The 60,948-nt window shown below is 41.5% G+C and overlaps 1 protein-coding gene across 3 annotated transcripts; it reads left to right on the plus strand.

Annotated features, from left to right (window-relative positions):
- Positions 1–31,077: 31,077 nt before the first annotated feature.
- Positions 31,078–56,249, plus strand: MMD (monocyte to macrophage differentiation associated). 3 transcript variants are annotated; one of them, XM_088802173.1, is made up of 8 exons: positions 31,079–31,374; positions 37,376–37,508; positions 38,370–38,451; positions 41,734–41,894; positions 44,946–45,020; positions 46,621–46,722; positions 48,588–48,657; positions 54,322–56,249. In XM_088802173.1, coding segments are annotated over exons 2-8 (693 nt in total). In that variant the 5' UTR covers positions 31,079–31,374; positions 37,376–37,506; the 3' UTR covers positions 54,523–56,249. The 3 variants fall into 3 exon arrangements, with proteins under 3 accessions (XP_088658300.1, XP_088658299.1, XP_088658298.1); XM_088802172.1 differs by lacking the exon at positions 37,376–37,508 and having other exon boundaries at positions 31,081–31,374; XM_088802174.1 differs by lacking the exons at positions 37,376–37,508; positions 46,621–46,722 and having other exon boundaries at positions 31,078–31,374.
- The last annotated feature ends 4,699 nt before the right edge of the window (positions 56,250–60,948 follow it).

Below are 60,948 nucleotides of genomic sequence, written 5' to 3' on the forward strand. Positions count from 1 at the left end.
CCTTAACAATTCTAACCAAATGACTCCAGAATATGTTTGGCGCTTTCTTATCTTCATGTCTCCTCTCTCACCTTCCCTGCACCAGAATCCCATCATAGCATAGTATAAGTGAAAGGGGACCCAACCTCCAGTCCAGTGAGTGTAAATTGCCTACGCAGGGACCAGCGTTATCAGTATCACCAAAGATGCTTATTAGAGATCCTTGAGCTCTAGTCTTAGATGATTTTGGTGCACAGCCAAGTTTGGGAACCCCTAGGAGCCCAAACTCACTCACCCAATGCAGGACTTTCCTCTGCACCAGCCTAACACATGGAAATCAACATCTGTTTGAACACTCTCTGTGGTCTTGAATTCCATTTTGAAACAATGCTGATTGCCATTTGTTGAGGCAATATTATCTTCTTTGCATATCCTACGTTTTGACCTACTTCTGTTCTATGAACCTACCCAAAATAAGCCCAAGAACTCTTCCCAATAGCAGTTGTTCAAATATCTGAAGATAGATATCAACTCCCATTCACTTCCTTCACTACTCCCCCTCACTCTTAAGTCTTCAAATTTTCTGCCTAAACAGCTCTAATTCCTTCAAATGAAAAATAATAATTCATCATCATCTTCACAATCTTTGCCATAGCTCCGTGAGATAGGCACGGCTAATTATTTCCATTGTACAGATGAGAAAACTGAGACTGTGGGAGGTTAAGTAACTTCCCCAACGTCACACAGTAAGCATCAGAGCTTGGACCTGAACAAGTCCATCTGATCTCAAAGTGGACGGCCTTAACCACTTTGCCAGACTGTCACCAATTTGTTCATTTCTTTTGGGACAGTCTCCACGTTTAACATCTCTCTCATTAAATGTGGTATCCAGAATGGGACACCATGTTTGTGAACGTGTCTGCCCAGAACAGAATACAAAGTTCTCATATGTCCCACTGCACACTTCTGTTAACACAGCCCAAGACAATCTTGGTATTTCCTGGCAGCTCCATCACATGGTTCACTAATATCAATTAAAACGCCTGGTCTGTTTTCACATTGACTGCTGTAAAGTCATCTATGATGTTTTATTAACCGCCTATTACGTGCAAATCAAAGAACTATGAGATATGGATATAGGACTGGATTCAATGTTCGATAAGGCATACTTTGCTCTCAGAGGAACAAATGGAAGGAAAGGGAGGAAGAAGAGTGCTAAGTGGAAGAGATGATGTAACTGGTTCCCAACCATATCACTGGCATTATAAAACTGTCCACTGAAGAAATCTCAGGGAGACAATCCTTTTCTAACTTTGTGATTAATGTTACTTTGTGACTATATAATCCCTGTAGGCTGAGCAGAAGGGCAGGTCAGATGCTTAAACCTTATAGATCTTATCCTGCACCTGTAAATTTAATTTATTTTAAACCTGAGTTAAGGACTTTCCTTCTATCTGTACTTATTGTATCTTATATATTTACCCTGTGAGTGTTGGTCCATTTTTCCAACCTTCAAGTGTTTTGTTGTTTAACCTGATTCTACAAGAAGCAGTTTCTATGGTGTCAACACTCCCAGCTCTGACCCTCCCACAAATGGACTTAACATGCCTTCTATATCACTGCTATAAGCATTAAGTGGGAATTAACCTTGGACAGGTAGCATTGCCATAGAGACACAAGCTCAAGCTGAGAAAGGCCAATGTCTAGCTTGTTCATCACTGAGTCCCCAGAACACAGCACAGGGCTGGACACGGAATGCTGTGTCAAGCCTTATATTAATGAGTCAATTAACTAAGATCTTTGTCCAGTTTCAAACCACAGAATATTAGAATATCCTAGATGGAAAGGACCTTACGAGTCATTTAACTCAACAGCTCCCTTTCAAAGAATCAGAAAACGAAACCCAAAGAGGAACAATTATTTACCTCAGATCATCTACTTAGAGAAAAAGAACAAGAAAACCAGATACAGGGCTCAGACTTCCTATTTTCTAACACAGAGCACTTTCCACCACCCCAAGCAGTGGACTTACTAATCAACAGTTTCCTCTTGTATTATCCACCATAATTGTACTATTATTATCTAGCCTAGGGGATTCTGACTCAGAGGCCAAATACTCTTGGGTGAATGAAGATAAATCCCTAGCTCCTTAGGTGCTAAATTTATCATAACAAAGGGAAAGATTTTTAACAGAGAACTCCAGAAAATAGCTCTGCAGTCCCTGGGATTGGGGTGAGTCTTTCCTCATTCCTTAGTCACAGCAATTGGCTCCCAAAGTAGCTCTCCAGGGTACTGGACCACATTAGAGGCCCACGACCCCATAGGCTGAGCATTCTATCTCCGGGCTGACCTATTATGAATTCTGCTGTCCGAAACACATTGAATATTAAATGCTATAGGTTGTTGAGTACCTACCAAATGCCAGCTCCCCATACTTGGCTTTTACCTTCTTTATTTCAAATCCTCATACAAACCCTGCATGCTAGCTTTTATAAGCCCATTTTCCAGATGAGGAAATAAAGATCCAGAGAGGTTAGGTAACTTTTCCAAGGCAATAAATGGAGAAGCCAATATTGAAACCCATGTCTATCCATCTAAATCCAAGATTTAATTCAAGGCCCTACACTTTCTTCCTTCAGCACCAGAATTCTTGACCAGTCCTTAATTATTTCAAATTTGACCTAAACTAGCCCTCAAACAAGTTACCCAGAAAAATACAAATTTGGCTACCACCCATATCTACAGTCTTTCCCATCTGCTACTCCAGACCAATCTCCCTACGGATTCCTAACGTAGCCTACATTTGTAGCGTTCTTCTGCAAGAACTCCGCCCTAAGTGGTTCTATTTACTTAACCATATTACAGAATCAAAAACAATATGCCTTCAAAGCTACATTTAACTCATTCAATACTACCACAGACAGGGGGGTGTCTGGAAGTCCCCCCCCATTAAATAAACGAAGATCATAAAAATAAACAAACTATATTTTTCTGGATAGTCATAGAAATGTACTTGTTTCCTGTTTCTAAATATACAGTACATTTTTTATCAGCACCATACTCTGACCAACTGCGGTAATCAGCCACTACCCTGCACAGTACAATTTTCACATAAATAATTTCTCTAATTTTTGGTTTATGGTGGTATAACTTACATAGAGTAAAAGGCACCCTTTGAAGGCCCACAATTCTATGAAGTTTGATTCTACACTTGTTATTATGGACCCCCAAGTCCTCATCCCCAGTACGCCTATACTTGGAGACAGGCTCTCTCAGGAGGGAATTGTGGTTAAATGAGGTCATAAGGCTGGGACTCTAATCCAGTAGGACTGGTGTCCTTATAAGAAGAAGAAAAGATGGCAGGAGGGTGCTCACACAGAGGAAAGGCCATGTAAAGACACAGCAAGAAGGTGGCCGCCTGCACACCGGGATAAGAGGCCTCAGAAGAAACCAACACTGCCAGCACCTTGATCTTGGACTTCCAGCCTCCAGAACTAAGAGAAAATTAAATTTCTGCTGTTTACACCACCCTGTCTGTGGTATTTTGTCAGGGCAGACATAGCTTAGAAATACAATTCTGTCACCACCATCATAATCAAGATATAGAATATTTTCATCATTTGATGTCTTCCCTTTGTAGTCAGTCTTCTTCCCCCACTCCAGTCCCTGGCAATCACTGACCTGACTTCTGTTCCTATAGTTTTACCTTTTCCAGAAGGACATATCGATGAAATCATATAGTATGTAGTCTGCTGAGTCTGCCTTTTTTTCCACTGAGCAGTATGCTTTGAGATTCACCCATGTTGCTATGTGGATAATCGTCTCTTTTTGAGAAGATGTTTGAGATTGTATGAGCTGAAGGAAAGAGAGAGAAGGAAAAGGAATAGGACACTGGATTTGAGAACTATGGTGATGTTGAGTCAAGAATCAGGTAGTCGAAAAACTGAATACACTCAAAATACAAACAATTACTTTAGGTTTTCCTAAAACCTAGACTAGAAAATCTCTCTCGTCTTTCTCTTTGTGGTCTTAGGTCAGAGTTGAGATAATCGTATTTGTCTGTTCCCAATATCCGAATATCCTTAGTCTGTGTGAGGCCTTACTCCTGCTTAATTGTATTAAAGTTTCTCAATTTATTCTCTATACCACTGCTATTCTTCTTCCCCCAGATTTTCTCACTCTAATGTGTTCATTACATGTACTTGGGTATATATGGATCCTTAAAGTCTATATAGCGCCGATTTATATATGTATGTGTTTTAAATATACATAAATCGTATTGGGGTATAGAGCTTGTACTGTTTCTTTTTCACTCAGCCCAATGTTTTCAAGATCAATCCATAATGAGGTAATGTGTAGTACTTTGTAAACTGCCAAGAACGCTACAAATATTTACTACTTCTACTAGTAATAATAATAATAGTGATAATTTATTCTAGAAGTCTTTTTGAGCACCAACCAAATTCTAGGCACTTTTTAAAAACCCTGCGTAGAGAGAAATGAGTTTTAAAAAGACAATTCCTTGTGGAGAAATACAGTAAACAAATAATTGCATAACTAACTATATAAATATGATTGTAACAATCCTAAAATTGTAAAGAACTAAGTGGGATGAGAGTTTCTAACAGGAAGGCCTAACCTCGTCTTGAGACTCGGGGACATCTTGTCTGAAGTGGGGACACTTAAGCCCACTTTCCATCCCTTGAGCTCAGACTCATAAAAGACCCTGATAAACCACATATATTGTGCATATATCAAATAGGTTTTTCATTTTTTTATCAGAAGGGTAAATTTGAACAAAAGAAATCTAGGACTGAGCTGCAGAAAATTGGGTCTAATGACTGCTTTGGAGAAATGAGTCAAACGCAGGAGACGTAGAGATGAGTTAGAGATACACTGCTTATTTAAAATTGGACTCATCAGTAGTGTGAGTCAACTTCTGATTTCATGCAAGTGGATGTCATCAGTGGCACATCAGCGTCATCAGAAGATATGTCATTGAGACTCCTATGACCGTGCATTGTGACTGTGGGTTTGTTTGCTTGCTTGGACAGAGACAGTAATAGAATGCCCAGATGCAAAACCTCATCATTACTCTCAGCTTTAGTACTGATTTGCACCCAAAGTAAAAAAGTCCAAGTTCAAAATACGAGATGAATGCCCTCAAACTGACTAAGCAGTTCACACTGCACTAATTTCAATTTCATATAAAGTAAAAAGGAGGAACAAAAGAGAAAGATGCACAATCTAAAAGCAGGGAGCACATACCCAAGTGTGGCTGTTCAGAGAGCAGGCAATTCCAACTTTCTAATTCCGTTAGTCTCAGAATAAGCACTGTCATGTGGGTTAGTAGCATATGAGGTTGGACAACTAAGTTTGCGAACTCTTCCTGGAAAAAGTGCTGCATACCTCATTGTTGAATATCACTACAGTCACCTTTGAAGTACTCCCCGTGAGAAGCTATGCACCGATGCCAGTGCCTAGTCCATCCTTCAAAGCAATTTTGGAACTCTTTTTCTGGAATGGCCATCAGAGCTGTCGTCATATTACCCTTGATGTCCTGAATGTCATCAATGTCTTCCTTTCAGTATTTCCTTTATCTCTGGGTAAAGAAAGAAGTCATTGGGGACCAGATCAGGTGAGTAGGGAGGGTGTTCCAATACAGTTATTTGTTTCCTGGCTAAAACTCCCTCCCAGACAGTGCCGTGTGAGCTGGTGCATTGTCGTGATACAAGAGCCATGAATTGTTGGTGAAAAGTTCAGGTTGTCTAACTTTTTCACGCAGCCTTTTCAGCACTTCAAAATAGTCAACTTGGTGAACTGTTTGTCCGGTTGGTACAAATTCATAATGAGTAATCCCTCTGATATAAAAATATATATATATTAGCAACATCATCGCAACAAGTTCACGAACTTAATTGTTAGGCCTCACATACTGTCTTTCCTTTAGTGAGATAGCCAGATAAAGATCTTGAGAACTGTCAACAGGATTTTTTTTAATACAAGCCTATGTAAATACCGTTCTTCATTTTTAGAGAGCATGTACGTATTTTCTAATAATGCAGACTTATTTGAAAATGGCCTGGTTTATCCTCCCAATCTATTTCTACCCCATGAACTAATCCCTTAAAAGTCTGTGTCCATGTGTTGGAGGAATAACAATACATTATAACTGCTTACTGATTTGTAATGCTCTCTCTGACTGAGGAAATCTGAAATTGCAAACTGCTATGTAGGATTCACCAAAATGCCTGATGTTTAATGTTGCCTAAAAGCCTAAAGGTCATGGCTTATTCAAATGTATTTTGAAAGCTTCTCAGTTTGCCTTGTAATGTGTTGACCGGAATGGAGATTTAATACCAAAGGTGATCAGAAAGTAATGAAACTTATCCATAAGCCCCAACGAGTAAACTTCCATAATTATTTTTTAGTCTTACTACCTGTTTGAGTATGATTCACAGTAACAAATATTTAAGGAGCCTTTCTACCATATTTAAGAGAAAAACAAAAATTAACCAAATTCAGGCTTAAAGAACCACAATTCTTAAACTCAGGTCCTTAAATGGACTTCTAGTGTTGGTTTAATAGCCATATTGTTATTAAATACCCGTATCTCTAAATCTACATGGGGAAAAATTGGGCCCCAAACTTTCATCAGATTCTCAAAGGCACCTATAGCTTCAGGACATTTAAGGATCACTGTACTAGTTGCGGAATAAGTCATATATAAAGACTGAATGATAAATTGTTAAAGGCAAAATAGTACTTAAAAGTCATCTACTGTAAAATCAGGCTTCTTCAGTTTACAAATGAGAGAACTGAGGCAGGACGAGGAAAGAAGACTGGCCCTTAGTGCCAGATAGAATTAAAAAATGGGCCAGGAGGCGGACGGTTAGCTCAGTTGGTTAGTTGCCAGTTCAATCCCCACATGGGCCACTGTGAGCTGCCCCCTCCACAACTAGATTGAAACAACGACTTGACTTGGAGCTGATGGGTCCTGGAAAAACACACTTAAAATAAATAAAAGTTGTTTGTTTTCTTTTTAAAAGGCCACATGCCTCATTCTGGAACTAACTATAGATAAGACAAGGGTAGGGAAGATGGTTAACAGAACAGAATTACAGGAGAAAAGGGGAACAATTACATTTGAAAAGTGCATAGCGTTTGACCAGGCAATACCTCTTCTAGGAATTTAATTTATTCTAAGTAAACAATAATCAATGTGCATAGAGATTTCTAAGACTGTCCATTGCAGTGTTTGTTCTAGTCATGAATAATTAGAAATCACCTACTGTGACATGTAGGGGGTAAGTTAAATAAATTATGGTACTTGCACAAGATTGGATAAAATATGATCATTAGATATATTATAGAAGAATAATGAATGGGGAAGTGTTCATGATAAATTGTGAAAATTTTAAATTTGTTTGATTATTTTACCTTCCCTATTATGTTTTTCTTTCTTTCTTTTTGTTTTTTATTGGGGAAGGGGAACAGGACTTTATTGGGGAACAGTGTGTACTTCCAGGACTTTTTTTTCCAAGTTAAGTTGTTGTCCTTTCAATCTTAGTTGTGGAGGGCGCAGCTCAGCTCCAGGTCCAGTTGCCATTGCTAGTTGCAGGGGGCGCAGCCCACCATCCCTTGTGGGACTCGAGGAATCCAACTGGCAACCTTGTGGTTGAGAGCCCACTGGCCCATGCGGGAATTGAACCGGCAGCCTTCAGAATTAGGAGCACGGAGCTCCAACCTCCTGAGCCACCGGGCCAGCCCCTATTATGTTTTTCTTAGGTAAAAAACCAGAAGTACTGAACTTCCTGTGTGTTGTATCTGCACAGAAAGCCCATGACACATTTTTAGAGAAATAAAGCAAGTTGCGAAGCAGTCATTACACTATCATCATTAGTGTAAAAAGGCATGTAATACATGTATATAGGTTAAAAGGATATTCATCAAAAAGTTAATAGTGGTTATCCCTGATTGTGAAATTAATGTTTAAACATTTTCACTTTCTGTCTTTCTATGATTTCTAGGTTAAAAAAAAACAACAACAACAGGTGATACCTTAAAAAGTAAAACAAAACAGGCATTATTTTTAAAAAGAGGGTATCCCTGAAGGCTGTTTACTTTTTAGTGAGGAAGTTAACCTAACTGGGATGAGGTCCAACCTCAGCAGTTCTCTTTGGTATGACATATCAAAATGCCACATGTCACTTCCCTTTCTCAGTCCTTCCTCTCTTATTTTGAAGACTTATTTAGTCTGGGGTAATTTGTTTAGGGGCTTCTGTCTCTTAGTGCTTCCTGCCTTTTGGAAGCGTCTCTACAAACCAGCTTTTAAAATATGAATATTCCAAAGACTCCTACCAAACACATATTCAACACCTACTTCCTAGAAAAGTTACTTCGGGTGTTGTCAAAAGTTCCATCGCTGACCAGATGACACTGAATGAGCAGCTAGTTACACTACCCTTCTATTGGAGAGAAGAGAAAGTAGCCTTTGCTCTAACTTGTCCGTCTGTCCTTCCAGCCTGATGTCTCTTTGCACAGGGAACTGATAGGTCAAACCAGAAGGCAAATTCCCATAATGTCACATGGGTAGATATTTCCTACAGAATCATGGCTCTGCCACAGACTCTCAAAGGAGAAACACTGATTATTCCAGATATCCCCCAATGAAGATCCATCCCACCACCATGCTTACATAGTCTTGACCAACTGCTCCAAACATCTGTAGAGTATACTGTTAAAACCTGGGGACCTACTATTAACAGTAACCTGGATACACTGTGGCATATTCATACTTTTGAGAAGAGGAGGGAGTAATGGGGGTTCCCAGGGAGCTAGTAATGCTCTATGTCTTGGTCTCGGTGCTGGTTACAAGGGTGTGTTCCATTTCTAAAAATCCATTTAGTGTACATATGCGCCCTTTTTTGTATATATGATCTACTTCAATAAAAAGATTAAAATAACCAACCTAGGGACCACTACTGCCGTTCTCAGGCCAAAGATCCTTAGTTGGCAATACTGAACTTGCCAAGAGACCTGGAGGAGAGACTCTAGAGGACAGCTCGTTCTTTTATCTCTTCCAGCCCCTGGTGGCTCCAGGAGTTCTTAGCTGCGGTTATATCACTCCAAGCTCTGCCTCTGGGGTCACGTCTCCTCCTCTTGTCTCAAAACTCCCTCTGCCTCTTTCTTCTAAAGATACTTGTGGTCGCATTTAGGACCCATTCAGATAATCTGGGATAAACTCCTACCCTCAAGATTCTGAACTTAATCACATCTTTTGCCATATAAAGTAACAATCTTTTTACCACATAAAGTAATAGTCACAGTTTCTGGGGATTAGGAGGTGGATGTTTTTTTCAGGGGCCGTCATGAAATCTGCTACAGATATTAATTACCACCCCACCCCAAATATGCCCTCACATTCTTTTCAGGTATGTATTGTTCCTCTCCAGGATCCCAATCCCACCATGACTTCCGTTTCTTTTGTTTCTCCTTCAGAGGGCCCAGTAAAAGGAAGCTATCCCAGGAGCACTGCTCCCAAACAAAACTGCTGGAAACTCTTTACAAAGAACATCCTGGGCATTTCCCTTACAACTCAAAGATCAGAAAATCAACTACACATCAGCTGATTTGTAAAGCAACAAAAGGTCACACTCCGTAAGGCACGCAGAGATTTGGGTTTTCGTCCCTACTCTACATCAATCTGTTTTATCACCCTGGCTGGGCAGTTATTTTCCTCTATCCTCCATCTTAGGTTCATTGGCTGGGGCCCTGAAAATGCGACCGGCGAAAGATGGGTCAACAAGAGAAAAACAAACAGAAGTTTAACAACACGTGCGTATGCACGGGAGTATTCAGTGATAAGTAGCTCAACCGGTGGTTAGTATTTGGGCTTATGTAGCATCTTAACAAAAGAATAATACATTTGTAGAGAAGCGACAAGAGGAAGGCAAAGGACTTTGAGTTTTTCGGGGCGGCAAATTGTGGGTAGGTAAACATACAGGGGAAACTATGGAAAGTAAGGGCTAGTTAGTCAAGTCTGCTATAGATATTTCTGGTGCCATCTAAGAGCTGTTAAGGTCTAGAGTTGTCTCCATTGATTAAAAAATCATCCTGCCCTTCCTAGGAGGAAGGCAGAGAGTTTCTTGTGTCTGCTTTTTCTCAATTGCCATCAGCTTAAAAATAATCCTTATGTCAGAGTGACATATTTTGGAGTGGCATATTCTGAACCCCTTCAAATTCAAGATTAAATATGTTCTTTCTCGGGATCCTTTGAAACCTATGTCTTCTAAATTACAGCAGAAAAACATAGCCTTTGCCTTCTCCTGCTGCAATGTGTGTGTGTCGGGGGCAGGGGGGAGGAGGAAGAATCTGCCCTAGAAAGAAGAAAAGGATGAAGCAAGATAAAAATCTTCATTTCCTCGTCCTGAGGACACAGATCTAAACACTTGAGTCTTTTGCAATAAGGACGGTCAAGTTTCAAAGATCAGTATCTCTATTAAGCTCCATTGCTGTTTTGGAAAAAGTTAGAAAATCCTTCAGTTAACAAATGTTCTCAGGCCTAGTACCATATAACCCACTGAATGTGTATTTCTATCTTCCACCCTCATTCTGTCCCCCGCTGTACTCCTCTCCCACACCCCAGCATACCCTGAGGAAAACTTCCTTCTCTAAGTTATTGAAAGAGCCAAACTATTAATTAGATCAATTGTAACAGAGGATCAGAAAAGGCACAGGAAAAGGCAAAGAATTACCATCACTTCTCATCACACTCCGTTACTTAAGTTCTAAAGCAAATATATACATTTTTGTACCAGGGAGAAAGGAACAAAATAACATTAACTGAGCACCTACTATGCTCCAGGCCTCTTCCTAGTTATCTTCACAACAACCCTGTGTATTAGACATTCTCATCCCCTTTAAAAGATATGGGCACAACAGCCAAAAGGTGGAAACAAATGCCCATTGCCAGAGGAATGGATAAACAAAATGTGGTATATACATACGTGCACCAGAATATTATTCAACCTTAAAAAGGAATGAAATTCTGATACATGCTATATAGCATGAATGAGACATTACGACATTTATGCTCAATGAAATGAGTCAAACACAAAAGGACAAATATTATGTGATTCCACTTACATGAGGTACCTGAAATCGGCACCATAGACACAGCAAGTAGAATAGAGGTTAGCAGAGGTTGAGGGGAGGGGGCAAGGGGGAATTATAGTTTAATGGGTACAGACTTTCTGTTTGGGGTGATGAAAAAGCTCTGGAAATAGTGGTGATGTTTACACAACATTGTGAATGTACTTAATTTTATAAACTGTACACTTAAAAATGGTTAAAATGGTAAAATGTATGTTATGTACATTTTACAATTTAAAAAAAAGGATATGGAAAACTGTGAGATTAATTGTCCAAAGCATATAGTCGTTATGAGGAGAAGCCAGGGTTTGAACCTGTCGGTGGAAAAAAGAATCAGTAGATAGAAGTAATACTGATCTCTAGACAAAGCAAAAGCTACAGTTGAATAAACATTCTCATGTGTACTCCAAGCTAACTTCCTGACCCGAGGTGGTTTTTCAGATGATTACTGGGTGAGTGGAAAAAATGTAAACACATCACTCATTGGATATTATCTAACCACATCCTCATAAGTCTCTTCTGTAGATAGCTTCCTCGGCTGTGTTATCCCCTGCTTCCACCTCTAGCTGAACTTTGAGAATAATTAAAGAACAGAAAGAAAAATAAATATGACTCCTAAAGCCTACAAATAACAGCCTTAATGAGAATACATAGTTGACCCTTGAACAACGTGAGGATGAATGGCACTGACCCCCCCCCCCCACCTACCCTGTGTAGTCAAAATATAACTTTGACTCCCCAAAAACTTGTCCCTCGGTATTTCCAAGGGATTGGTTCCAGGGACCCCTGTGGAGGCCAAAATTTGGATGCTCTACTCCCCTATATAAAATGGCATAGATTGATGCATATAGTTGGCCCTCCACATCCACGGACTCCAACCACAGATCAAGAACAGTACAGGTGTTGATTGAAAAAAATCCACGTATAAGTGGACCCACGCAGTTCAAACACATATTACTCAAGAGTCAACTATATAGTGATTCCCTTTAGCCAGTGTTACATAATTTTGAGATGTCACTTGACTGTACCTCTCAAGTTCAGCTTTGTCTCCCATCTTAGGTATTTGGCACAATATGTAGCCAATAGCAATACCCGGAAATTGTTTAATTAATTAAAAAAATTTAAAGTTTTCACCCCAAACCTGATAGACGACACTGTATATGACCACCCTACATAATGAATTATCCAAATTATCTAATGGAAATCAGCAGTCTGAGTTTTGTTTTGTTTGTTTGTTGGTTGGCTTTGTCTCCGCCATTCACCACCACCACCATTACACACAGAGATTTATTGTCTTTTTTGCTACCATGTCCTGGGCGTGTTTATCAAAAGGCCACTGAAGAAGGTATGATTAAGTACTGTATCCTTTCTTGGTAATAATAATAGCTGATGCTAACAGTTTGACATCATGTGCCTACCAAAATGACACAATATGAAGTACTCAGCATGACCGAGGAAGCACTATATTTTTGCCCCAAATATATTATCCAGAATATAATGAAGGCTTTAGATCTTGTTTCCATCTTAAAGGAAATATCCAAGACAGAGAAATAAGTTAACACCACAAACAGTTATAGAATGACAGAAATGTAAGACATTGGCCATCCCCTGGCCAATTTTTCTTACTGTAAAACATCAATGCTATGGGAAAGTAAAGGGTGGGGTGAGCTACTCTTTTCAATTAGAGGAGACTAAAGAAATATCAAACCAAAATTTATTATGTGAACCTTCAGTAGATTTTGGTTAAAAAAAATAAAATGGGCAATTAAGAACATCTGATTATGGACCAGAAATTAGTTATTAGGGAACTATTCTTCCCTTATTATGATAATGATACTGTTATGAAGGAAACCATCCTTTTTAGGGTATGAATGCTGAGGTAGGTAGGGCTGAAGTGTTATGATGTCTAACACTTATTTTTAAAAGGTTTAGCAAAAAATAAAAGTGTATATACACACATGCGCCTATGTGTAGGTAAAGCAAATATGGCAAAATATTAACCATTGTTAAATCTGGATGTTTGGTGTTTGGGTGATCACTGTACTATTCTCTCAACTTTTCCAAATATTTGAATGTTTTCCCAATTAAAATTCATTTAAAAATTACAACAATAAAAAATAGCTAATGGTTGCTGAGTATGGGCTAAGTGCCAGGCAATGTTCTAAGACTTGATATTACCAGCTCATTTGCTCTCCACAAACACACTATGAGATAGGTACTAGTAGCCTTCTCACTTCAGTGAGGAGGAAAATATTCAATGATACAATACCGATCTCTCAAAAAGAGAACATGGGGCCATTTCCGGACAGGTCTGAAGTGAATTGTTCCACTTACAATAAATGGCTTAAACAGGTACAATGCAAGCTCAGAATGAAAACCCCCACCTGAATTCCAGATTATTTAGTGCTCTCCTAACCCAGGAAACTCATATCTTCCATTTTTAGCCTTTAAAAATTCATTAAGGCAGCTACCAGTATTTTTAAAGCTCCATCTCTTAGGAAGCTGTATTACAAAATGGCCTCAATGTTTCCAGAATATTGTTCAGTTTTTAATTTAGGGGTCAATTCATTCTGATTTGAAAGCAGGAAGGAAGCAGTCAAACGGGCTCAGCACACTTGGCCATTTGTTCCATCTCTGCAGGTATGACAGCTCTGGGACTTGGGGGACGTAAATTTACCTCTGTGGGCCCTTCTCTTGTGAAATGAAGAGTTTGGCCACAAAAAGTATAAGATTCTTTCCAGCTTAGCCTTGCTATAACCAGAACTCAGAAGAAACTGTGTCACAATCAATCTCTTCTATTTTGTTCAATTATTATATTTTTTAAAGGAAGTTTTTCATGGGTAGGTAAATTACTTCCCTTCTAAAGTTTTATGGTTCTTTTTTGTAAGTGTCCTGCGTGGCCATCCCCTGGCCAATTTTTCACCCCACCAGTCTGTTTATTTAATAACAAGTGCAGAAACCCCTTGTGACCTGAAGCAACAGATTCAAGGTTCAAACAATGGGACTTGTTGGAAGGATTTTAAAGTGCAAATCTGCCCCTCAGGTCAGAAGTGCTCTGCATGCTCAGCTCAAGTCTCAACCTTCTTCACTTCCTCAAGGTCATATTCCACCAATAGGAGGAATTGCGCTATGTAAACCTTAAACTACCTGAGGGTTTGGGATAGTCAGCTTAGGACTGGAATGCACAAGGGTTCTGCTAATGTGTTAAATCTCCAGAACTGCACCACCAAAGAGCCTTTCCATCTTAAGTTCAGCAAGAGTGACCCAGGTCAACTCCTCTGAGCAATTAGAGGTTATACAGATTCTAATCCTTCAAAATGGTCAAAAATGGGTCCTGGGTTTGATTTCTACAAGCTGCATGATTTCTCCAAAGTGGAACTCTTGAGGCAAACAGCAATGCAGATGACCTTGCCAGAACCAGGCCATGAGAAGGACGCCAAAACAGGAGGCTGCACTCCACCCACCTGCCCACCTTCTATCCATCTTGCTGCCATCACGCCCACCCCCATCTCCCCCATGGAGTGCTTTCTCAGCATTTCCTTACTTAGGAAAACGTTTTTAGCAAAAGTAACGTTGCATGGCGATTGATTTTGTACCTTTATTTTACACAAACACTAAACAAAAAGGTGTAAATGGACGCATACCGAACTACTTCGAGAAAGGATTTAAGGTTGTCAGTATTGTTTGTTGTCATTGGTAGTTTTAAAAATATCTACGGTATAGATTTCAACTGTAAGACGTAGCACTAAACCCAAAGAGCCCTGGGGAGAGTGGGGAGTCCCTTTCCCACAGGAGCCCGGCAACTGTGGGAAATAGACTTCACTCTTTGCCAAGCTTGGGTGGGCATGTGGAAAGGCCTTGTTTCACTTTGATCTGCCATCCTTGCTCAGAGGCAGACCTCCCTTCCTCCCACTTCCAGCAGCAGTCTTTCTAAATCAGGACCAAAGGCAACAAAGTGTAAACTCTGCATTCCATTCTGTGGGTAAGATTGCCCTGTGAACTTTCCCTTCCCGAAAAGGGAGAAAGTGAAGGCATGTGGGGGAGCTGCCATGGGACTGCTTCAAAGGGAGGCTGGTCAGGGTAATGAATGCATCATGTCCCAGTGTGGGTTGCGTGTACATGCTGCTACAAAACAATTCCATTTTTAAATAAGGTTGGGGAATCATGCATGTGAATGACTCTTGGAGAGTCACACTGCACACTGGCGTGTTAAATGTTCTGAGCAAGCCTACTGTAAAGACCGATTTATGCGTAATGTAAGATTTCTAAAAGCTGTTTGATCTTACAGTCTTTTTTCTCTGTCTCTTTTATTTAACACCTATGAACATCTGGTCTAAGGAATATAAACTGGGAAATACTGGTTTAATGGAAAATAATGAACTTCAGTGTAAGCAAATCTGGATTGGAATCACTTCGTTGCTGTGGGGCCCTGGGAAATTTACCTAACCACTCTGAGTCCATTTTGTCTCCTTTAAACATAAACTGATAATTCCATCCTCACAGGGGACTATGAGGATTGAATAAGCGAAGGTATTGCCTGGCAGCTGAGGGAAGCCTGATAAATGGTAACTGCCATTTACAAAAATGACATCTTGTGGAATGGGGGTTGTGAGGTACTTTCCAGATCCTCCTTCTGGAATTGTTTTCCCAGCTGCTGGTAATGTTGCTTGGAGACAGCCCTCTTCAGGAATTGAGCACTACTTGGCCCAAAGTCATGCCCCATCCTTAGAGCAGCTGTAGAAGGGAATAAAGGTCTGACTCTTACCCTATTTGAGGACCAGGATGAAGGGCTCTCTCAGTTTCAGAGCTTCCCATGGGGTTGGCGAAGATCTCCCTTGAAACTGTATTGCAACCTATGTTAGGAAGACCCTCCCTCCAAATCCTACTTCCCTCCCCTCTACTCCCCTCCCATCTACAGGTATTGATGCAAGAGCACTCGCTAATAAATTTCCTGCACACAAATTTCCACCTCAGGGTCAGCCTCCTGGGGACCCAGCAGGCCCCACTGTGATTCTAATAGCCCATCTCCCATCAGGATTTTGATGGCTAGAAAGAGAGGCATGCACAGCTCAAAGGGCCTCAGCATGACCCAAATTTATGCATCTAATTTAGCATGAGTTCCTTAAAGAAATGCATCCCATGCCAGGAAAAATATCCTCTCCATCAATGACTCTGACAAGGCCTCTCAGGAAGACAGATTATGCTCCTCAAAGTGTGGTCCTTAGGCATCACCGGAGCAACCTGAAAACAACCGGGCTTGCCACGCCCACCCCCAGGCTGTCTTAGGAGTAGTCTGGATGATACTGGGAATCAATATTTGTAACAAACCCTTCAAATGATGCTGACACAGGTTGCCCTTGGAGCACCTTTGGAGAATCAGTGTTGCAAACTTTTTCTGGAAGGGGCAGGTAGTAACTATTTTAGGCCTGGCAGGTCATACAATCTCTGTCAAAACTACTCAGCTCTGCCATTGTAGCATGAAAGCAGCCACAGACAATACGTGAGATGAATAAAACTTTATTTATAGAAACAAGCAGTGGGCCAGATGTGACCATAGGCCATGTTTTGCCGACCCTTGCCCTAGACTCTTACTATTTAAGGCATGCTCCTGAGAGCATCAACATGACCTCAGACCCTGCTAGAAAATCCTGAACCTTAGGCCCAGCCCTAGAAGTACCGAATCAGAAGCTGCAATCTAATGAGACAGCTAGGTAATTTTTCTAGTAAGCTTGAGTTTGAGAAGGAATGCGATGTATTATCCATTGGGGCAAGATCACAGATCAATATAGCCATGAGCTGGTTAGCTTCTGTCTGCTCCATGATTCCAGAGGCGAGACGGAAGCCGAGGCTGTGCCAGCTATCTTGTAAAAGTGAGCCACATAGATGAGCTCCATGTGCACTTTACTGAGCAAACCACGTACTGATTTTCTCACTGAGAGGCCAGTGGCTAATTAATACAAAGGGCAGACATGTTTTTTAAAAGACAGAGAAAAGCTGAACTAGAGAGAGAGGAAAAAATAGAAATGTTCTTGTTTTTGAGGGGAGGTCGAGTGGCAGAGATTATCTTGATTGCCAAGTGGAGCTTATCCTTTTGATTCATGCAGTCCTGTTTTTCCTGTAGAGACTTTGCAATACTGCATTAGTCAAATGATTCTGCAACATCATTTAAATGACATAAAATGTCTGCTTGTGTCTGAGCATGATTCTGAAGGCGGATTTGTGCTTGCCCATCTGTTCCTCTGGAGAATATATCCAGAATTAGTTCTATTAGCAACAACAGGCTCATTTTGGCAGATCAACCCTTGTATATGTGAATCTATAATAAAAGGCCTATGTTAGAAGAACTGTCCTTATAATGGACATGACACCAGCATGAGGCCAGATACGTCTTGTCCTCCCCTCTACCCTGACAAGAGCCCAGAGATGCTTTCTTGGCTGAACTTAACTACTCTATCCTCTCAGGCAGTGGTGGCAAACTTTTTCTGTAAAAGGCCAGATAGCAATGATTTTAGGCTTTGTCAGCTATATAAGGTCTCTGTTACAACTGCTTGACTCTGCCACTGTAGCACAAAAGCAGCCGTAGACAACATGTAAATGAATGGCATTGGCTTGTTTGATAAAACTTTATTTACAAAAGCAGGCAGGAAGCTGGATTTGGTCTACGGATTTTAGTGTGCTAACTCCGGCTCTAGAGTCTGGTCTAGAGCAGTTCTAGAGAGACCACTGCCTGTCAAATCGTAACATGCGTAGGAATAACCAGCATATCTTGTTAAAATGTGGATTCTGATACAATCGATGGCGCCCAAGATTCTACATTTTTAACCAGCCCCCACACAATGATGGTGGTGGTGGCCTCAGACCACGCTTTGAGTAGTAAGGGTTGGATCTAGACCAGTACTTCCCAACCTTGGATGCACCCTTGTAATCACCGGGAGAGCTTTAAAAATACTACTGCCTGGTCCCTAGCCCCACACCCTGAAATTCTGATTTCATTGATGTGGCCCGAGCATCAGGATTTTGAAAAGCTCCCCAGGTAATTCTGATCTGCAGCTAAAATTGAGACTACTGTACAGCAGAGGAACGAAAGACCTGCGAGTTTCTTTGAGAAAGATGAAAGTCACTGCTCACATTTCTAAAGTGGCACATTTGCTCAGAGTAAAGTTCTCCTTCGAGGAAAGAAAATTATTTCTAACCTAAGTGGAATGACACTCTTTCTTATGTGTTAAGTAACCATGCCCCTGCATTAGCCAAAGAAGATCAGATTTAGAGCCCACACGGACATATAAGCCTTATAGAAGGGACCAGCCCCTTCCACCGAGATTGGAGCCAGAAGAGAAACATAAGATTTTGTTTAGAATAGAATCTAGAAGTTGAGATATGCATGTCAACTCTTTTGCAGAGGAAGAGATAATTGACCAGCAAGCACTTTGTTTAGCATGTTCCAGAGAAAGTCCTCTGCTGAGTATGGGAAATGAAAGCAGAGGGAAGCACTTGGGAAAAAAAAAAAAGTGAAAATTTACAGTAGGTTCTAGGAATACTAGGAGAAGATGCAGAGCCTGGGACAAATTGATATCCCAGTGCTGTAACAGCTCAGTGGCCATTAGAGACATTTTTCAACTGAATAAAAGGAAAACTCTGCTGACAGTAAAATGGTCCAAAGTTGTCATGAATCAGAAATGGTGAACTCCCAGTCACTGGATGATTTCAACCACTGGTGAAATCAGCACTTTTCATCCTCAAAAGTTATGTGTAAATGACAGCAGAGTGGAGTGTTACCAGTAATTTTGGGCTATTAGTAATTAAACTGCCACACTTTGCAAGTGCATGACTTAAAAATACTGTTTAAAATCTAATCAAGTCTGTCTCTGTAATACCGTGATTTCCCCCAAAATAAGACCAGATCTTATATTAATTTTTGCTCCAAAAGATGCACTAGGGCTTATGTTCAAAGGATATCATCCTGAAAAATGCTAGGGCTTATTTTCCGGTTAGGTCTTATTTTTTGGAGAAACACAGTAGCATGCCTCCTAATTATTTGCATTATTGATTCCCTTTGAGTGGAAAAAAAAAGGCGTGGCACAAACTTAGCTTGCCAGGAATTGCACACAACCCACCAACTGTCTTATCTCATCAGCAGAGGTAATGTATCTTACACGTGAGTATTACCCATCAAGTGTGGGGGAGTGGAAAAAAAGGACTGCGAACTGCTGAGACAGATGGTTGTCAGGGATCCAAGAACTGAATTCAGGGTGGAGAGATGTTGAACCAAACAACAGTCAAAAGTCCTTCCCACTCTGACACCCAGTGATTCTAAGAAAACACCTGTGCTTCTGTTTGTTCTTGTGGTCCCAAAGTAAAAGCTTCATGGAAGAGGGGAATGAACCACTGCATAAATTATTCAGGGATTGAAGTCCTTTAGACAATTGCTCTCTGTCTAAAGTGATCTTTAGGCAGGGATCGTCTTCCATATCTCAAGTTTGGGTCAAGTCTGCATTTTTTTATCTCTCACATTCAGAGAAAGTCTACGCACAGATAGTTAGGCCATAGGTAACCAGGCTTCCTCCATCTCACATCTTTACGATAAGTGAAAGCATCAGCTTGTGCATAACTTGCAATACATTTTTTTTTTTCTTTAAAGCCCAGAATTGTTGTATGAGCTAGATTAGGTATTCCTGGAAAAGGATTTCTGGGCTAGTGGGAAGCAGTGTGACATAGCAGTATGCCCGGGTTCAGGTATCAGCTTGACCACTTTCCAGTTGGTGACCGTAGGTAGGCTAGTGCCTGCCGCCTCGTCGGTAAAAGATAATGATGACTACCTCATTGGGTTATTATGAGGACATAATACAAGTCGAGTGCTTAGATTAGCACCTGGCAAGTACAAAGGTGATTGATTACTCAGACTGTGTTACTTATTATATAATTCCTGCCGGCTAGGAGCTGGGAGGCAGATAGACTTCAATGGACATACTTTTACAACGTATGCAACCAACAGAATAAGAACATAAAACGAAAACAAAATTGGGCAGCGGGTATTTTATTACTTCTCTTTTATAGGTTCAACTTGTTTATAATGAAACATCAGTTATCAACACTTTAGCTTGGCATCAAAGTCCTTCATGATCTCATGCCAACATTTCTGTACACGTAACATACTTGTTTTGTAGAGGAGGCAAATTTATGCTCAGAGACTGAGCCTGTCCTTGCCAATAATTCAATACAGGTTCACTGAGGGAATCACAATAATTTCGCAAGCCAATAGTATATAGGATAATGTCTCTTAAAAGCCAGTAAAGAAGTCACATACTCTAAACCAATGATGGATTACACTATTGCTCCAAGCAAGGGGAGAGGAAAGGAATAAAGTTCAAATTTAGTCAAGTTATACCTTTCTATGAGTTGTTTCTCAGAGGAGTCGGCTTAGTTAACCAAAAGCTGATGTCCAGTTGCCAGCACAAAAGAGAAAGTACCCTGTTGCTAGAGCACGGTTGCTAGGGAACAACGCTGACCGTGTTGATGGGCAAGATGATCTCCTTCGTGGGGCTACTGCATAGTTTTGCACTGCCTGTAGTGAATCACCTTACCACTGCAGGAGCTAATGCCCCAACGTCTCTGGAGAGCTGTTTAGATCAGCAAAGGGTAGCCTTGCTCAGACGGAACACTCTCAGACGGTCCTCACAAAATCTGGGTATTTATAGTCTAAATGTCCCCTTGTCATAGTTAACTTCTTCATATGTTTTTATCAATCAGCCTCCAGCGGCGCCCCTCAGCAGCTGAGCTACTGAGTGCTTATCAGCAACCACAGGTATCAACAAGGACATCCTGACTCTGATATCGAAACAACTTTACTTATATAAACAACTTCAATCTTAGAACCAAACAGCTCCACTCTTAAAAACGTCATTTTTGTCATAGACAAGTAAAAGTGAAATCCTACCAAATCCTACCAACATTCTTCCCCCTTAAGTAAATGGTCTACACTCGAACCACACCTGACCATTAACTGTGGTTCCAATGGGCTCTATACCTTCTCATCTCTGAAAACATATTCATGATATTTACTTAACCTGTATGTGATATACTTTGACGGTCAGTATCTTCTCATCCTTCACCATCACGGCAGAATGATTTTCTCAGTGAAGTCTCTTTATAACCCCAGCAGACAGAACGTATCTATCCTTCTCTGTGGTGTCTTAACACTTTACGCCTCCATTACCATATTTATAATATCATACACTCCCTTCTAAACTTGGTTTAGAGTTATTTTCCGAGGCCTACCATATTTTAAGTGCCTTGAAAGACAGACGCTGCTCTTTATTCATCTTTGTATCCCATCCTCTGACCCGACCCCCCTACCCCATCACCACTTCGCAATATGCACATTGCAGGCCATGCACATCGCAGGCCTTATATTCTGCTGTGACATTTGTGGGCTTGGTATGTGACTTTCTAGGATGTAGGAAAGCAGGTAATTGGAATAGAGATTGGGGAGAATTCCCTCTCTAGCCCAAGTGGGGCAAGAAAGAGCAGATGGCTGTAACCCAGGCACTTATTAAAATTAGATACTTACTGTTTAAGAACAAATTCTTGCACATACTTAGTAAATAAGCATCTCTCAGGTGCTAGCTACACTCCTATCCCCTTCTGAAAAAACGTCCCTGTACTCACAGCCCCTGATGAAATGGGTAAGTCCGCTGTGCTTTTTCTATCATAGTCCACCCTCCAGGCTGAGTTGATTGGATCAGGGCAGCCAATTCATAGAAAGCCTGGTTTACCTATGGCGCAGAGCCAATGGCTCTCTCCACTGAAAATTTCAAACTGGGACTTGGAAATACTCAACCAGGAGCTATAGACACCAGAGTTGCTATAATAAGAACAACAACACAGCTGTATTTATTGAGCATGTACTATGTGCCCTCACTGTGTTGAGTAGTTAAGGACTCCACACAATATCCTATGAGGTTGTGCCTATTATTATTATAGCTCCATTTTATAGATGAGGAAATAGGAGCCAGAGAAGTTAAATGATAAATCAGGAGTCAAACTCAAGCAATCTGTCTCTAGAGTCTGTGCCCTTAATCTCTAAGCTGAAATGTTTGTTTCTCCAGGGCAGGAAAGGGCGGGATGAAATGTCCTGAAGACTCAGAGATGGGACACCCCTTTAAAGGTCACGGTCAAGCCAATGAGTAGGCAGAGGAAGCCCATCTACAGAGGAAAACACAACAGGAGGAGGAGCAAAAAGAAACATGAACGAACGATTACACAACCACAGAAAGACCTCCTTTCCTATCAGCTGTAAAATTCCCAGGGGCTTGGCAATATTGTGCCTTAGGATTTTGTGAACCCAACTGCTTATGATAAACTGACCTTTGTGAAAGCTAAGCCAAGTGGGGCTATGAGAATGAGAAGAACCTATATGCACTTGTTCAAAGGCTGTGTTTCCATATTGAATGTTCAGCTTGTAGACTCAGAAGTTACACTCATTACATGGTCCCCAACTCACCTCAGCTCCTACTCTGTAGAAACTTCCCACTCAGAAAATAATTCCTTACTTGGCGTTAGAGGATCTTGTTGGAATGCTAGTTCTGTCATCTTATTAACTGACCTTGAACTGGTCCCTGATATATTTGAACCTCAACAGCTTCCTTTATAAAATGGGTGTGGGGGAGGGGAAAGCCAATAACAAAACATTTGCCCTGCCTCCTACCTCCAGCCAAGAGTTGTGGTTGCAGCTTATCTAATAAGAGTATGTGAAAAGGCTGTGCAAATGTGGGGCCTTCCTTAGAGAAGAGGTGTCCAAACTGCGGGCAGCAGGCCAACTGCGGCCCGCAATCCATTTTTTATTGGCCTGCAGCAAATTCCAAAAATATATTTAGTTTACTTAAATAAACCAGGTGAGGCAATACGTACTTCACCTCGAGTGAGTGGCCCGGCTGTTTGTGCACTTTACCGCATATGGCCCGTGGTGAAAAACGTTGAAAAAAGTTTGGACACCCCTGCCTTAGAGCCTGGGTATAAACCATGGCTTTTATTGATGGTACTGGGCCAGTCAGTAAAGAAAAAGATAATGTTATCACCATTTCCCTCACTCCTGTCTCTGTTTACAAAGTCACAGGAATTGCCAGAAAATACTCACATTCCTTTGTTCTCACTAATTAGTCAACTATGGTAACACAAGTCTCTTTATCAGACAATCTATTTTTCCACAGCTCTGTTTGCACATCAGCAGAAACACTCTCCTGAGTTGTTTATTGGCTCTGAGTCTCCCCAGGTTACTCTGCTTCTCCAAACCTTACCTTCTTTGTCAACTTGGGCCTAGATGGCCTCCTCCCCACCCCCAACAAGGGCTGTGATTCCTGTCCAAGGGACCTTGATTGGATTGTTTGTAGAGAAACTGACTTGGCAACAAAATGATGGGCCAGATAGATATCAGCTTGAGAGTCCAGCCAACTGTGTGATTCTCTGATACAGTTAAGTTTACAAGACACAGAGGGTTTCAAATTTAGTTTAATTTTTTTGGTCCGTTTGTTTATAAATGAACCATGCCTCCCTCATAAATACTTCGTGGGGTTTTCCCAACTTCGGAAAGAGTTAGTGTCTCATTAAAACCACGAAACTCACAAAATCATGGTCTTCCTATCTTGTAACTCACGCAGACATGACCAAAATATCCTATAAAGAAATTATGAGATAGTTGATGCTTTCTTTATTAAGTTATGGAGTGGAACGGACCCTGGGAAAGAGAAGCCCTGAGATAGGGTTGCCAAATAAAATACAGAAGGCGGAGTTGAATTTGCATTTCAGATAAATAATAAACAACCAATTGTTTATTTTTTAGTATATACTTCACCATGAAGTATTGTGGGACAGACTTACACTAAGAAAATTATTTGTTGTAAACTGAAATTCAAATTTAACTGGGCAGTCAGTACTTTTATTTACTAAATCTGGCAACTCTACCCAGTTCTGACTCTTACAACAGACATTTAAGTTCTTTGGTCCTCAGCCTCCTCTGTAAAATGAGAAGACTCAACAAGAGGAAACCTCTAGTTTCTGCAACTCAATAATTATGTAATTCCATGACTCTCATACAAATGAACTACAAATGTGATATTGGGTGAGTTATTTCATCTCTAGGAAGATCAATTTCCTCATCTTCAAAATAAGGAGGATAAAACCAACGTCACAGAATTGTTAGACCAACAGATCTGGCTCACACCTTTGTCAGAGAGACGAATCCAGACATTAGGTAAAGTGGTGAAAACAGATTTTAGACAGAAGTACTGACAGCAAGGTTAAGAGCTGATCACTCTGATTTGTGCAAAGGTGATGGGCAGTTTAAAGGGAGAAGGAGGAAGTGGGAGTGGTGGGGGATGGGCAATTGCGGGCTGAAGGAGAGTCCGGGAAGTGAAAAATTACAAAGGATTGGTTAGTGTACCAGTGATTAAGGCAGCTGTGTCTGCTAGCCGGCCAAATACTGAAGTAGGATTCTATACTCCCATAGAGACGGGGAGGCTGAGGTCCTATCCTTACTGATGATTACATTTCAAAGGAATGGCTTTCAGGTCCTTGAGAAAGACACCCAAGAGTTGTGGGAGATACATATACATCTCAAAGGGACAAAGGAAGGATTTAGAATTGTAAGAGGTTTTTTGTTTGTTTGTTTGTTTGTTTGTTTGTTTTTATTTTTATTTTTAGCATACGTTCTAAGAAAGGAACGTCAGAGGCCTATTGTCAGGTGTTGGCTAGAACAAACTGTAAATTATTTTGACAGCCTGAGCTTTTCCGTACAGGAACACAAAAGGGGGCTGGGCTGTCCCAGGGACAAGGCCTTAGGCTGCTGGAAGCTGTGCGAGGGTTGGTCAAGTGCCTCAGTGCAGGCATTTATATCGAGTCCTTACAAGCACAGAGTTCTTTGTAGTGTTCACCTCCAATACTGCCTGGCATAGGTACTTGTGCTTAACAAATAATCACTCATTTATTCATTCTAAGTCCTATAAGATCTGTCATATTCAAACGGTCTCCCACCTGAATGTTTGAAAATTTGTATGTTCTTCACAGGGCTTTTGATGCAAAGATTTAGTGTAAAAGAAGGAATTTGAAACTCACTTAACTTGCTCAAGATATTATTAAGCCTTAGGAAATTGCTGGCAAGCAATGGACATATTGCAGTTTAAAGGGAATCTTATTTTTTCATTAAGGCATCTCTTAAGACTTGTCAACATTATTGTTGACACAAAATACAGGCACAAAATACACATATTTAGTTTATTCTAGAATTTGTACTGTACAATAGCTCTTAGTCTGCCTTTCCTTCATTTAGTCTGAAATAAAAAAATTTCTCCATTTCTGAATAGGTCAGGGGACTACATTGATTTAATTATATCTATATTGCAGCAGATGTGAGCTGGGTCTGGGGAAGAGCATCAGCCCTATTTTTGTTTCTCTATACTCATTAGATTTCTATTTTTAAATGGTACTGAATTGTGAGTTTAACATAATGCGCACAGAAGCAGTCATGGATGGAATTGTATTCTACCTTGAGTTTTCACTGATTTAGCCTTTGTAGAAAGAATCTTTCCATCCTTCTCAGGTGAGTTCCTTTTATTCCACTCCTATGGCTGTGCCTTAGTTCTGGCCTCCATCTCTTTTTGCCTGGATTAGTCTGATCATGTTTTCACTGGTCACTCTACTTCCAGCTTCACTCACAGTATCTGGTGGGATAACCTGATGTGAAAGTATAAATGAAATACAAATTTATTTCTCTTGTGCCTAAAAGTCTGACTGGCATGGCAGCTCTGGACCAAAGCCATCAGACCCAGGTTCCTTCAATCTTACTGCTTTGTTATGACACATAATCCAAATGCCTGGCTCTCTTGCATGTCCACATTTCAGCCTGTGGAGAAAGAGGCATAACCCAGAAATGGCACTTCAGCTCACATCCCCTTGTCCAGAACTTAAGTTATATGGCCTGCACTTAGCTATAAGGCAAGTAGAAAAATGTGGTCTTTATTCTGGCCAGCCGCGTGCTCAGCTTAAAAATTGGGGTTTCTATTAGTACAGACAAAGAGGAAAAAGACATATGGTGGTGCTGTCCAACGTGGTAACCACTCGCCACATGTGGCTATTTACATTTAAATTGATCAAAATGAAAAAAAAAAAAGAGTAAAAATGCGGTTCCTCAGATGCACTGGTCCACACTTCAAGTGTTGAACAGCGTAAGTGGCTGGCTCTTATGGTATTTCACAGCACAGACATAGAACATTTCTACTCTCATTGAAAGTTCTATTGGATAGAGCTGATGTTGACAACCACCAACCTTGTCTGCACCCCTCCAATCTAGTCTCCAAACAAATTTTATCAGAGATCTTTCTAAATATAAAACTGATCACCTCATTTGTGTGGTTCAAGTTTTCCTATGGGTCTCTACTGCTTTCAGTAGAAACTAAAAATCCTTGGCTTAGCACATTAGTCCCTTGTTTAATCCGCACCCTTCTTACCCCTCCATCTTCATCAACTACACTTCTCCACAAATGCCTTTCACTTGTATCTTGTGGAATTGCAGGTCTTCAAACATACAGTGCTCTCTCCTTTGAATGTCAAGTTCTTTATTGCTTAGCTTACTCTCTCATCTAATTACTGACGTCTCCTCTTCAAAGCCCCCCCTTCTGTGTCCTATCTTAAAATCATTTGAGATTCTTATTATGTTCCACTAAAGCATCATGAGCAATACTCCATCATAGCACTTAACACCCTGAACAGTGATTTATGGTCAATTGTTTTTCTTTCCCAATGCCTAGAGTTTCCTTGAGGATAGGGCATCTTACTCAACTTTAGGTCTGGCACCTATATGCTTAAACTATGTGATAAAGAAAAATAATAAATTATTAGTTATTTTCAAACCCTTCCCTTCCTGTATCTTTTAAAGAAGGCAGATCCCTATGAAGACCTTTGGTTTTGCTCATCAGAGTGATTCCTGGGGATGCGAATGATAGAAGCCAAAAAAGAAATATCAAAATTCTTTGCGTGAGAAAATGTACAGACAGACCTTCTCTAGGTGGAGGGTTTTCCCCACTGGCATGGAGAAGAAATGTTGCATGAGACATGGGGTTGTTTGGGAGGAAGAGCTATGGGATGTAGAACCTTGGGGACACAGATGTTTAAGAGGGATGCACAGTGTAATTCCCTCTTCCATATTCATAAGAACTTCAGTAACAATTGACATAACTTGTCTGTGCTTTTAGAGAATCACTGAGGTTTGTGTGTCCTCCAGGGGGAAGAAACCCATACAGCAGGTGCAAGGGGTTTGAGCCCAGGCTGTCTGACACCAACTCCAGTGAGGAATGAAGGGGAAAAGCACTGGACTTGGGGTCAGACAATCCGGGCTCAAATCTTGACTTTTTAATCTACACTTACAAATTTAAGCAGCTCACAAAACCTCTCTAAGCTTTCACTGCTTCATCTATAAAACAGACATGCTATTATCTACCTCACAGGATAGTTTTAAGGACAAAATGAGCTCCAATAGATAGAACAGTTGCAAGACCATGTTAGGCACTCAAAAATTTGAATCTTTGTACCCATGATAATATCCCTTTCCATCTGGTCCTGTCGCTGAAAGAAGTCACTTTCCAATAAACACAAACAGCAAGAATGATAAAGAAGGGATTCCAAACTTAACTTGTTGGAAAATATTAGGGTATCCAATTCATACTCTTAGCAAAACTTCTCACAATTTTTTTTCTAATCTCATATCTCACGAGTCTATGAATCCTCTTACTTAGCTAAATTCCTCCCCACCTCACAAAATACCTTTACCAATATCCTCTAGATTATGAAATGTTTTTTCTCTTACTCATCTTCATCATGTAGATCAATACAGCCTGTCTACCAAGGCCTTTCCTTTCTCTCCAGATCTCTTTTTCTTCCCATTGTTTTCATCATAAAAGTCCAGGAACTGGGCATGAAAGAGGCAGGTACTCCTCAAAGTCAGATGTCTTAGTCTATTTGGGCTGCTGTAACAACTTCTCACAGACCGGGGGGCGTATAAACAACAGACACTTATTTTCTCACTGTTCTGAAAGCAGGAAGTCCAAGATGCCAGCATGGTCAGGTACTGGTGAAGACTTTCTTCTTCCTGGTTGCAGATGGCTGAATTTTCCCTATGTCTTCACATGGTAGAAGAGGCCAGGGAACTCTCTCAGGCCTCCTGTAGGAGGGCATTAATTTTATTCACGAGGATGATGGTTGACCTCATCACCCCCACCTAATACCATCACATTGAGCATTAGGATTTCAACATATAAGTGGGCAAAAGACTAAGTAGGAAAAGATGGCATTCCTCGTTTTAGGGAAGGAGAAAGTTTGGGAGCATTTACATTTTAATACTGTGTTTCCCCAAAAATAAGGTCTAGCCAGACAATCAGCTCTAATGTGTCTTTTGGACCAAAAATTATTTTACTATAAGACCGGGTCTTTAATGTAATGTAATATAATATGATATAATACCGGGTCTTATATTAATTTTTGCTCCAAAAGATGCATTAGAGATGATTGTCCAGCTAGGTCTTATTTTTGGGGAAACAGAAATTGCTTTCTTTTGTCATATTTGTAAAGAGACCGATTGAATGCCAGCCACAGAACAAGACTTGCAATCAAAAGTTCAGGCAACCCTTCCGGGGCATCTGGAATTTACAGTCTGGAGCAGAGCTGCTACTTTCTGATTGGACAATAGCAGCCAGAGAACTAGGTTCCAGGTGCTTCCTAGTATAGTCAGCATCCTGTCCAAGAACTCTGTGTGCCTCAGCCAGCAGGGCAGGTGTTCTCCCAAGAGCTTCCTCTGAGCTGCCTGGCGTCTGCTGTATCGCAAATCCTTCCTTGTAGGCAGAGGTTGTGCCCATGTAAATGTGTGTCTGCAGTTTTGCAGAAAGAAGAACTACGAGTATATCTTTGAGATCAACAAAACTGTCATATTCTGCTAATGCGAAAAACTTTCCACGTTCTTCTGCTCTACTGCACCCATTAATCTCTTGGTCGAATCTAGTATCTCTTTCCTGCAAAATACTCGGGATTCTGCCTCTGAAACATTCAAAAAGACACCTCACTAAAAGAAATGTGGCAGGTATTTACATAATTAATTCAAAGCTGTTTCTTGTATTTTTATCTTTTGAGGATTGCTTTTACTTTGGAGAGAGAGTTTCACCAACAAAAAGGCCGATTTCAATTTTCTGATCATATTGTTTAAACAAGCCAATTTTGGTTAATATTCCTGCATTTCTGTGGAAGAGACCAGTATATGTCAAGGTATTTTATTCTATTGATTTAATCTGATTTTTAGCTCTCTTTTTTTTTTCTTGGGTAAATACCATTCACACTGGAGTTTCCAAACTTAGGTGGCCTCTCACAAATTTTCCCCATACTAACCACTTCTCATCCTTGTTTGAACCATTCTGCCCATTACAAAAGCCTGTGCCAAGTCATGCCCCATCATTTCTTTCAAAATTCATGTTCAAATTTCCTTCTCTCCCAAGCCTCCTTCCCTGATTAGCTCCACCACACTCCACATTCCTAAGTCATTGATAGGATGTGACCTGACATCTGTTGGTTCATTGTTTGTTTGTTTTGACCTTTCCTGTGTTATTTCATACCATGAACTTTAATCTATTTTTATTAGCTATTTCCCTTGTAATCTTTTCCGCCCCCACCAATTCATTTAGCCCAGTAGCTGGACAGAGCAGATGAGTAAACTTTCAATCCATGCTCATTTTTCTAATGTAATATAGAAAAAAAATTTTTTTTTTTTTTTTAAGAGACATACTACTTTAAAACCTAGGGAGAGGCAATCTGGTGTGCTGAAAGGCTTTAATGTTTGACAAAGCTGGGTACAAACCTAGTTTTCCCTTTGGCAAGTTTCTAAACCTCTCAGCCTCCTTATCTGTGACATGAGTAAGATAATGCCTACCTCCTGCAGTTCTTGGGGGAAATGAATGAAATAACCATGGAAAGCACCTTTCTAGATTGTGCCACTTGGAAGGTGTTAAAGGACACTGGAATTATGGGTGAAAGAATTCCCAGTTTTGCAATGTTCTATTGCACGCACAGTAAACACTCCTAACAGGCTGGCCTTATGTCCCCCAGAGAGTCTCCAGTATGGGGCGTGGGCAGGCTACCTGAAGGGGAGCACACCTAAATTCCAGGTAAGGGAAAGGACCAAGAAGTCACCCATCATTCACTTTCCTTTGAACCTCTCATCCAGCAAGCCCTCTGAGTTTAGGGTCGGCGACTGGATCCTGATTCAAGTCCACTTTTTGGTTTATTTGGAAACGGCTCAGATAAACATAAAATAAAATAAATTGGAGGACAACATAAAAGGATCCCCCCCTACAGGATACCCCCGTTTGCGGTTCTCTTTGAATCTGAGAGTAAGACCATGCTTTAGTGATTTCAATCTCGTTACATGACAGACAAGGAAAGATTTTAAAATCTTCCCTGGAGCCTCCCACAATCGCCTAGGGTGAGCTGGCCCTCAAAATGATGGAAGGAATAAATGAATGGAGGGATGGAAAGTGAATGATGAAGAATGAATGAATGACACAGAGCCAAGACTAGAACGTACATAGGGATTCTTGTTGCTATTTTCTTCACAGTTGCTTTTAAAATTCTTGGCTCACCTCCTCCTTTACAATTTCTCTTCCCCCCCCACCTGTCTTTTACGTTTACACGCTCCAACACCTTTTATAGAAGTGCGCCGCCCCTCCAGCTTTTGTCTCCTCCCCCGCCCCGCCCCCGACTCGAGGCCCCGCCCCTCCGCCCGGGTTTTGCCGGAATGAATGGCAGCGTTGCCGCCGCGCCGCTGTGAGTGCAGATTGGCCGCCCGGCGCGGTGACGCGCAGGCGGCCGCGGGAGCACGCAGATGGGCGGAGCAGGCGGGGGGCGGAGCCGGGCCTCGGGGCGGGGCACGGGTACCCGGGGGCGGAGAAGCCGGGAGGCGGGAGGCGCCGGGGCCGTTTAAGTGGCCTCCCTCCCGCCCCCAGCCGCCCGCTCCTTGCCCTGGCCCTGTCCCGACCCCCGGTCTGGCTCACTCCCGCCCTGCCCTGCCGAGCGGTCCGCCGGGCACCCGGGCGGCCTCCAGAGCAGCCTAAGCCCATGAGGGCCGTGCGCCCGGCCGCCTGCGCTGACGAGACGGAGCTCCCGGCCCGCGAGAAGGAGCGGAGGATCAATGCGGTTCAAGAATCGATTCCAGCGGTGAGAGGGATGGAGCCCCCGCGCCGCCGCCCGTGCCGGGAGCCGGTCCCAGATTCCACCTTCTCCCGGCTCCTCACCTGGATCCATTCCCCCCACCCCCCGATCCCGCGCCTTGGCCGGGGACCAGCACCTACGGGATTCCCCGCCCTGCTGTCCCTGGGCGATCCTCTCCCTCCGAGGACCAGGATCTCGTGCCTAACCCGCCCCCCCCTCCCCCGCATACTGCAGACCTCGAATTTTCAGATCCTGGACCCCCAGCTTTCCCTCCTCCCAGGGGAGTCCCATTGCTCACCTGGCTTCACCCTCCCGATCCCCATTCAGGCGGGGCTCTTACTTGCTCTGAGGCCTCGAACCCCAGCCGCAGACGCCAACCCCGGGTGCTCAGACCCTAGCTTTGGCCTCCACCCCTTACCCACACCGTGGGGGGGCGTGGGGGATGGGAGGGCTCCAGGGGCGCGCGGAAGGCGGGCCAGGTAGCTGCTGCGCCCAGCAGCGAGATTTGTCGTTAAGTTGGGGTGCTGGGCGTTTTAGGTGCTTTGTCTGTTAACGACCCTAGCTGCAGGGAAACTGAGGCACGCTCCGCTGGTTTAGCTCAGTTGGCCACGCCCAGGCCTTGCCGGTTCTCAGGCTTAGCGTCGCACGGCTGTGCTATTTTGGGCATTGCGAAGGGGCAAGTTAGCATTCAAGTGGTAAGATCTGCTTTTGGGGCGCCTGTGTTAGGAAACGAGGAGGAGGGACAGAGGAGGCGACACCGGAAGGCTGGCAGGCTGCTGCTCATTGACTGGAGAGCTGGTGAGAACGCCAGCCTTGGGAGGCACGGTGGCTTTAATCCCGACTCTTGGGTCTCTGCCATCTAGCAATGGATGGAGGCTGGCCCTTGGTGCCGAGAGGAAGCTCCAAGCTTTTTTTCTAATTCTTATTCGTCTAAGTGGGTGAAAGTTCACCTCTCCTGTTTGTGGTAACTCTCCATCCCTTTGTCTGAATCAGGCAGCCCTCCCGGTTCCCAGACTTTCATTCACCAGAAGGCTAGCTTAGTGTGCCGGGACAGGGAACGTGAAAGAAGAAAAGGGATGCATGAAGTCTTCCAAGGAGGTTATTGTTGAGTTCTTAGGCACTGTCTTTTGTTTCAGAAACTTAGAAGTGCATTTTTTTTTTCTTTCCAATTCCTTAATCCCTCCATGCCCACTCACCTATTATGCTTATTTCATTCCTGCCCCAGTCCCAAAGGCGAAAGGAGCCAAAAATGCATAGGAAGAGTTGTGGTCTGTGCCATCAGAAGGGCGATCAGTTTTAAGACTTGAATTAACATCTGAATATTGCTCATCACTCGAGGTGTTGAATGACTGGCACTGTTCGCCAGTGGGAACATCATATCAGTGCTTCTAAAGACAAAAAGAAACCATGATGCTTTAGAAGTCAGGAATGAAGACTGGGGGGCTTTAAGGGAGAATGTAACATGCATTCAGGCACGACTGGCAAAGCCCTGTGCATGTGGCTTTTATGATTTGGTTTTACTTCTGCACCTTTGTGCTCTTCCTGTTTTCAGAGAACAGTGGCAATATTCTGTGAAATTACCCTTCCTTATTTGATTAAGAGTCTGTATTTCTTTCCTAGACTTTGAATTCTTCTCTAGAAAGGAAAAAAAAACCACCCCATTTTACCGTTGGTTGCACAAACATTAAAACAGTGTTAAGAGAAATGGAAAAAACAAACAAAACAACCCCCACTTCATTTAGGATCCTACAATCTCAGCTAATTGAACTATCTTGTTTTTGCTGGACCCTTATCAATCACAGTTGTAATGTCATTTTGTGCTCCACTTCATTTGTTTAAAAACAAAAAATAAAGGCATTTTCTTTTGGTGTGGCATAGACTTTTTAATTTCCTCAGTGGGTGCACAATACCAATGGCCATTTACCAATTAGTTTCTGGATGACATCTAGACCTACCCTGAAGACTGAATGATCCCATAGTTTATTGTTTTTGTATCATAGGCTAGATTGGAAAGAGATTTCTAAGGGTCATTTTGAGCTTGGAAACAAAGCTTGACAACAAAAAATAACATAGCAAAAAATGTCCTGGTTTTTGTGGTCCACACATTAGAATTTTGAGAGCACTGTGCTGCACCTCGTAAAGGTGTGTTCATTACATATCTTTTGAGCCTTCATGCTAGTTACAGGTAGGTAAATTACAGAGAATCTGAAGGGAGGAACACACTGTCTTTGAACGCATGAGTTCTTTCTGGTAGATTTAGCAGTTGAAGAGCATTTGATTGCAGTGAAAACATTTCATTAGGCCATAGTTTGTGGCTCTGCCTAAATTACAAGAAAACCTGAACTGGTTTTTTCATAATGGAAACTTGGCGGTCGCTGTGGCTTCGGATCAACTTCCAGAGTTCTGCCACTTCGGTGGAGGAAAGCTGTAAGGAAACTCAGGCTGCTGTCCTAAGTGGGTGCTTTATGCATGCATGGCTTCTCAGAAAGCTTAGGCTCTGAGAAATTCCACTGGGACAAAGAGCATATTTTAGCATTTTCGCTTTGTCCCTTCCACATATGAGCCCCCCACCCCCAGTCATTCTCTTTCTTTCACACCCTCTCTGACTGAATAGTATCACTGCTAACATTCATGGACTGCCAACCTGTGCCAGGCAATGGCGGGTATTTGTATATTACTCATCACATCCTCAGCTATACCCCTGGAAGACAAATTTTATGCCTATTTACCAGAAGAACAAATAGGGTTTGAGGATAAAAGCGAACTTGCCATAATCACTAGGAAAGAGCCGATCCAAGGGTTCGGTTCCTTGTCCCTTTCATCACGCATGCTGCCAGTTCACCTCACTCTGTCTCCAGGCCCACACTGCAACATCTGTGTGTCCAGCATAGAGGCCTCGGACCCACAGGGCTTCTACTATATACTGTTGGTGCATACACATTTCTCCAGCCTTGCAACTGAAAAGCCCAGGGAAAGGATGCTTTTTGCCTCAGCCCCAGCCTCATAACCACTGGTTAGCTTCGAATTGAAGATGAGGTAACGCATCTTCTTCTAAAGCCTTAGGAAGCCTTCCAGGGCTGCCTTCTGTCTGATTCTTAACATGTGCTCAGAGTACTGAATCAGGCATGGGGTTGTCTCCCTTCTTGGATAATTACATGTCCCCCACCCCTGTCACCACCTCTGGCAATGGGGATACATCATGATCATTCATAAAGGAGAACTAATTTACTGAGCACAGGGGTCGGTGTGTGTTGTCCCATCAAGTGATGTTGAAGAAGCCATTGGAATGTCCATGGCCTGGGCCTGTTAAGAATTTTCTTTTCACGAAATGCAGAGTTGTTTTGGCTCTAAGACCATCCGTTGCTCTTTGTTACATACGGAACCCACTGAGTCCCCAGTAAAACCAATTAGTGGTGGGATATCTCTGTTAAGAGAAAGTAGTCCAGCGGCAGGCACGTGTCCGTCTGTCTGTTCACTCATTCAGCACCTACTTGCTAAGCTCCCGCAGGAAGCTGAGCATTGTGTTTGCGATTGGAAAGGAAATGGTAGACAAGATGGCCTTCATGGAATTCACATTACAGTGGGGTGGGGGGAATGCAACACGTAAAAAATTAGATTCTTGCTCATTGTGAGAGGCTGCGGTGGGGGGAGAGGGCTGACGTGGAATTCCAGGTAGGATGGTGAGGAACACCTGAGGGAGTGACCTTTGAGCTGAGCTGGATGGGTGAGGAGAGCTGAGCATTCTGGAGAAGAATGTTCCAGGAGGAAATAAACAGCAAATGCAAATGTACCGAAGCAGACAAGAGCGCCATGATTTGAGGGGCAGAAAGGAAGTGGTGTAGCTGGAAGATGGAAAGGGAGGAAGGCAGGAGTCTGATGCTGGAGAAGTAGTGAGGGCCAGACCACTTAGGGCTGCTGGGCCCCTTTGAGAAGCCCAAGGCAGGCTTTGAATTGGAGTTGGGGGTGTGTGACGATGCGATCTGGTTTGAACAGACCATTGCAGCTGCTGGATAAAGAGTCTGTGTGGGGATAAGCAGGGAGACCAGGTAAGAGAATTGGTATTTTTATAGACCAGGGGTGTCCATGTCTTGATTGAAGGGAGGACCTGTGGAACCGTGGAGAGGTAGATTGACATGGAATATATTTTGAAGGTAATGTTGGCAACTCTTGCACTTGGAGAATAAATAAGGAGCACGTAGGAATCGAGGACAATTGGGATTTGATCTCAGTCCTCTGAGATCTATCTGCTGGTGGGGTGCAGATCTACTTTCAGGGCACAGTGCTTTGGGCTAAATTTAAAGTGTGCTAAGGGGTGTTGCTGGGTCCCTATCTGCTCTGTCCATAGTTTTGAAATTCTGTCATGGGGGGGTGGTCCAGGGGGCAGGGTGGGCATAGGGACACTGGGCAACGGGGAAGCAAGAGAGAGTGTTGAGAGTGAGGCAGTGAGTAAACAAACCCTGCCTACATAATGGCTTTGTGAAGTGTGGTTCTTACACCCAGGGCTAAATCACCTTTTCTAGTGGTAATAACCACTAGAGTTACTCCGCCTTAAACAGAAGTGCGTTCCATAAATGGGTGCTGTTTTATGTAACACTTGAGAACCTTCCTCATTCTTTCCTGGGGCAAGAGAATAGTCTCCTGTGTGGGAGTTGATTTGCATTTTATACCTCCTTTTCCATTTAGGTTTTAGGAGTGATTTCTTCAGGAGTGGCTGTGGCAGGCTTCATCACAGATCAGGGAGAAATGGAAAGATTGCATTGTCCATTTCCTGGCGGAACAGTTATGCTGTCTGTCCCCGTGAGCTCCAGGCAGGGATCTGCTCCTCGCACGGTTGCTCTTCCCTGTCCTTATCGCCCCCTTTTGGCTCTGTCCTTAGCACAGACTACCCTAAGTCACACAGATGGGATGTTTTTCTCTACCACTTCTGAGTTTATTTTTAACCTGAGTGATTCCAGGTGGGCAGGGTGACAAACACCCTTCTTTGCTTTTAGGAGAAAATGTGAAAGTCTATCCCTGTTGCTGTGTAATGGTCTAACTATTTTTAGATTGGGCTGCCAGAGATATAAATTGCTATTTTAGTCTGCAGCTGGGTGGTGGGTAGACAACCCTATCTAATGCACCCTACAAAGCACTCTCAATTTTAATCTGCCCTCTACCATCTTGTAGCCTCGCTCTTTACCCTTTAGAATTCCTAATAGGGTACCCTACTTATAGCACTGTTGTTCTGTCTCTGAGCAGTGATGTGGTAGGTCCTTGAATGTTTGGGACACTTTTAAAGCATTCTTCCCAAGAGTGTTAATTATTTTCCTTTTTACTAATAAGAGCTGTATAGCAATACTCTTGTCCCTCAGGAAATTAGTAAAATTATTTAAAGGATTATTAGGGGAGAAAAGATTCATCTATGTGTGAGAATAGCTTAGGTAAATTCTGAAGCTGTTAACTGCACATTCCTCGAAGCAGTTTCAAGCTAGTATCTGGTGAATTCCGTTCAATCAGCATATATTTACACATTAGTTAAAGCTAAACCCTTTGGTGGTCCAAGTGAAATAACTTGACGGTCCTAAATTCCTTCTCCAGTAGATTTTCCACTTGCACTCTACATTGAGTGAATAGGACTGCCATTTTATTTTTATTTGATCTAAGGATTCCGGGCTCCTTCTTGTTTCAGGGAGAAAGTGCTGTTCTTTTGTTCATACACTGGGCACTGTGTAGAATGGCTTGACCGTGTGCTTTAGCCATTTCTCAGCCACCTGGCTTTGCCATTTGGTTCAACCTGGTACCATTTTTCACTGTGTTAATAAGGTGTGAGTAGTCAGGACTCCTCAGTGGCAGATAACCAAATCCCCCCCACCCTCCCAAACTAGCTCAAGCTAGAGGACAATTTATTGTGCAAAACCTGTTGACATCTTGCAGGCTCCAAGCACAGGAATGCAGTGGGGCCTCTGACACCTGAATACTACTGGGGCCCTTTTACCTCCATTTGCTTCTCTGCATCTTTTTCTTTCAGGCATCTGCTTTTTTAAATCCCTGAGTTTGCATCACCTCTTTTCCAAAGGACAGACAGACTAAACCAGAATCCCTCCTGACACGTGGCACAAGTATGGGTGGGGTTTGAGGGATTCGCACCTACACACTGAAATGTAAGAATGCTGTTCGTCTCTCCGGGTCCCCTGGTGTTTGTGCTTCTCACTGTGTTGCTGCTTGTCACAGAGTTAGCCCGAAGAGAAGTATGGAATGTGGGCATGTGTCTATGTGTGTCACAGATTGTGATATTTAGCTACATACACGCATTTGTCTGTATCTATGAATTTTATAGCCAAAGTATTAGGCACTTGTCATATATTTGGATTTTGAAGCCAACTCTTCATTCACGAAGGAGGCATGTGAAAATGTACCTCTGATAGAGGTGGCCTAGAGGTAGCCAGGTGTCATTTATTTAAGCTGTCTGGTGCTAGAGCAGACAATGCAATATAGGGAAGACTGGTCGGACAGGCCGACTAATCATGGGATGCAGGGTTTAAAGAGCTACACATACAAAGCTTTATACATTTTGAGAGAGAAAATGAAAACCTTTCAAACGCATTGTATCCCCTTTCATTTAATGGCAGTTACTGGAATGTGTAAAGTTTAGAAAAATTCCCTTGATTTGTTTTCTGTTAAGAGCTAAGATTTGGTTGTGCCTTTTATTTTTATTTCAGTGTGTGTGTGGGGGGTACCAGTTGAAGGGGGTAGATTTGGTTTCTGTTTGCTTTGTGTTGATAGGTTTTTCTTTTGAATAAACTGAATGAATACTGAATCCAATAAACGAGGGCATTTGCTTTCGTCTCACTGCTGTTGTCTCAGTTTACACCTGCTTAGTGGCTTTGGTTCTGTTCCCATAACTAGGTGTTTCCAGCGGTTGCCTCTCCATTTGGAATAGACCAAACAACCAGTGGCAGCTTTCCCCACTGTTCTTCACACGCTCTGAGCTGTTCTCACGTGATGTCTGTTTGTTTCTAAAGGTTCATGAACCACCGGGCCCCAGCCAATGGCCGCTACAAACCAACTTGCTATGAACATGCTGCTAACTGTTACACACACGCAGTGAGTATGCACTTCCTGCCTCTTCCGTCCTTCCCAAAAGGCTTTGCTGGGAAAAGGGGCAGTTATCTCTAGGACCCTCCGTGAGTTGGATTTAGCTATCTCTATGACCTTACCTAGCAGGGTATCAGAGCTGGGTCATGTCACCAGAACCTGTGTGAGTGTGGCCCCCACTGAGCGCTCTGACCTGTAGTCCACTCTGTCCATCCTGGACTTGCTTTCTCTGACAACACCTTCTTCAAAAGGATAATAAGAGTAACCAGCCTAGTGATAGGAAAACCAAAGATAACTATTTATGAAGACAGTCACCCCTGCAATGACGTGAATAGCTGTGTTCATTTGGCAAGGAGGGTTCACAATTTGTTGGGAAAGGTGCTTTTTATTACTAAGTGATCTGTGCTAGGTAGTCACTTCTCCCCACCCCCACAATGACCACTGCCTCTCCGAGCAGATGTTATTCCATATTGTTAAAGGAAAAGCTGATTTCATCTTTAGATTCTTAGTTTATCTTTCTTTTTTTATCAAAACAAAACATGCTCGTTGTACGAAACTTAGAAAATACTGAAAAATGTATAAGAAAAACAAAGCTACCTAGAAACAAATTAACACTTCGGTGCATTTCTTCATTTTGTGTGTGGTGTTTGTAAATATGTATGTATTTTCGTAGTTTTACTATTAATGTCATATAATGGACATTTTCTTGTGTCTTTATAAATTTCCCTTTTTCTGTGATTTCATTATTCTCTTTCAAAGTTGTATTTAGGTTGACTTTTGATGGAAAAATGGTGGCTGGTGTATAGTGTGAAAATAATAGAAAAGGAGACCAATTTACTCCTTTAGTGAAGAGTATTTAGAACAGGCTAATTTAATTATTGTAGACAGTGTTAATACAATATGCGGGCTACATACATACGTCATTAGAATAAAAGTTTGCTTGAATTCAAGTTGTGCATTTTCATTTCTTTAAACCCTTCCCGCAAAGAACAGTCACAGTGTTTTTTGTAAAGGAAACATGTTTCCAAATAACCCACTTTTCAGTTGATTCCTGTATAATCTAATAGAACAATGCCATTTGGTCATTTTGAGTAGCATAAATCAAACTTTATAAAGCATCTGTTTTAGGTATTGTAATAGTGGGATCCAGATATCACTTGGTAATACTGAAACATTAACCTAATTTATCACTGAATGTCCTTTTTCCTTAGATGCTAAAAAGGTTTTTATTTAAAGAAGTAATATGCTAGACTCTTGGTAAATACTTTTTCTTTAGAAAAAAATTAGTACCTGACATGCCTGTCCTGGATTCCATAAAAGGGCTTCAATAATGCAATTTACAGTAGCATCTCCAGTGGGCAGCCTCCCTGGACCTATGGCTTCGATTCTGGGGATAGGAAGGATTTAGTGGAATTCTCTAGACTTGAGCTGACCCCTATCTTTGTCTTAATGACAAGCTTATATGAAATGAGCTTCGCAGCACTAGTGGGTAAAAGTGTAGAGTCCAAATTTGGTTTTAAAGGATGCGTGGCCTAATTTGATTGTCTCCTATACCTGCCAGGGTATCCATCTTTTATTCTTGACTAAATGTTAGATGAATTTCACAGATCTAAAAGTAAAATTACTTCTGAAGCTAATTGTCCACAGACCTGTAAGAAAAGTGTGTGTGTGTGTGTGTGTGTGTGTGTGTGTGTGTGTGTGTGTGTGTAAGTCTAAGGCAGGATTAGAACATAAGGAATATAAAAGTTTGAGGAACAGTTTATATGGCCTGCTCCTTCACTCAATGCTCCAATATACATCCATTGTTTTCTCCATTTACCAACTGCAAAACACTGATGAAAGTTACAGATAGAGCACCTCGTTAGTTTCCAATAAAAGCAATCAATGAGGTGTTTGTTACTTAGCAAAATATTGAACTATTGACATGCAAGCTTTAGGAATATTATTTACTGGAGATGGACCTGAATAATCCCTTAATTCCTTATTTTATCTCTTCTGGATATTTCACAAATTAAGGAATACTTGTATCAAACAGCGTTAAGGAAAAACTGTCAAAACCTCCATGTTAATTTTTTAGAAAAGAAAATATCATCTTATTAAACTGTATTCCTGATTTTTGAATGTCAGAGAGCAGTACAATTACTAACACAGACAAAACAAAAAATTCCATCTTGATCATCTCATTAAAGAGGATATTTTACCATGAAAAAGGTAGAAAGGACATAATCTCAAAATAAATTAATTAAATTCTGTTTTATGAAAAACTTACTTTATTGTCCTTAATTTTCTCCTTTTGTCCAGGTCAATGAAAACTTAGGCATTTGAAAATGCAATGCTCGTTTTATCTAGGGGACTTAATATTCTGTTGCAAGAGGGCAAAAGTAGGCGTTGGGGGAGAAAAAGCTAAGATTGCTAAAGTTTGTGTTCTTTGCCGTGTATGCTTGTTCTAATGTCTAACGAAGTAGTTTATTTCTCTTTAGGATGTCTGTTATTATAAAATATTTACTGCCCCTGAATTTTACTGTGAACCTAAAACTTTTCCAAAAAATAAACACTTTAAAAAATGTTTATTAGTCATAGTCATACTCATATGACAGACATTGCAATTTGTGTCCATATGAAGTAAAATATGGTGCAGAAAGCAAAATTCTAAGATTCCAGTCTCTCAAATTATTGAATAGGTGGGAATGGATTACCCTTGCTTACGTGAAAGGTGCTATTAAAAAAATGAAACAACCCAAAAACCCCTTCACTCTGCACTAGCTCCCAGATTGATATAATGTACACATCTGGACTAAAAATCAGGACATATGACTTGGACAACTGATTTTTTGTGTGTGCGCTGTGTACATTATAATACTTAATTGACTTGATTCATGCATTATCCTTTGCTGAAATATTGGAATTTCAGTAGCTCACGGGAGAAACAGGAAAGGAGATTTGAAAATCTGGGTATATGTTTGGTATTTGATGTTAAGTACCTACTCTAAATCACATTAGAAAATAGGATGAAATGTGTTCTTGTTTAATGAAATTAGGATAAAGAACATCAGTGGCCTCCTTTACTGTGTGTACCTATCGGTGAGCACAATTCCTGGGGCCTGAACAGCAGTACCTGTTCCCAGTACAACTGACAAATTCCCCTGGCTGTTACTACGATTATTCAGGAAAGGCAAATGTTTGTTTCAAAGTGATCTTTCTAAAGTTGTCCTTGGTAAACCTATGTATTTTTAACAGAGGCCTCAATTCAGTAAAAGCCAGGATATTTACTTTTCTTTCCCTTTCCCTCAGTTCCTCATTGTCCCAGCCATCGTGGGCAGTGCCCTCCTCCACCGGCTGTCTGATGACTGCTGGGAAAAGATAACAGCATGGATTTATGGAATGGGCCTCTGTGCCCTCTTCATCGTTTCCACAGTATTTCACATCGTATCATGGAAAAAGAGCCACTTGAGGTACGGTGCATTGCACGCTATTTCAACAGATCACAGTAGTTGACTCAGGTTAGCGTCCCATACTGGCATGTTTTGCTCAAATGAAGCAAGAAAGTAGACATTTTCCTGCCTTGTATCATGCTATCCATTATTTAGGAAACTTTCTGTGGAGTGGACAGAAAGAGTTTGAGAACCCTATGACGATTGTCCTGAAGCATGGTTATCCCCAAGAATTCTGTTCTCCAGTCCATCAGGGTAACCACCCCTCTGTCTAGAGTATCTGCCCTGTATTGTGCTGTCATCTTCCTGATCGATACCTCTAGCCTAAAACTATTTTCTAAAGGCCGGATCTGTCTAATCTACTTCTCACAGGCCCCTGGCACATTTTACTCCATCTGTCCCAAAAGAGAGCCGGCCTTTGCTCAGGAACCACAAACGAACCCACACTGCTTCCCCAGGACTTCCAACTTAAAATCCTGAGACCTGTTTGCCAGTGTCATCAAGCCATACTGTAAGCGTGTGGCCGCTGTGGGGTAGTGACAGAGTACTCTGAACTCGGAGGCAGCACTTGGCTTCGAGTCCCGGCCCTACCACTTCAGCCTTGCATAAGTCACCTCATGGAGTCCCAGTTTCCTCATCACTGAAATGAGGGTAATACTGCCTGACTCACAGGGTTATTGTGATAGGTGAATGAGATAATACATGTGAAAGTGATTTGGAAATTTCACTTTCCAAAAGACTAGGACTGTGAGATGTAAGGAGGTATATACTATAGCTTGGGTTTACCGTCTTGCAACATTCAGCTTTCAGAATTAATTAGGTCCTGTGTCTCTATTCCAACAAAATTCTCATATTTTGCTATGCTGAGCTGTCAGGCACTTTCCAAACAATACTATGGCCCCTAGCCTCCCAATGAGAAGAACATAAAAGCATTCCTTCTCTGAGGCAAGGATTAATTTGGGGGGATACAGGGAGAGCAGCACACCACTTAGTTGCTTATGAAGGTTTTGCACAACCCAAAGGGCAAAATTTCTTATCAAAAAAGGAAGATTCCGAGCAGACGTAGAGTGACTTAAAATAATACTAGAATATACCTTTTGGTTTTACAGAATGTCCAAACCAACATCTCAAACTATTCAAACCATCTAATATTAGAAAGACATGCTTTATTTGAGAGCAGGATTTGGGGTTCAAGAGATACCGGTTTCCTCATATGTGGAATCAGAGAGTTTTAGAGCTGGATGGATCCGTAGGGATCCTCTACTCCAAACCTCTTAATTTTCACCTGAGGAAACAGGCTCAGAGCAGGGGCCTGACTTGCCTGAGTTGGTGGTCCCCGCAGGATCTGATCATCCCAGGATGACTGACTCCTCGTCCTGAGGCTTCTTCACCCCACCCTTCACAGTATTGCTTGTGGTATGCAGTTTGCTACCTTTGCCTATAAGGTGACAATTCCCTGGGCTTAAAATAAAACCACAGCACTGACTCACATGGGAGCTCTGAGACACACTCAGCAGAGAGCCTCAGAGCACCTGTCCTAATTCCTCTGGACATATCGTCACAGAGCCAGAGGCCAGCGCACTTCATTATCTTCTGGGCACAATCCAACACTGTGGTCGCCTCAGCTGACTTGGCTTTGATGCCCAGATTTCTGAATCAATAGAGTTGTAGGTGCCTCCTTCAGTATCCAAGGCCTCCCTGCCAGGGGCTGGGGAAGTAGGTGTAACAGAAACCAGACTCTTGAACCTTGAAATAGCACTGCTAGACTCATAAGCCGAGTGTGGATTTTTGCTCTGCCTTAATTTATTTTAAATATCCAAGTATAGCCTTAATTTAGATAAAAGAAGGAAAGGGATGGGGGAAGGGGATTAGCATGGATTGAGTACCTACTATGTGTGCTGGGTGCTGTGCTAAACACATAGCTACAGTATCTCATTTAATGCTCACACATACTCTGATAGAGATGTTATAATTTCTATTTTACCTGGAGGAAAGTGAGGGTCAGAGACGTGTGTGGCAGGTCTTGAGTAAAATTGCAGGTCTGACCTTACCTGCTGTAATAGTGCGTACCAATTTTGAAAGCAGAATACAAAGGCCCAAACCTGGCTGGGAATCGTCATCCAAGGAGTTTAAAAAAAAAGAACAAACAAAAACAAACTCTCCTCCACCCCATCTTCTAGCCCTTTTAAATTAGAATCTTCTAGACTGAGTCCATGACTACATTTTATTAGCTCCCTTAAGTGATTCTGATATGCAGTCAAGTTTGAGAAGCATTAATCTAGTGTTTACTGTTTTAGACCTGTGACCTAAGTTATGTTCATTTCTTCACCAACTTGTGCCTAACGCTAACGTGACTAAGATGTCCTAAGCTTGCTTCTGTTGAACATCGTGTGTGGGGTGAGGCAAAATACTACTGCTGCACCAAATCATAGCTCCTGAAAATGGATTCAAGACAATGCAATGCATTCCTGCTTTTCAGTTTACCTCAGTAAAGGGTGGATTCTGTCTCATCCATTGTGTGAATACACCCCAGTGGGCCAGATCTTTCTACACTTGCTGACTTTCCAGTTTTGGAAGGGGGAACTTGCTTAGAAATCCAGGTGGCTGCCCTCTTGTAGCAAATGCACCTTTTTATTTACCTATTTTGTTTTTGTTATTGCTGTTTCTAAATTAGTTTCTGAATTTCCTTTATTACAACTTATTGTCTGCACTAAGAGACTTGAAGTAAAAGCTTCTCTAGAGACATTCTAAAAAGATGTGAAAACTGTGACTTTAGGGAGTGTTTACCGAGCATCACTACACTATGGTAGGGGTGAAGGGCTGATCTGCCCTCAAATAATTCCATTTTTCTGTTAGATAGGATTTAAAATAAATGGAAAACACCAGAAAAGACAGATTTTGTGTGTTTATTTATTTTAACCACATCAGAGCTCCTGGTTATTGTGGGGTTCTTTCCCTGTGTCTCCTATGGTGAGAATCTATTGTATGTGCAATCTTAAAAATAATACAAAGCTTCTACTCATGGTTGTATTTTCTGTAAACTTTGTTTAACTTGGCTTTTTCCCCCATTAGGACAGTGGAGCATTGTTTCCACATGTGTGACAGAATGGTTATCTATTTCTTCATTGCTGCTTCTTACGCTCCGTGGTAAGCTATAGTCTTTCTATTGTTGAAGATTGTGTTTTTATGACAGAATTCCTCACTCCTTTCTGCCCTTCTTCCCGTCTGTCCTCAGCCCCGATGCACATAACCAACCCCTTTCTCCCCAGCACACATACATGCACGCTTTCTTTTTTTTCCATTTTGATTTACTTGGATCAGATTGCTGCTGTTAAGAATATGTATATCTGGCATTGGACTGTTTAAGAGAAGTGTTCTGAGCTTGTGTGTAAGAAGCATGCTCCTTCTGAAATACATTACACGTGCCTTCCGTATTCTTTCTATATACATCTGCTGCTGTTCAGAATACTTGGTCATCTAATAGGTTAAGTGGAAAGGCTATAAATATGTATGAGGAAAACAAGCTCACGTTTGAAATTTATACTGTTTGTCTTTAGATCATGGCACAGTAGCTACTATATGTGAAGTGCGTTTCTCATTTTTTTAGCCATATAAGAGAACGAGCCAAATCCGTTAGCTGTTTAAAATATCTAGTATTCCGCTCAATTTCCTTGATCTTTTTGGCCTTTTGGTACCGATCAGATAGAATCTTTCACTGCTTCGAAAGTTGTAATTAAAGAAACATTAGTTTTTCCTATTAAGATGTAGTCCGGTGTTAAACAACTGCTATGGTCACGAAAAACAGCAGGCCTCTGTATTCTGACTAATGCCGCATGCAACACGCAGAAGAAGCCTAGTTATCTATTGGAATAAAAAGGAAGTGCTTTGTCTCTCCAGCACCTGTTACTAAATTATAGGTCACATCATTTTAGAGGGAGGATACTTAAAAGCTTTTGTGAAGTATACCTCAATTTAAAATTAGTCAGTAAAAATTTTAAATGTAAGCTGAGGAATCATATTTACAGTAAACAATGTGTTCAAGTGTTATCTTTGATATGCAGGTGGAACTTTTTCCAGTCAGAAATACGACTTTTATAGTAATAGCCAATCAGAACATTGGGTTTTTTTCCCTCATGCTTAATATGAAATTCGTACAAATGTATTGGCAGCATTTTAAACTGTAGGCCTCACAAGAGTCCATGGTTAAATTCTAACAAAATGTCTTCTATCTATAATATATGTTGGGCTAATTCTTCTCATGTTCTCTCTTGGCAGAGAGATTGATAATGGAAACACTTGATCTGTGTATTAGATTTCTGCTGTGGTTATGTGATCCCATTTCAGGATTTTGTTCAGGGTCTCCTTTAAGCTTTGTAAGTAATCTGCTCCCAAATACATTGTCAGAAATAAGAAGGCAAGCAGCCTTCCCAGCGTCTGCCTAATAAGGAAAGTCGGGCATTATGGTGTGCTGGGACTCACTTCTACATACCTCCTTTTAGCTGGTTCTGTTTTTAAACCACGTTGGGACTAAGTCTTAAGTCTTAAAGGTCGACTGACAATTTTATCTCTGAGTTATTAATATCACCCAAATTGCCTAAATACCTTTATGGTGTGTTGAATGCCTTTTCTTCCTGGTCTTGTCCTAGTCTTTGCTCTCCTGGGTTTTCAAAATGAGAAGAAAACACAGGCTCTGTGAATGCTCTTCATTTATCACGTCTGTTTTTTGTTGTCATGTTTACATTTTTAGGTTAAATCTCCGTGAACTTGGACCCCTGGCATCTCATATGCGTTGGTTTATCTGGCTCATGGCAGCTGGAGGAACCATTTATGTATTTCTCTACCATGAAAAGTAAGAGAAAATAATTTACGTTTGATAGTTTTAAAATTAACTGCCTAAATTTTATCTGCATCACAATTTACTTCAATTTATTTGCACTTCAAAATAGTAGAAATACATAAATAGAATATGTATCGTTTTAGACAAACCTTCAGAACCATTTGGTGTTCATTATTGGCGGGCAGGGTGCCGTGGGGGAAAAATGAATGGCACTTGTGGTATAATGTCCTTGAGGGACAAGGTGGACTGTCATTTTAGAGTTAGTTGCACCTCATTCCCATCCTCAGGCAGGCTGGCCTTAGAAACTAGCCTCATCCTCTGCGATTTATAGTTACCATGTGAGAAAAGTAACTGCTTTTCAAGAATCCTATGAAGATTGAAGATGATAGATACTAAGTGCCTGGCACAACACTTGCCTAGATAGGAGCCTCGATGATATTCCAAACCAGGATTCCCTGAGAAAAAGGCGATGATGTTTGGAAGGTATCTCAACTCTTTGTATCCCAACCATGGGGCACAATTTTTGAACCCATTATCCACAGCTCACAGTGTTATATTCAATTATAAAAAGGAAAGCTGACTGCAATTTAGCATCGTAGCTCTGGAGGAGCTTTCAAAGTCATCTATTCCAGCTTCATGCTTAAAAAAGGAGGACATGCATCAAATTTGTGACTGCTCTGGAATTAGGAGCGAAGTGTCCCAGTTGCTGTCCCATGGCTCTCTTCATTATTCCACATGGCTGAGTGTGAGAAACTCACAACCATGAAGTCATTGTCATTGGATGCAGCTTATTAAATTCTTTATCTATTGTGGTTGGCACAATGGCTCACAGAGTTGAACATAATTCCTGTTTACCACAAAGCATTACATTGTTTTCCCTTTTCAGAAGAAAGCGGTAGTTAACTTGCTAACTCGTCTCCGACTTTGAAATTCACTTAAATGTATTTTTCACCGTAATTAGCAATTCTGTTTGGCATTATGCAGCATATACTTGTATACTGCAAGGAAAACGTTTGCTTCTTGGACTCAAACCCCTAATTTATATCCTTGGATAAAATAGGAAGTAAAGTAAGACAACTGTCTTTTCCCCTCTTCCAGGTCTTCTAATGTAAACCAGACCTGCAAGCCATTCTCCCCCAGTTCCCTGATAGGATTACTTCCTGGTGGACATTGAGTGTGAAACACTAAGAATGAGATGAGGGTCCGCCTTGGCTGTTGGGTTTGGCAGATACTAAGGAGTACCTGAATGGTGCCAGGTACTGTTCTAGGCTCGACAGATCCAAACATAAATAAAATTTGGCTCCTGCCTTTGAGGAATTTAGGGTCTAGTTTCATCAGGCAGACATGTAAGTTGAATTTCAGTACAATGTGTTTCTTAATGTTTCAGACACTTGAGCCTTACAAATTGGAGTTTTTTTGTACACGTGCAAAATAAAGAGACAAACAGAAATGCTTGCCCTTGGTTCTTTAGGGTTGCTCCCTTTGCCACTGATCAACTGAATTGCATGCCAGCCCATCATCATAATGGCAGTGCCTTATAGCAGTCTATGGGAGTGGTAATGCACACCAACACTCTGGGATTAGAAGGGAAAATGCATGATGGATTGGATTCACAGTGACTACTTGGGGCAGAAAACATTTTGCAGGTAGTGTGTGGAGTCCGATGCCTTTTCAATCCTAAAAGAAATGCTAGTTCATTGTTACTCAGCTATAGTTTCAGTTAGGCCTGATGGTCTCCTTCTGGGAAAATGCATTTCATTGGAATAGTTGAGTTTACTTCCCCCCACCCCCAAAAGTAAAAAGGAAAAACTGGTATGGAAATGGTCTAAGTGTTGTAGGAATAGATACTTGACATTAACTGCATTTCCATCCTGCAGGTATAAGGTGGTTGAGCTCTTTTTCTATCTCACAATGGGGTTTTCTCCAGCCTTGGTGGTGACATCAATGGTAAGAAATGGCTTCATAATTTCAGTTATTTCATCTTATTTCCCTTTAAATCCCCAGGACTCTTAATATGTCTATAGATACTATATGTAGTTTTTCTTTCTGAAGTTATGACAGGTCCATTAACTAGAGGCTCAAAAGAAAAAGTATATAAGTTATAAAGTGCCCACAATTTATACTAGCTACTGTCTATAGTTTGACAAGTTTTACATTTAAGTGTATTTATTTCCCTGTTGTAACTTCCTGTATTTATTTTGGGTAACCTTTCTGTTCACCCCGCCCTCACCCCCACTCTTCACCCCACTTAGGTGTTATATTATGTGAAAATGGGTATTTCTGCTTGAATTATTTAGTGTCTTAACCCTAAATCCATGGAGGAGGGTAAATTTTGAGTTTTTTTACAATGAAGAAAATACAAATCAGTGACTTCTTAAATCTTAAAAATTGGAAGGTCCTTAAAAGTTTGTTTAGTACAACATTTCATTGCTTTTAAGTCATACTATTTCTTTTTTTAGGAAAGTGCCTTTTTTTTGTTTTTGTTTTTTGTTTTTTTTACTTTGCTAATCATTTCACTTAGGGACTTTCATGGGTAAAAGTTAACATCACCAGTAGTAGGAAGTTGCATGTATATGTTTTGAACTCCCTTTCAAACTGAATTACTGTTGAGAAATCTATATACATCTGTCAATTTGAAACAAAAAGATATCGCAACCTCATGATCCCATCTGCTGGTTACTTACGCTTTTAGCTTATGTACTCTGGGGTCTTATACTCTACATTTTTTGGCACTAGCCACTATGTTAATTAAGGAAGTCACACAGTTTGAATTCTCGTCTCAGCCTACTATGGTTAGAAGAATCGTACCTATAATTTCACTCCTGAGCTCATAGGCACATTATAAGAATGCAATTTTACTGTACGTAGTTCTTGCCGTGATCATAAAAATATCTGTAGAGGGTTTAGGTGTTACAAGTTTGCTTATGTTTTTTTCAGAGAATTTGTCTTGTGAGAATGTGATGAAATATGTTCTTTGAGATATGAGGTTTGTGATGGCTTGAGCAATTACCCAGCAGCAAAACTACATATAATTTAGTTAGCAGAGGCAACAGGGCATGGCGAGGAGAGGGAAGTGAATGAATGAAATGAGAAAATCTGCCTTGGAGGCCATATAGTTGGAGGACGATTGAGGACACCCAAAGCAGCATAAGCGAGGTCTGTGTAGACAGAGTATTAATCGTTAAAGACCTTCCAGTACATTCCCTCTGGGTGTCATAAGAGCAGGTTTAGCTAGTATTTTTAGTAGTCTCAATCTCTAATTGGCATTTTTACATGTGGTACAGCAGGTGACTCATGTTTATGATAATGAAAAAGGATCCCCACGCTTGTCCTGGCAGAACTTAGAATCAAGCAGGAAAGTACAATTCGTTTTCACCAAGAAGCAATAATAAAGTTTTATAACTTCGTTGATTGAGGAAAGCACAGGCTGTGATGGGCGTGCAGGACAGAAGTACCAGAGGAAATGAACTGTGAGCTTGTCCAGAAAGACAAGGAGGAGCCTAGAAATACTACTAGTAGGAGTGATGTGAGTGGTATCAGTAAAGAGTGCAGCCTGTGGGGGTGGGGGGGTGACGTGCTAGCATCTTTGAAGAATTGAAAATAGTTCATTGTTTGGAACATGAGTGTGCATGCACTTGTTTGAGTACATATGTGCATAGGGGGCGAGATGGGTGGGTGGGTGGGGGGGAGTAACTGTGAAGGTAGCCCAAGCCTTATAATAAAACTGGAGAGCTGGACAAGCCCAGACCAAAAAGAACCTCCTAGCCATCTGAACTAACAAAGAAACAGTATGAGTGAAGACGCCCAGCTTTGGTTCTGGTCAGAATGGTGGGTATCAGACTTACCCTTCTGCCATAAAGAACCACAAAACTAGAAAGAGTATGTGGAACCACTAGTTTGGGGTATTGAACACAGTAAAGTCCTGTGATCTTTGAGAGAAGAGAAACCGAAAGATGAGCTTCAAATTCACCCCAGTTTTCTCCCTGGTTTTACTTTCCAAACTGCGACAAAAGAAAGGAACCAGAGCAGCATTCAGGGTGAAGGAAACAGAAGCCGCTTGTCAACTGCGTAGCTGGCTGTAGTTTGGGGCAGGGTACCGAGGGAGCTTCCAGGGGAGAGTCCAGAAACCTACAGAGGGGTTTCCTTGAGCCCTTGCTTGAATACTAAGCTGAAGTGGTGCAGGGCGTGCCCTGTCCTAGAGTAGGTATTGGAAGGCTGTGGGATAAATGGAAATTCCAGAAGGTGCCTGGTGTGGGGAGGTATCAGAGTTCCAACCAGCCAGAGTAGACAGACCGTGCTGAACAGCTCAGGTACTCAGCTTCTTGAGTACTTAGAAGAGCTCTTCTAGCCCTAGAGTGAGGAAAGCTCTGAAACTGCCCTAACAAAACCCCCAAACAAACCTGGAAAAGATACAATTGATCCTCTAGTAAATAAACTAGAACAAAATTCAACATTCTTTAAAGGAAGATAACAAAATCTGTACTCTTTAACAACTTGGCGTCCCTTATCTAAACAAATAGTACCAGATAAGCAGGAAAATGTGACACACATACCTAAGGGAAAACAGGTCATTAGAAACAGAGCCAAAATGACAGATGTTGAAATTAGCATACAAGGACTTTAAAACATAATAAATAATCTCAGAGAAATCTCAGAAAAGACATGCTATAAAAGAGGAACCAAATGGAAATTCTAGATCTGAAAACTATTTGTTAAGAAAAGAAATTATTGGAGGGGTTTAACAACAGATTGGATATTGCAGAAAAGATCGATGAACTTGAAAATGAACAGACAAGCTATAGACTGGAGAAAATATTTGATTTCTCTGTATGTATCTGACAAAGGACACGTGTCTTGAATGTATAAAACACTCCAAATCAGTAATAAAAGCTACTTCTATAAAACACTTGAACAGACTTCAGAAAGATATACAAGATCCAATCCAATAAGCTTTTGAAAAAATGTTCAATATTATTAGTCATCAGGGAAATGAAAATTAAAACTTCAGTGTGCTACTACACAGCCTATACATGACGAAAATCAAAAAGATTGACAACACCAAATACTGGCAAAGGTGTGAAATAACTGGAACCCCGATTCATTGTTTGGGGGGTGGGAGGGTTATAAAATGGTATAACCACTTTGCCATCTTGACCAGAAATCTCAGAAAATTGTTTAGCGGTATATTATAAAATTAAACATACATACACTTATGACTCAATAGTTATTACCCAACAGAAACAAAAACATGTATCTACAAAAAGACTTGTAAAATAACATAAGTACTAATTTTATTCATAAGCCCCCAAATGGGAAGAATTGATAAGCAAACTTTGTTAAATAAATAAATGGAATGTTAAGTAACAGAAAGGAGTGAATGACTGATATACATAAGCACATGCATGAATCTCAAAAATATTACATTGAGCAAAAAGAAAGCCAGACATAAAAATGTACATAAAGTATAATTCCATTATACTTCAGTTCTAGAGCAGGCAGACCATGGTAATAGCAATAAGAACAATGGTTGGTGGAAGGGGGTGTCTAGGATTGGATAGAAATTTCTTGATAGGGGTTATGACTTACATAGGTAGATATGTTTATCCAAATCCATACTGTTTACTTAAGATCTATGCATTACATTCTGTAAATTAATCATCAAATTTTAAAATAACTCTCCCCTCCTGCCAAAAAACACAGGATGTAAGTTCAGGAACTGGACCACCTTGATTCAAATCCCGATTCAGACACTTAAAAGCAAGGTGGCCTTGAGCAAATTATTTATCCTCTCTGTGTTTCAGTTTTCTCATCTGTAAATGGGGATAATAATAGTATGTCATTTAGCGTTGTGAAGATTAATTGAATAAATACATGGAGTGCTTCAAACAGTGCCTGGTACACAGGGACACAGTGACATCGATAATGAAGAAAACATATTTCGTTTTATTTAAAATGACCCATGGAAGTTGATAAGGTAAATGTGGTATCTTAAGGAACTACTTATTAAAAGAATGTATGTCAGAACCAACCTGTGTACTTGGTTTGGTCTCTTGCTTATTGTTTTAGGAGAAAGAAAAAAAGGGTGATATCTTGGTCAGTGACCAGCTATGTGACTTTGTTCAGGTTACTTCATTCATCTGGCCATACTCTTTTCGTCTCTAAAATAAGGGGTTGTGTTACATGAGTGACTCTTAGCCACTGAGGGTCATATCCCCCTCTGAGAATCCAATGAAAGCATTATTAACCCTCTCCTAGAAAAATGCTCCTACTCTACAAACAGAGTTTTCTATAATTAATGGATATTAATTGCTTTATAACTTTTAGGAAAGTGTGTGTGTGTGTGTGTGTGTGTGTGTGTGTGTAATAATAAAAAAAAAAAAAATTGCTATGTTTCCATCTTACCAAGGTTAATGAGAAATCTGGTACGGTCGTTTTGGGTTGGCTCCCTTTTCATCTTTTGATCCTCCCCAAACCATGGGGGCTTAATGTGAACTTTGAAGAAAGGACTGATCCTTGCCCGTGGTCCTAGATCCTCATACCTGGTTCTTAGCTCATGGTTGTCATTTGCTTCCATTGCTTTGGCCCGGGCCCATGGGGCCCATTCAAGTAGGTGGCTGCATTAAAACTTCCCTATGCCCCTGCTGGATGGGCCACAGGACCTGCTCCAAGGCTCACAGGCCACGGCTGTCAGTGCCGAGGACTATGGGACATCCACACACTTGTCCCCCTTCAAGGCCTTGCCACCCTTGGCTACACTTTGCACCCACCCTGCAGAACCCAAGACCTTTCTATTCCTAGAACCCAGGAGTCCAGGGGACTGACTTGTTTCATCAGCTTCCTAGCCTTGCCTCTATTCTCCCGTCTCATTTATACAACTCAGTTCAATATTGAAGATGGACCTAGGTCTTTGAAAACCATGAGCAGCCTAAAAATTCTCCTTTTTGTGCTACAGCACACATGACTGTTAACTTCCTGCTAAGCTAAGAAACACCCAAGCTCAAAGACAAAAGGGCCTGGCAACATCTATCAGGTTAGAAAGTATGTTGTACAATATGATCTCTGAGGTCACTTGTAGCTATGACTTTCCTGTGTAAGCCATAAGGAAGTCATGCGCTCAGACAAACAGGGGAAGTCTCAAGAAAGCAATCAGTGTAGAACAGTGTATGAGGAGGACAAAGGGGAAGTGAAAACTCAGGCTGAGATGTAGATTATAAGTGGAGTGGTGTGGGCAAGCCTTAGTAGGGAAGAAAGCTTTTAAAGGGGAAGATGAAAGCCACGGATTGTACTGTACTGAAATGAACTACTGTATCTGGATGCGATTGATTGCAGTCCACTGAAACACGCTGTAGGTGAGCAGCATGTGCTTCTCTTTACTGTGGGACCTGTACCCTGACTGCTTAGTTCATCACGATGGTCGACCCAAAGGGTAATCAGGGTGGAGGGGTGTGAGCCTTTTAACTTTAGTTCGTATTTACAGATCAGGATTCTGTCTATGCAGAGCTACTTCCTCATCTAGAACATCAGGAGGCCTAGGGGGGATTGCAGGTATCTCTTTAGCTTGTCACATCAGAGTAACCTCTAAACCTTTTCATTTGTTTCTTCTGTTGACAGAACAACACCGATGGACTTCACGAGCTTGCCTGTGGGGGCTTGATTTATTGCCTAGGAGTTGTGTTCTTCAAGAGCGATGGCATCATTCCATTTGCCCATGCCATCTGGCACTTGTTTGTGGCCACGGCAGCTGCAGTGCATTACTATGCCATTTGGAAATATCTTTACCGAAGTCCTACAGACTTTATGCGACATTTATGACCAATCTATACTAGGTCTCCAAACCAGTATTATTTCACTTATGGCACTTGGGAGTGGGGTAAGAGCTGAATATTGCACAGAGGTTAAAAAAAAAAAAAAAAAAGAAGAAGAAAAAGAAGAAGACAAATGCACTGACTTTATATAGTTTGAATATAATTACTGTGAAAGTATTAGCGCTGTGTTCTGGTATTTTCCCCCTCACAGCAAATAAATAGGTAGTGAATTAATTATTCATTCCATTCCACTCTCATGCAGGACTCTTGGATAGACTTGGCCAACTGATGTTTACAAACCAGAATTTTGTATTTTAATTTTACAGATTTTACTACATGATTTTTCTAAATTACTAAGTCAGGTTGTCAAAGTCAGTGCAATAACAAGCTTCCTTTTTAAGAGAAAATTGTTTCTATCACTTTCCCGTCAGCTGTATAAAGAATCATGGACAGAACTTACACTACTTTTACCATGTTTCATCTGGGCATAACATGGTTATTTTTTTAAATAGTAACTTTAGTTTTTTGTAAATTTTTAAAAAATATTTCATTGACACGCATCTCTGCGGTTCCTCATTCATGTGAATTTTTGCAGCAAGCTGTCAACATTCCACAAATGAACAAACATTATACCTCTTCTGATAGTTTTATTAGGCATGGACAAATTGCCAATTTTTAAAAACTGCAGTTTTCCAGACTTTTTCTGCCAACTTCTGACTCTGAATTCCATGCTGCTTTGGGCCATATACTTGACCTAGTTTGGTTTCCTAGTGATGGAAAAGTATTTTGATATCATTAACTTTTTCAGAAAATTCAACTTTTTCTCTATGCCTTTGCCATGTTTTCTTCAGGGTCTCTTTCAACAGTGAATGAGTATTCAGTCTGTATTATCATGTTGTTGGGTTGGCCACCCTCTGAAAACTCCTGAAGACATTATGAATGACAGTGAATAGTGGTATTGCCTGTTCAGTGCCCAATGGTTAAGTCATTGTCACTTAGTTCTATATTATCAATGTGACATTCATTTTAAGTTGTGGAATTAGATGCATAAATTCACATTTCTGCTTTCCCTCTGTATCTCCCAATATACTTTTTTTTCTTTTAGATAGAAAAATATTTAAAGCATTATGTGACAGAAACTCATGTGTCTGTAGTCCATGGGTTATATTCTGGCTCAGTGGAATGGTATTTAATATATTATTTTTGGTTTTCCCTCAGTGTCTTATATTAAGATTAACGTATTAGTTGCACTATTGATTAATCTCCTGTTGGTGTTTTAATAAATGAGGCAACCTTGCCTTTAGATCAGGTGCTGATATTGACTGTTTTCTAGTAATGGGTTTGATCAGTGGAATTGTTGGTTTGATGATACATTTAGACTTATTCATTGAAATTTTGTACTGATGTGGCTTTAAAAGAGGGTTTAGTGTGTGTGTCTGTGTGCGTGTTTAGTATTCTAATTTTGGTGAATTAAATGGGAATGAAGAACAGAAGAACTGACATTCACCGGTGACTTCTTAAATAGGCAAGGTACTCACGATAACACCAACCAGACCACCCGTACCTGCATGGTTCTGAACATCTGGATGCCTATTGTTTTATTGTGTACATTTTACTTTTAATATATTAACTTTTGTGGATTCATTTAAAGTCTGCTCAAAAGTAACACTGTCAAAACCACTAAAATGTATGTAAAAAATTGTGCTGTAGACTAGAATAAAATTGTTACTTGGATTTGTTCCACTGTCTCTAAATTAGATGACTGTGAAAATGATAATGCATTTTTGAGAGCTTGAGCTCATCTAGCATTTGTAATTCATATACTAGCCTTTCTTTTTTTTAAGTCAGGATGGGAGGAAAAACAAGTGTGCTCTATCATCTAGAACTTTCCAGTCCGCTTTTGAATTTCCAGTTCACTGGAATGCCAGAGCCAGCTCAAACATTAGTCAACACACATTTTTCAGTTTAATATATGCTAGTCAGCACCTAAAGATTATAAATTTTATAAATGATGTATCTTTACCAAGAGATGCCTTTAGTTTAGCCCGTACAATAAACTGTCGGGCTGAGATCACATGCTTTTATATGACCAACCAGACATGCGTCATATTGCAAACCTAACAACTCTGTGAGTGTTAGCTGTCATTCTTTCTCCTCTACCATGCAGGAAATGGAGAGTCGGAGTTGGGACAGGAACCCAGGTCTATCCAGTTCCAGAGCCTCACATTCACCATCTACCATTGCATTTTCAGAGTCAGCAAAAGCAAATGAATAAAAAAACTTGATCTGAAAATTCATCAGGCATGCACGTGGAAAAGAAAACACTACGTGGAAAAGAAAACACTAGTCACGCAGTTGAGAGCCTCAGTAAACCCTGAGGCAACCTGCCATCAAATCTCGTTTTGAAGACAGTGTCCTGAAGCATGATTATTCCCAAGAATTCTGTTCTCCAGTCCCCATCAGGGTAACCTCCCCTCTGTCTAGAGCATCTGCCCACCATTGTACTGTCACCTCCCTGATCAATGTCTCCAGCCTCAAACAATTTTCTGAAGGCCGGACCTATCTAATCAACTACAGGCCCCTGGCACCCTTTACTAAATTTGTCCCAAACTGAGTTCATTATCTTTCCTTAGTCCCCCACCTATTCCCCCACCAAACCCATTTCTGTGGAGTTTCCTATCTTAGTTAATGGCATGGCCTTACCATCCATCCTTCCTTGATTTCTGTCACCACTCCCCATCCCCCACCCCATTCCAATCGTGCAGCCAGAGCTATCACCTCCACCCCATTCACGACTCTGATCTGTTTCCTCCCCTACTTCCTGCAAGGCCCGGAAAAGCTCTAGTTAGCAGTCCTGACTCCTGCAGCCACCTCCTGCTGCGGGTCACTCCTCTCCAGGGCGCTCCGCCACGCAGCTACCAGTGTTCTCTCCCTAAAAGAGAACCTGAGCATCTCGTCTCTGCTTTAAGAACTTCATCTACTGTTAGCCTGTGCTCAGGCCAGCTCTCTTGGTTAGCACGGGATCCTCCCACACTGACACTTCCTGACCTCCCCTCTCTCCCTGAATCCCACAGACGCCGGCCGCACAGGGACTGTCACAGCCTTCCCCCACAACACCGGGCCCTCACAGTGCTTTTGTACATGCTGTTCCTTGGCCTGGAATGCCCTCACCCGAACCTTTCTCCTGCCTGGCAAACGTTTTCTCATTCCAGGCCTCCCGTCAGAGGGGCCCAGGCCCCATGCACAGGGAACCGCGTCCTCCTCTGTGACCCTACAGCACTATTATTCCTTCATGGCCCTTGTCATGTGGCATTGGGATCAGTTTGCTTGTCTGCTCCCTCTGTGGTCCTGGGGCTGACTTCTTTCAAGGCAGGAGCTGAATCTCTCCCACCTCTGTCCTCAGCTTTTAGCATAGCACTGAGCTCACAATAGGAGGGCAATGAATGAAAGGACGGGAGGGTTGGAGGAGAGAGACTGCAAACCAAGTGTTTCTAAGATAGAAGAAACGCCAAGTGTTTCTAAGACGACACTCCTCGGAGCACATGCACATGGAGACAGGCTCTCACGGACGGCCTGGAGCCTGACGGCCTTGCTTCCCCACTCAGGGTCAGCTAGAACATTTGTAACGCCTGCAGGAAAGGTGATGAGCAACTGGTGTGGAAATGTTAGTGTGTCCTCAACAAGGACAAACCCAAGATTGTTATTAAAGCTTCCAGAGACGCAACTATCAAGAATTGATAAGCCTGGAAAATGGTTTTGCTCACCCTCCTTCCCTCTGGTCCTCTTTTCTGAACATAATAAAACAAACAACACTGAGTTCTGCACCCCTTGAACCTTAAGGCAGATTATATTCAAAGGACAACTTGAACATTGAGAATATTGTTTCAAACACTTTGGAAAATAGAGAACAGAAAACTAAAAATGACCCAGAGTTCATTTATCCCAATGCATGTGAATGTATTTCCTCTCAATCTTTTTGCCCCTAGTTATAGGATTTGTTTTCTAGTTTACACAGTTGTAAATATGCCATATATGGAATTTTACATATCGCCTTTTGTTTCACTTATTTTAGCATAAGCATTTAAGAATATTATTAAAGAATTTTCATAGCCAGAATTTTCAATGGCTCCATCATCTTTCTGGATTGGATATGCAGCCTACTTTCCTTAACCATTCCCTGAATTCTGGAATTTTAGATTGTTTTTGATTTTTCATTATTATTAACAGTGTGGCAGTGACCATTGTTGCATAGCTTTATCCATATTTATGATTGGGTCTTTAAGGTATTAATAAATAATTGAGGGCATTCTCTGCATTGGGTACTGTGCTAGTTTACATGGATTCTCTCATTTAATCTTTCTTAAAAACCTTAGGAGTACATAACTGTACTATCCCCAATTGACTGACGAGGAAGCAAGCACAGATGGAGGGTCCTTTCCACAGTAAGTGGCAGAGCCAGATTGAACCTAAGAAGCCTGGAGTCTATTTTCATTCTCAGGAGTGCAATTCCTGGGTCAAAGGTTTATGAATGGGTTTACCCAAAGAAAGACCTTTACAAAAAGAAAACAGCTCATTCCAAGCCTCCACGTTTTTCCTTGGAGTCTTTAGGTGATGTCCACCCTTCTCATGTGCCAATTAGATCCACAGTAGAACAGAGAGATCTCCAAACTGACCTGGAAGGGGCGGTTCACCTCCCTTCTTTTGAAGCAAACTAAAGTTTCCCAAGAGGACCCAAAGCATGTTTTTTTTTTCTTTTCTTTTTTTTTTTTTTTTTTCGTTTAACAAGGTTAGAATTACTGCACTCATGTCTTTCTGGCACTTTTTGCTATTTTCAACAGACAGTACCAACATGTTCTTACACTCTGTGCCATTCCCACCTACATCCCTGCAATGTAGCAGGGGTGTTTTTTTCCAAGAAACAGTGCCACTGTGCACTCCAGACGCTTTGCAAGGCAAGTTCAGCTATTCTCATCAGGGGCCTGTTCAACACAACAGAACACGCTCCTTCCCCTACACAGCTCATTATCTCTCCGACTTGCACTTGCAGTCAGAAGTCGTTAATTCGAAATAGACCAGCCAGGCGGAAGGAGGCCTTGGGAAAATCTGCTTTAGAGCCTTACCTTAATGTCCTAGGAGAGGTCTCAGGTCCCCTTGCCGTGTGTGCCAGGCCAAACGAGTACACCCGATCAAATGTGTCAGCCCCTGTAAAAGTCAGGAAGATTTGTTGATTACAAGGACCTGGATCTTTTAAAATCACGAGTGTTTTCTGAATCCCATTTGGGGACTGCGTGTTGAGTGGGTGTGGCATCAGTTAGCCTGTGACAGATGGGCAGCATGAGCTTAGGCAAGTCACTTACCACCTTTGAGCCTCAGTTTCTATCTGCAAAAGGGGTATAGCACCTCCCTCATAGTGCAGCCATAAGGTTTAAATAATATACCAGCAGTGCCTGGTTTATGCATTCTGGCATACGATTGGCACTAGATAAATGTTAGCTTCTTTCCCATATGTCCAAGCTCTTAAAATTGTGGTTATAGCCCACCTGCAGAAAATGTTCATACAGAAACAACCTGAAGGAACAGTGTAGGAGCACTCTTAAAAATATATCTTGGGCATTTTATATCTTTTAAAAATGGTCCTGAATCATACTATGGCCAAGGTTAAACTGAGGCATGTGGTCACCCCAGGTTCCCCAATGATTTTGTGTCTTTTGTAACAAATGTTCTTTAAGTAGTCAGTATTTCCTGAGACAGAGGCTGAGCCCTACATGGAGAAAAGGTGGAAAAGGAGGAAGCTGGGCAGTTGTCCTTTTGTGCCCAGGTGGGAACCTGCACTTTCCACTGATGAGCCGGACACCTTTAGTTAACTGGACCCACTCTGGACAGCAATTTGGTCACCATCTGGGAGACTCACCCACCAGACCAACGCTTAGTGGCTTATTGGGGTCCCCTCGTCACACATTCATTCAGCAAATGTTTATTAGGTAGCAGGTATGTACCAGGGACTGTTCTAGGCACTGGGGATGCTATAATGAAAAAAAAAGGAAAAACCCTGCCTGTTGCTCAGGCCAGGTAATTCCCGCTACATGCCCTTCATCTGGATTTGAGGCCTTGGTGAGTTTCTGCTGCTCTGTGGTGGGCCCCACCCAGAGGCCTGTGGCCAGTGAACATGACGATGTGTGCAGACACATAGAAAGCGATGGTGATGTCGCTCGCTTTTCACCGGGGGTGCCTTACTTCATGCAATAGATTTGCATCTGCGGGGCTGGGTTCCTATTCCCTGTCTGAAATCAGCTCTTGCTTCAGAGAGCCCTGAAGAAGCGCATTGTGTAAAGGAACTTTGTGTTGAGCTCTGCCCTCCAATGTGTAATCCTCTAGAAGGAATGATACACCCTCTCCTTCAGCAGCACGTCTGTCAAGTGTGTCAGATTCCTTT

The sequence above is a fragment of the Rhinolophus sinicus genome, chromosome 12 (genome assembly GCF_057876585.1).
Source record: "Rhinolophus sinicus isolate RSI-liver-muscle chromosome 12, RSI-T2T, whole genome shotgun sequence".
Classification (NCBI taxonomy): Eukaryota; Metazoa; Chordata; class Mammalia; order Chiroptera; family Rhinolophidae; genus Rhinolophus; species Rhinolophus sinicus.

Bases quoted from the DNA above. Each gene is read 5' to 3' on its own strand.
- MMD (XM_088802172.1), top strand. From the start codon at position 31,349: ATGCGGTTCAAGAATCGATTCCAGCG. The intron at 31,375-38,369 runs GTGAGAGGGATG...TTGTTTCTAAAG, and splicing joins TTCAAGAATCGATTCCAGCG to GTTCATGAACCACCGGGCCC. The intron at 38,452-41,733 runs GTGAGTATGCAC...CCTTTCCCTCAG, and splicing joins CTAACTGTTACACACACGCA to TTCCTCATTGTCCCAGCCAT.